This window comes from Phocoena sinus, chromosome 5 (assembly GCF_008692025.1).
Source record: "Phocoena sinus isolate mPhoSin1 chromosome 5, mPhoSin1.pri, whole genome shotgun sequence".
In the NCBI taxonomy this organism is placed as follows: domain Eukaryota; kingdom Metazoa; phylum Chordata; class Mammalia; order Artiodactyla; family Phocoenidae; genus Phocoena; species Phocoena sinus.
Genome location: NC_045767.1, coordinates 83218512 through 83290600, shown reverse-complemented (window position 1 = coordinate 83290600; position 72089 = coordinate 83218512).

Genomic DNA, 72089 nt, shown 5'->3' with positions numbered 1-72089 from the left:
AGAAGCATAAAGTTGAGAAATAGGTTTCTGTAGAGTGATGAGAGGAGAAGACATGCAGGGCAGACAATCAATAATAGCTACTTTAACATGTTTTAAAATATTCTCCTTCTTTACTCACCACTTTTAGTGATTTTTGTTTTAAATGCTTCTATAGGAAGGGAGAGTTGTGTTATATGAAGCATATCAATCCAGATATTCTGTAGTGTAAAAGGCTATTAGGTACATTTTAACAGGCCCATATATTGTTGTTGAGAATATCTGATTTCTGCTGAAAATAACTTTTGGAAAGAGTTATCCATCAGTCTCCTATTCTGTACCAGAAGAATATACGTCTTTGAAAGTAGTGTCAGAATCATAGTTTTCAATAAAAGCACAATACAAACATGTACATAACACTAAGATTAGACAATTTGCATTTTTTGCAATGACGGTGACACAGACTTTGTAGAACTATTTTCTCTTGTGTTTCAGAAAAAAACACTAACTGTCTAGACCACTTATATTACTTACTTCTCATAAGACATGGATTGTGTAAAGTAAAAATAGTCAAAATAGTATATTCTTTTTTTTTAATACTAGACATGTTCAGGGCTATTTTCATTATTTGGGAATGAATACTATCTATGAACACTGTACACATTTCAATCCAAAGTTAATTGTTAAAAGTGATGTGGAAACTACTGATATAATAATATCATAATTTAAATCAAATATATAATGTGGCATAATAGGTCATATAAAAGCAAACTTATTAACCTAATACCTTAATATTCTTTATTATAAGCCTATGAGTTAAATGAAGGTAGAAGATATTATGGATCCCATCTTGCAGGTGCCTAAACAAGCTCATATATGCCAAGCTCACGTGATACAGTAAAAAGGCGGGACTAGATTATCTTACTTTTTGTTCATGATGCTTTCCAATTAAGAAAGGATGTTTGAGGTAACTGATTTTGGTAGACCACAAAACAAAAAATTTAAAGAAACCCTAAAGTGTCATAAAGTGATATAATCAATGGTTTCAGTTTATCAAACTGAAAGAAAAACATTTCATTTTGTGAGGACTCTATTTCACTTTCAAGAAGGTAAATGTCCAAATGGTGATTAGGTTAATACTTTTTCCACTTTACATCAACACTTTTCTTGGTTATTTATCTAGCAAATATTTATTAAAGATAATTATAAAAATAAAGAAAAAGCATGGAAAAGATAGTAAAACCAAACAAAATTATTGCACCTAGACAAAAATCACCTTTTATATTTTGGTGTTTTTTTCTCCTATTATCCAAACATATATGTTATTTTGAATTTCTATTTTAACATGGCATAATAACTAAAAATGTAATTGGGGAATTCCTTTTGCTTTGGAATTGTTTATTATGTTATATCTATAAAATAGTATAAAGATATTTTACTTTATAACTTTATTTACACTTTTTATATTATAAATATTTCATGCAAAATTATTTGTATTCCTGATTACCTCCATAAAATAAATTATTAACTATGAAACTATTTTTCATATGTATGACTCATTTTTTATATTAAGACTCCAGTTTTTAGAACACTTCAGGTTCACAGCAAAATTAAAAGGAGGGAACAGTAATTTCCCATATACTCACCCACACACAGGCATTGTCCCGCATTATCAACATTCCCCACCAGAGGGGTATGTTTGTTACAATTGGTGAACCTACACTGAGATATCATCAAGGTCCATAGTTTATATTATGGTTCACTCTTTGTGTATTGTATCTTCTATGGGTTTGGACAAATATATAATAACATGTGTCCACTATTATAGTATCATACAGGATATATTCATTGCTCTAAAAATCCTCTGTACTCTGAGTATTTGTCCCTCCCCTGACTGCCAAACCCTCACAACCACTGATCTTTTTACTATCATCATAGTTTCACCTTTTCCAGAATGTCATATAGTTGGAATCATACAGTATGTGGCCTTTTCAGGTTTACTTCTTTCACTTAGTAACATGCATTTAAGGTTCCTCCATGTCTTTGCATGGTTTGATAGCTCGTTTCTTTTTACCACTGAATAATATTCCATAATTTGGATGAAGCACAGTTTATTTATCCTTTTATATACTGAAACACATCTTTGTTGCTTCCAAATTTTGGCAATTGTGAATAAAGCTGCTATAAACATCCTTGTGCAGGTTTTTGTATGGACATAAGTTTTCATCTCTTTGGGGCAAATACCAAGGAGTATGATTGCTGGATCATGTGGTAAAAGTATGTTTAGTTTTTGAGGAAACAGCCAAAGGGGCTATACCATTTTGCATTCTTATCAGCACTGAATGAGAGTTCCTGTTGCTCCATATCAAATGTTCATTTTTGTACTGGGTTTTTTATATTTTAGTTAGTGATCTGAAAAAAATATTTTTAAAACTCAGGAGGTTATATCTTTGTCTTTTATATGATTTACAAATATTTTCCAATTAACAGACTTCTTTAGTTTTTAGTTACTTTTTGCCATACAATTTTTATTTTACTCTGGTCATGTTATTATTATTTTCTCTTATAGCTTCTTGGTTAAACGTTTAATGAGAAAGGGCATTATCACTTTGATTCTATAAAATACATTTCTTTTTGACTCACTTTTAAATGTCTTTGATAAATTTTATTTCAAATAATTGGAAACTTAACCTGATACAAGATGTACAGTATAAACCCAAATTTATTTTTCATAGGTATCTACCCATTGTTTAAATAGATTTATAAATAATTCATTCTTGATGTTGCAGAAGTGCAATTCTAGAAATTTCATTCATAGGCCTTTATGTGAATAAACTGAGCAGATAGATGTATCTACTCCCAATGTAAAGGAGAAAGAGGATGGTAAGTATATATTTGTTAAACTGTTAAAGAGCAATGTGATTTTAAAAAAATTTGTAACAAATTCTTTGATGTCTTCTATTTTATTGAATTACACACTCAAAACTTTTGACAGATCTATAGCAACGTGTATGATTGCTTAAGCAATCCCCAATTCCTGTCAAATCATACCTTTTACTGTGTAAATGTATATGGTCTGTGTTAAAAAGTAAATTAAAATGAAGGAATAATTAGGGTTGATATTTGATATCTCTGTGATTTTGAATGAATATTTTCTGGAATTGTTAATCGTTCAATTTTGATGTGTATATGTGTTTGTGTGATGGGAAGGTGATGTAATTATGACAAAATAAATGAATAATTAGAATATTAGAATATGTGGATAAGTAATAATCTGTGGCATGTTAAAATAAATCTTATGTTTCAGAGGCAATTTCAGATTCCTTTCTCAGTACTTCTTGTCCAGGAAGAGCCATAGTTTGTTGAATGTGGGCATTGGGATGGCAAGGAATATTAAAGACACATCTTCAAAAATGGAGCTTGGCAAGTTTAAAATTGTGCATTCTAAAAAACATCCTATTTTTCTCTTTAGAATGTAATCTGTGATATCTATGAAATCTCACATTTTATATAAATATTCATAACCCCCCACATTTTCAAAAGGCTAGCTAATATATTCCTAGAGCTTCTGCGGAAACTATTACAACTCTCTCAGCCATTAGCAAACCTCACAATTGTTAATATTACCAGTTAACTATAAAAAAGATATGTTATTGACAAGTTTTACTCTGATCAAAATTTTGTCTACAAATACTTTTAATGAGACTCTTGTGGGAGATTCCTGCCAAATATGTTCTTAAAGTGTTTCAGAAATGAGTGGCAGGTTTACATAATAATGGTATTTTTGTGACATGATCACTTGCCAACTTAGGAATATGAAGACAGGCAGCAAGCCTTCAAACACATTACTGATTTTTCCATTAGTGTTGCATTTATGTCATCTGCCCATATATTTCTGTTCACCAAGTCCATCAGAATTAGAATGCAAATAGACACAAAAATAATGAATGTTTAAGAACATTTATGGCAAAAAGTGGGGGAGGTATCCCTGTTCTAGTGGCCAATGTATGTACATAATACTGTTTTCAGAAGGAAAGGAACTGAGATTATTTTCATCAAATGAAAAATAGGGGGAAAAAAATCACACATAAGTAAGTAACCCTGCATCTGAGAAAAAAAAAAAGATATTCTTAAGATTAATGCAATGTGAAAGATAATTATGTTTTGAAATGATATTTGTTAATTGTGATGGTTACTTTTATGTTTCAACTTTGCTAGGACACGGTACCCTGCTATTTGGTCAAATACTGGTCTGAATGTTGCTGTGAAGGTATTTTTCAGAGATGAACATTTAAATCAGTAAACTGTGAGTAAAGCAGTTTACATCCATAATGGGGGTGGACCTCATCCAATCAACTGAACGCTTTAATAAATAAAGACTGACCTCCTCCTCAGAAGAGGAAATTCTGCCAGTAGAATGCCTTTCGACTTGAGCTGAGGTATCACTCTTCTTCGCTGAGTCTCCAGACTGCCAGCTTACCCTGAGGATTTTGGATTTAACAGCCTCCACAATCCCATGAGACAATTCCTTAAATCCTCTGTCTCTCTATCTACATATACATATTTACATATTTACATATTATATGTAGAGAGAGAGAGAGATGCACACACACACACACACACCCTATTGAATCCTATTTGTTCTGTTTCACTGGAGAACCCTGATTAATAAAACCAGTATGCTAGAAAAATAATCACTTAGTATTTTTAAACATGTCAAATTATAAACTTTAAATGTGAGATAGTTCTGAAGGCACTTGGAATTTTAATGCCCAAGTGTCACAGAGTTCCAGGCTGACTGTACTGACATAATGTCATTCTTCCCTCAGCATCCAGTGTCATGGGTAAATCCTTTTGAATAGTTAATTGAAGTGAGACATATTGACTCTGGTTATAAATGGCTCTAATTTCTAAGCTGGTACTATTTTTAAATGGATAGTTGTGGGGTTATTCATTCACTCAGTAAGTGGTTCTAATGAGTAGCAAAGAAGGAAAATCTCAGTGGACAGAATTTTATATCTTATAGCTCTTGGTTTTTGGTTTACTGTATTTCTTCACTAGAATACAACTACCATATTAATGGTAAACTCATCTCTCTTATTAGAGACTGTATCCTCAGGGCCTACATCAGTTCCTGATAAACATTAAATTCTCAGTAATCTGATGTGTGTGAAATGAATAAATGAGTAAAATAATATGATAATTTTTATAAAACATCTGGCAAGATTCATATGGAAATTCCACTCTAAGCTTCTGTTAGTAAAATTTTAAACAAAAAAAAAATTGATACTGACTTAAGAACAAATATAATTTTAAAATCTATTTGAAGACAGGACTAACCAATCACAGTCTAGAAGGTAAGATATTAGAAAACATGTACCACAATTCCTTTCTAAATTTTCAGTCCAAATTATCTTTTTGTTTGACTGTTTTAACTAATCTTTGCAAATATTGTAATGTGGTACTCATTAAAATCTGGAATTATAAATGTATGTCACTTGTTCATTCTACCCAAATACAATATTAATTCTAAAACTCCTAGGACTATAAATGTCTTACCAACATAGTCCTTGTACCTAGCAGAGAGTCTGGCACATAACAGGTTTTCAATCGGTAATTTTGAATGACTGAACAAATGAAATATTTAATAAAGACTTTACATATTTGAATAGGCAGTTGTTTATCAAAATGGATAAAATGATTGTGAAATAAACATAGTATTATGTTTCATTACTATGCTATTCATTAATTTTACAACTATTTTTATACCTTAAATTTCAGGAAAAAGTAGACACTACTAAAATTTCTACTATGTATCAAACAGTATACTGTGAATCATATATATACATATGATTTAATCATTCCAATATTCCAGTTTAACAGGCATAGAAAAAAATAAATTTAAACTTCTGTGTGCATATCTACACAAGATAGCTTTGTAATGTTATGCATTTCTCTATGCAGATGAGAAGTAATATTGATTGAACCAACTTTGAACAAGAAGGATTCCATTTTAATTGTCCTGACATATTCTTACAAACCTTCAAATCAGTTTTTTAATGAACCTACCTAAAGTAAAATTATGAATAATACTGGACTAATATTCTAACAATTCCTAATAGCACATATAGTAATATGTTCGAAATTAGTCTCTTTATTTAAAAAAGAATTGAGATACATGTCAGGTGATAAGTGACACGTGATTAGGCAATTGTAAATATTTCCAAAAATGTTATATTAAAATTTTCAATACACTGTTGAACATCTCCAGTTCTCAAAAACTAATGGGTTTTCAATACTGCCTATTCAGTTTGAGATTATCTCTTAAAATACTCTTTGTTATGATAAGCTTAACACTAACTCCCTATTGATGGTTCTACTATTTCTGGTTCTGTGTGCAAAAGCCACAGAGAACAAATCTAAACCTTTGTACCCAAAACGATGTAATATAATTCAGAAAAAGTATGTTCTCCATGTTAAATGGATCATCATCAATACTTCATTTCTTATATGTTATATTTAATAATCATTCATCACTTTTTCTCTCTTGAAACAACACTGTCAATTTTCAATCCCTCTCTTGAATTCTAATATCCAAACCAAAAAAATATTTCAGATATTGTCTGGCCATCAATTTTGTCATTTACTACTTTATTTTGTGTTTTGAAAATTATTTATTGAAACAATTTTGTAACACTAGAAAAGTTCAAAATTTAATTCTGGTTTAAGAGTTAACATATTCCATATCCGAACTTTTACACTGGAATCTATGTTGTCACATCTGAGGCCACAGAATTCAAGTTAGTCATCTATCACCTTGCCAAGCTCATCTAAAGCTAGGAACATCAAAATAATGTATAGTTTAAAAATATTTATATTTATAGTCATTGCATTAATACATTATTAAGGATATCATATTATGAAATTTCAAACTTACTAATTTATTGAAATAAAATGTAGGAACACTAAAATTATTACTATAAGACTAAAAAGAAAAATGTCTCACTATTTTAATAGAAATTGAAATATATTAAAAGTAGATCTGGTTCTCAACTCATGAATAAAAACAAAAACACCAATCAATCCAAAATTTGGGTATATGGTTGCTATGTACTAAATGTTTATGGACCCCAAAATTTGTGTGTTGAAACCCTAATTTCCAATGTGATGGTATTTGAAGATGGGGTTTTGAGGAGGTAATTAGGTCTTGAAGGTAGAGCTCTAATGATGGGATTATAGAAGACACATGAGAGAGCTTCCTTCCTCCCTCTCTCTGACTCTCTTTCTCTCTCTCTCCCTCTCTCTTCCCTCTCTGTACCATGTGAGGATACAAAGGAGAGACAGCTATCTGCGAACAAGAAAGAGGGCTCTCATCAGACTGAATCTTCTGGCATCCTAATGTTGGCTTTCTCAGCCTCAAGAACTGTGAGACATAAATTTCTGTTGTTTAAGCCACCAAATCTCTCATAGCTTGTTATAGTAGCCTAAACTAAGAAAATGAACTAAAAAGTAGTAGTTGTTAAATATTATAATTCATTAATGCATTAAATATCAAAAGTAATTACAGATAGGTCACCACATTCAGTTATAAGCCTGAAAGATAAAATCAAGTAAGATGTTTACTCAAGCATAAAGTCTGTAATAAGTTACAAGTGCTTCAAGTTTGTTTGACTGATATACAGGTATTTCTGTTTTATCATTGATTTGCCTCTTCACTCCCTTGTTGTCTCTTGTGACCTGAATTGTCAACCTCACGCTCTCTAGTGAATCATTGTCAGTGGCTTAAAAATATGCAGTGGTGTCACCAATCTTAAAAAATAAACAAAAATCAAACAAAATTGCTTTGCGGCTAGCCTCTTCCAAATATTGTTACATTTTTCTGCTCTCCTTAGCAACTGATGTTATCAACTGTATTGTTTACTCCTGCAGACTGTATTTCAGCACACTTTACTTATTTTTCAAAAAATCAAATCTTCCTTTTATCCACACCAAGTTGCTCTTTGTGAGGTCACCAATAACCTGCCTGTTGTGAAGTCCAATCATCACCCCACTCCATTAGATATTTCTATCTCTGCACACAGAATTTGAATTGACCATTTCTTTTTCCTTAAAATCTGGATGATACACATCTTTGGTTTTCCTCTTATATTTGACTCCTCCTTCCCTGTCTTCTTTGCCAACTTTGTTTTCTTCACTGAATCGCTAAATAATGAAGCTCTTCAGAGCTCAATTCTAGCTTCATCTCTTCTCTCTATACTTTCTCTGCAGATAATCTCATCTATCTCTATGAATTTGAATAGCAATCTATCCACAGATTGTATTTAAATGTAGATACCTAGGGCAAATATATTTGTTGAGCTTAGTCACTTATTTAGTGGCTTACAATATACTTGTTATGAGGATAACACAGAAGTATCTCAAACTTAACATGTACTGAATTCTTGATTTTTCCCTCAAGCCTTCTTTAACCCCAATCTTCTGTATTTCAATGAATAATATCACTTTTTTGACCCAAACCAATAATCTAGGCATTGCTTTTTATTTAATAACTTGTTGACTTACATGTTTACTATTGTCTCCCTCTATTCCATCTAGACCAGAGTTTTTTATTCTTGGTACTGTGTCATTTGGGTCAGATAATTCTTCATTGATGGGGCCGTCCTATGTATTGTAGGATCATTAGCAGCATCCCAGGCCTCTACCCAGTGTATACCAGTAGTATCTTCTCTAGTTGCAATAACCAAAAATGTTTCTAGACATTAGTAAATGTCACCTGGGGTACAAAATTTCTTCTAGTTAAGAATTACTGCCTAGATGGTAAACTCTATGAAAATAGTGAGGATTTTACTTCTCCACTATGTCTCCAAACCCCAGAACAGTGACAGATATCTATCTTATAAATACATTTGTGTAATTAACTTTTTGGTTTTCTTGACACAGCATTGTTGTAACATTATGCATAGAATATAAAATGTGTTTTTGATAACCAGCAAAAAAATAAAAAATTAAAAATACATTTCAGTGCAGTACTAAGTGCTACTTTTTCAGTTTTCATGTCTATCTTTACCAGTTATTTCTGTACCATATGCTGCTGGTAGAAATCTGACTATGGAAATTTGGGGACTTTTCACTACTGGCTTTAGTATTTAATATACATAGGTTTTCTCAACATTAGAACTACTGGTGCTTACCTGAAGATTCAGCTGCAATCTGTATACAAAATATTATTTGTAACACACAATTCCAAGGCACGTTCCCTTCTGCTGCTTGGCAAAAAACCTAAATTATAATAATATTCTTATTTTCGCTATTGTTCCTGCTGACCACATTTTTAGATTGTTGAGTAGCCACACAGCCAGTCAGTGAGGGCCATATATTTCTGCAATATAACCAGATCTCAGTGTTCACTTTCAATTTTTGTCTTAACAGTATTTTTACCATTTTATTCTACTTTTAACAGTAACACCAACTATAATCATAAATTATTATATCTATTGGAATTAGAACTATGATTAAAACTTACTTATGCAATCTTCAATATAATCCTATAAAATCTTGACTATTATCCCAAATTTCAAAGTAAATAAAAAAAGAATTCATAAGATTAAGTGATAGCTAAGCTAGTTAATGATGAAGCAGCTAATAAATGATAGATCCCAGATCTATCATTTATTAGCATGGATAGATTTCATGCTTTCAATCATTTATCTCTTTACTGCTTCATATATACAGTTTGTCTTTTGTAGGCAAACTGCCTCGTGGCATCAGGGATACTATAATCAGTCAAAAATTCAAAATGGCAGACAAAAATGCCCAACAATTGGGACCTACAGAAATGACTAATGGGATACCATGGTGACAAGAGCAGATAGATGGGCAGCCAACTGGAGACTGCAATATTATGCATATTTTAAAAAGATCAAGAGATGATGAACAAAGGTAATCACATGATCATCTCAATAGATGCATAAAAAGCATTTGACAAAATTTAACATCCTATCTCAATAAAAACTCTCAACAAACTAGGAATAGAAGGAAATTATCTCTACATGTGAAAAACTTACAGCAAACATCACACTCAGTGATGAAAAACTGAAAGTTTGTTCCTCTAAGATCAAGAACAAGGCAAGGATGCCCACTCTCACCACTTATATTTGACATAGTACTGAAAGTCCTAGCTAGAGCAGGTAAGTGAAAAAAAAGTAAAAAAGCCATCCAAATAGGAAAGGAAGAAGGAAAATTATCTGTTTGCAGATGACATGATTATATACAAAGAAAACCCTAAAGACTCTGTACACCAAAACAAAACAAAACCAAATAAATTAAAAAACAACTTAAGACTAAGAAACCAATTCAATAAAGTTGCAGAATAAAAAATCAACATACAAAAATTAGATGCATTTATTTACACTAACAACAAACAATTCAAAATGGAAATTAAGAAAACAGTCCAATTTAGCATAACATCAAAAAGAATAAATACTTAGGAATAAATTTAACTAAAGAGATGAAAGACCCATACACTGAAAGTAATAAAACATGATGAAGGAAATTAAAGAGGTACAGATAAATAGAAAGATATTTCATGTTCATGGATTGGAAGAATTAGTATTGTTAATATGTCCATACTACCCAAAGCAATCTACAGATTCAACACAATCAACTATCAAAATTCCAATGACATTCTTACAGAAATAGGAAAAACAATTCTAAAATCCATATAAAACCACAGAGGACCCCCAATAGCCAAAACAACCTTGAAAAGGAAAACAAAACTGGAGAATCATACTTCCTGATTTCAAATTATATTACAAAACTACAGTAATCAATACAGTATGATACTGGCATATATACAGCTACATAGAGCAATGGAAAAGAATAAAGAACCCAGAAATAAACCCACACATATATGGTCAAACTGATCTTTGACAATGGTGCTAAGAATACACAGTGGGGAAAGGATAGTCTCTTTAACAAAGTGTTCTGGAAAAACTGGATATCCATATATAAAATAACACCATACTCAAAAATCAACTCAAAATGGATTAAAGACTAAAATACAATCTGAAACTCTAAAACTCCTAGGAAAAAAATAAGGGAAAATATTCATGACATTGGTCTTGGCAATGATTTCTTGGATATGATATCTAAAGCACAGTCAACAAAAGCAAAAATAAACAAGTGGGACCACATCAAACTAAAAATTGTCTGCACAGCAAAGGAAACAATTAAAGAGTGAAAAGGGTACCCTTGGAATGAGAGCAAATATTTGCAAACCATATGTCTGATAAGGGGTTAATATCTAAAATATAAAAGGAACTCCTATAGCTCAATAGAAAACAAAACAAACAAAAGAACCCCAAAACACAAGAAACCTGATTAAAATATGGACAAAGGACATGAATAGACATGTCCTTTTCAAAGAAGACATACAAATGGCCAACAGGTATATGAAATGATACTCAACCTCACTAATCATCAAGGAAGTACAAATCAAAACCTCAATAAGCTGTTACCTTTCATCTGTTAGGATGGCTAGTATTTAAATAAAAATCACAAAAGATAACAAGCATCGAAACATACTTGGAGAAATTGGAACACTTGTACACTCTTTTTGGGGATGTAAAATGGTGCAACCACTATGGAAAATGGTATGAAGGTTTCTCAAAAATTAAAAATACAACTATCATATGATCCAGCAAGCTTGCTTCAAAGCATTTATCTAAAATAATTGAAATTAAGATCTTGAATATTGCACTCCCATGTTCATTGCAGTATTATTTACAATAACTGAGATGTGGAAGCAAAGAAAATGTCTACTGATGAATGAATGGATGGAGAAATTTTGGTATATGCATACAATGGAATATTATTCAGCCTTAAAAAAGAGAGAAATCCTGTCATTTGCAACAACATGGATGAACCTGGAAATCATTATGCTTTGTGAAGTAAACCAATCACAGAAGAACAAATACTGTACCATTCTAGTTATATGAGGTATGAAAATAGCCAAACTCATAGAAACAGAGAATAGAATGCTGGTTGCCAGGGAATGGGGGGAGGGGGAAATGGGAAGTTGTTATGCAGCTAGTATCAGGTTTTAGTTATGTAAGATTAATAAGTTCTAGAGATCTGCTATACAACATACTGCCTATTGTTAACAGTCTGTATTGTACAACTAAAAATGTATTAGGGGCTTCCCTGGTGGCGCAGTGGTTGAGAGTCCACCTGCCGATGCAGGGGACATGGGTTCGTGCCCCGGTCCGGGAAGATCCCACATGCCGCGGAGCGGCTGGGCCCGTGAGCCATGGCCGCTAAGCATGCGCATCCGGAGCCTGTGCTCTGCAATGGGAGAGGCCACAACAGTGAGAGACCCGTGTACCACAAAAAAAAAAAAAAGAAAAATGTATTAGAAGTGTAGATCTCATGTTAAAATGTTCTTACTACAATTAAAAAGAAAGTCATAATCCTCTGCCAAATTACTAAAATTAACTCATTTTCTGATTCAGAACCCACTGACTGAAGAGATGCAATTTACAAAACTAGAACAAGAATACAAGTAGTAAGTTGCTCGGTTCTTCCAACAGAATCTATGATCCTTTTATCAGATAAGCATAGACTGGGGAAAAAATATCTCAATATTTTTAATAATTATTGGTTATAGAGATTGAGTTACCACTAATACCTGGGGTACCAGATTATCATCATAGGCTTCTTGATAAAGCAGAAGGTCTGTTAATAATAGATTACAGGCTCAGATCTCTCTCACAATGTGTACTCTGGGTCCATGGACCTACTAGTCATTACTTCCTCATTTCTCTAATATACATTGGGAGGTACATAAAACCCATTGATCAGTGAATGGAAAACTTCTAGCTTTGATAGGGCTCCAGAGAAAGAAAGAACTCTGCATGAGATATAGGCTATGTTAAAAAAAAAAATGATATTTTGGTCCATCAATTCCATGGACTAGAGTTATTTGTAGTAAGGAGAGATACTATTTAGAGCCTTTTGCAAGCCCCAATAAGAGTAGTCACAGAAAGGAATCCTGACTGTTTAGGAGGAAGTTTATGCCATTTATAGTGGAAAACTAAATACTATTTTAAAAAAAAGATGCTTGCAAGCTACTGTACCCTGTACCCTGGAAGAACCTGAGCATCTCATAAAGGATCATGTGGCAGAACCCATCTTGATTTGGGTAATGTCTGACCCAACAAATTATAAGGTCAAGCAGGTCCTGCGGCAATAAATTATAGAATGGAAGGGTCAAGCTCAATAGCAGGATGCAGCAACAAGCTCCAGAAACGGGGCTTTAGGTGCACAAATGCCCTATCACTGTCACACATAAGTTTCTCCCACATCTCAGATCCGTAATATCATGAAGCAGTCCTTTTGTGTAAGCTGAAAGAGATGAAAAATCCAGAACTTGGCTCCGAAGAATTAGCTATATATTTGAAAAAATACCAAAAAATGAACTGCTATTGCATTGCAGTCTCATCCAAGATAGCTGTGAGGCTAAAATCAAAGTACAAAGCTTTGGACTATGCACTGTCACCCATTTTCTGTGAAGAAAGAATCAAGGGCAGAGGTAAATGGCTGAGCTGGTTGGTAAAGGGCCTGGAAGGAGCAGGATTGAAAGATCAGAGGCAAAGTGATCTGGAAAAGAGATATATGGATGATGCTATGGGTGTTGGCAAAAAGTGTAAGAATCTTTATATCATAAGAGAATTTCAACCAGAATGTAGTCACTGTAGGAGAGGTACTAAATCACTTAATGGAGAAGATGTCAGCACACCTCTGTTATTAGTTACCTGAGTATCACATCAACAGAAACAGAGGTGATGGAGGACATGGAGGTTATGCATGGGCCCAGTACCATGGCTCCAAGACCGATGGAGTGCTGCTCCTGACATTTGTCTAACCTGTCAGTAAAAGGTAACAACGTTTTCCTAACTGTGGTGGTTAACTGGTTAATTTTATGTGTCAACTTGACTGGGCCCCAGGGTGCCCATGTGTTTGGTTAAGCCCAGGTATTTTGTTCTGGTTGTGTATGTGCATTTCTTTCTGGATGAGATTAACATCTGAATCAGATGGAGTAAAGCAGAGTACCCTCCTCAATGGATTGCCTTATCTAATCCATTAAAGGTCTGGATAGAACAAAAAGGCTGAGTAAGGGAAAATTTGTTCTCTCTGCCTACCTATATTTGATCCTGCTGCCTTTGGACTAGGACTTAGACTGGAACTTACACCATTGGCTCTCCTGCTTCTCAGGCTTTCACGCACAAAAAATAAATATTATTATATAGTATATCAATTATATATTTATATATTACATTTACTATATATTATATATAATAAATAAATGGAGAGCAAGAGAGAGAAAGAGAGAGAGAAAAAAAAGAGATTTATATCCTATTTGTTCTGTTTCTCTGAAGAACCCTGACTAATACACTAACAAAGAGAAGTCCAAGACCAGATGACTTCACTGATAAATTCTACCAAGGATTTATAGAACAATTAACACTAATCCTTCTTATACTCCTCTCAAAACAGGAAAATAGGGAAAATTTTCTAATTTATTCTATAAGACTCTCATTACCCTGATACCAAAGCCAGACAAAGACATCTCAAGAAAAGTAGAAAAGTAAATGATACGAGAAACACAAGTAACAAAAGAAAAAAATAGATAAATCAGACACTATCGAAATTTAAAGTCTGTGCATCAAAGCCTATTAATAAGAAAGGGAAACAACCTACAGAATAAGAAAATTATATGTAAATCATGCATCTGATAAGTATCTAGTATCTAAAATATACAAAGAACTTTTCCAATTCAATAACAAAAGACAGCTGTCCAATTAAAAAATGGGCAAATAACGTGAATAACCATTCTAAAAAGAAGATATACAAATGTCCAAGAAGCACATGAAAAAATTATCAACATCATTAATCATTAGTGAAATTCAAATTAAAACCACAATGGGATACTACTTCACATCAACTGGTATGGCTATAATTTTTTTAAAGTGGAAAAAACAAATATTGGTGAAGACGTGTAGAAATTAGAAACCTGGCACAATACTGATGGAAATGCAAAATGGTTCAGCCACTGTGTAAAACAGTTTAGCAGTTTCCTAACATTTAATCATAGAATTATGACTCAACAATTCTACTCCTAGGGTACACACCTGAAAAGTATATAACAGGTGCTTGAACAAATTCCTGTAAACAAATGTTCAGAGAAGCACTACTCACATTATGCCAAAAGGTGGAAATATCCCAAGTAGCCATCAACAGATTAATGGATATACAAACTGTTGTATGTACATACAATGGAATATTATTCAGCCATAAATGAATGAAGTAATGATGCAGGCTATCATTACTCAATGAATCAACCTCAAAAATATTAGAAGCCAGACATAAAATGTCACATATTGTATGATTCCCTGCATATGAAATATCCAGAATAAGTAAATCCACAGAAGTAGAAGCAGATTGTTAGCTGCATAGGGATAGGGGAAGGAGGAAAGGGGAATGACTGCCCAGTGGGTACAGAGGTTTATTTTGGGGGTGATGAAATGTTTGGGAACTAGATAGAGGAGGTAGTTGAACAACACTGTAAATGTATTAAACACCAATGAATCAATCACTTTAAAAAAGCTGATCGTTATGTGAATTTCACTTCAATTAAAAAAAAAAACATGAAAAAAGGAGTGAGAACACTAATTCCCTGACAGGTTTCTAAGTACTACCAGGTGGAAAAGTGGCTTATCTCAGACCCATTCCAACTTGGAAAGAGCAATATCATATTTCATCCTGAATTGTTACACAACCAGTATGGATACACATTTTGGCTATGTTTGTGCTCTCTTGGCCTCATTGCCTTAGTCAGCACTACAATCCAAGGGCTCCAAAAATATCTGATTTGCTGACATTAAGTCCAAGAATAGGGTTACATCAGAGGAAGTGAAATGGTGAAAGAATTCACTAAACAGCACACCATCCAGAGTGGATGGCTTGATAGGGGTGATAAAACAGATTTTTGAAGGTATAGATTAGGTTCCAGGTTAGAGACAACATCCTGCAAGGGCAGGACATGGGTGCTTTAGAACGCAGCATACACTTTACAACAATGATCACTACATAGTGGCCAGTAGGCAGAATATATGAACTCAGGAATTATGGTATAGGAATGAATGTCTCCACTTACCAACACGACCGTGGGGAATCTGTCCCTGCAATTTTAGGCTCTGTGGGTCTACATGTCCTAGTTCATATGTTTGGGGTACAGTAGCATTTTCAAAAAGAAACAGAGTGAGAGTTCCTCTAAATCTAAAACCATGGTCAATGTGTTTACCTCAAGCCAGTAGACCATCAAGCAAATAAAGAAGGTACCATACTAGCAGCAGTAGTTGACCCTTATCTAAGGTTTGGGGCTGTTGTTTATAATGAAGATATAGAGGAATATATTAGGCACTTGGGTGATCCTCTAGGATAACTCTTGGAACTCTAGTGTCCAGTTTTAAGTGTAAATCAACAAATACAGTAACCATGTGCCTGATAGAGGCATGGTAATAAGAAGTTTAAAGCCCTCAGAGAGGAGAATCTTGCTCAACTCACCAGGCATGCCATGTAAGCCAATGGAAATGCAAGTTGAGGCTGAAAGTTATCAAGAATGAATACTGGAGAAAGGAAATGATGAATATTAATAAAGACTTTGGAAACAACTGGAGTAGCAAGGTTTATTGCTTGGCACACTAACTCTCTTCTTTTATATTTTTCTGAAATTATGGCCGCCATAAAATTCTAAACCTGGAGAAGCTTTGCCTTGATTGTGTAATTTAGTATAAGACAGAAGAAAATCTATGTGGGGCAGGTCATGGGCTACAGTGGTATTTGTGGTGCTCCACTCAAGTCCCTTTTATCAGCTGATGCACCCATCCTCCAGCTGCTGTGAGTGTTGACTGATGACAACTCACAGCTGCTGCCTTTTCTGGAGAAAAACCGTTAGCCAAATGGATGCACCATGCTCACAAGACTATACCTGCCATACACATACTGGGCCATCTATTAGTCAATGACTGACCATCATGGGGTACATAAGACTGGTCGTCTCTCCTAAAGGTAGGCCTAACTCTTTGGTATAATGTGCACTCCAGTTTATTCTCATAGAATCTGCCTGAATGTAGTCTCTAGCTGAGGCCCCATTCTTGCTTAGTTTCTTACATTGCCCTCCTGTGTTTTCTTTACTCAACTTCTCCAGAAGGCAGTCCCCCAATACATTGTTTAAACAAGAACTCTGGTCTCAGAGTCTACATCTAGGGAAGCAGAACTAAGATGTGGTTAATCATGATATGAGTTTGGGAAGACTGAAGTCTTGCTTGCAGGATGTTACAAGCAAAATTTGTAGTTGGTTTTATTACTGTGAATAATGAGGTATATTTTGAATAATGCTTATTAATATATTGCCTCTTCCAAAGATCAATCTGTGCTATATAATCTCCTTTTATTTCCAAAGGAAAACTGTCAATGTAACAACAACAAAAAATTGACCAAGAAAAAATGGAGACTAAATAAAGGTAAATAGCTTACTATGGATGGTAATACTGCTGATTAAATACTGACAGGGATATCTTGAGATGAAATGAGTAAACAATGAAATACATTTCACTCATCATCCATGGTAGGACTCGCCAGGTATTGACAAATTTTTGTAGGCTTGAATGAAAATGAATTAGAAACATAAAAGAGAAAAAAATAATAAAATAAGATTACATGATATTTTATTTAGAGGAACAGTAAATAGAAAAATAAGTCCTTTTACATGTAGCTGTCCAGCTTTCCCAGCACCACTTATTGAAGAGACAGTCTTTTCTCCATTGTATATTCTTGCCTCCTTTGCCATAGGTTAGGTGACCATAGGTGCATGAGTTTATCTCTGGACTTTCTATAGTGTTCCATTGATCTATATTTCTGTTTTTGTGCCAGTACTCTACAGTTTTGATTACTGTAGCTTTGTAGTATAGTCTGAAGTCAGGGAGCCTGATTCCTCCAGCTCCATTTTTATTTCTCAAGATTGCTTTGGCTATCTGGGGTCTTTTGTGTTTCCATACAAATTGAAAATTTGTAAAAGAATGAAATTAGAACACCCCCTAACACCATGCACAAAAATAAACTCGAAATAGATTAAAGATCTAAATGTAAGGCCGTTAATGCTGGAGAGGGTGTGCAGAAACAATAAATGCTGGAGAGGGTGTGGAGAAAACCCTCCTACGCTGTTGGTAGGAATGTAGACTGGAATAGCCACTATGGAGAACAGTATGAAGGTTCCTCAGAAAACTAATAGAGCTACCATATGATCCAGCAATCCCACTCCTGGGCATATATCTGGAGAAAACCATAATCCAAAGAGATACATGCACCCCAATGTTCATTGCAGCACTATTTACAATAGCCAAGACATGGAAGCAACCTAAATGTCCATCAAGAGAGGAATGGATAAAGAAGATGTGGTATATTTATACAATGGAATATTAGCCATAAAAAAGAACAAAATAATGACATGTGCAGCAACATGGGTGGACCTAGAGATTGTCATACTGAGTGAATTAAGTCAGACAGAGACAGACAAATATCATATGATATTGCTTACATGTGGAATCTAAAAAAAGTGTATAAATAAACTTATCTACAAAACAGAAATAGAGTTACAGGTGTAGAAAACAAACTTATGGTTACCAGGGGGTAAGGGGGAGGGGGGAATAAATTGGAAGATTGGGATTAACATATACACACTATTATATATATATAATTGATAACTAATAAGGACCTACTGTATAGCACAAAGGAACTCTACTCAATACTCTGTAATGGCCTATATGGGAAAAAAATCTAAAAAAGAGTGGATATATGTATATGTATAACTGGTTCACTTTGCTGTACACCTGACACCAACACAACATTGTTAATCAACTATACTCCAATAAAAATTTTTTAAAAAAAAGAAAAAGAAGTCCTAATACCTAAGGTTAGAAGGCTTGAGATCCTCTAATTGAAAAATGCACATACAATATGACCCCAGTCAATTCATTTAACCTATTTTGACCAAGGTCATCATATCTATAAAATATCAAAGTGGTTTTCTTTTGTGGTATGTTGGGACCAATCCTCTGAAAATGTCATTATTTGCATGCTATTTTTAAAATTTGTTTTAAATTGTGTGATGTAAATAGAAAGCTAAGCAGATAGAATGAAACTTTTAAAGTTGGATTATTATCTATATGCACAAACAGGAATTTAAACTTTTAGCATAAAGGTAATATGGAGTAGAATATTACATTTGACACTATTTTTCTTAATTTTCACAGGAAAAAAGAATAAAGTGAATCAAAATAAATTTTACCTCTTTTTATATCCAAGACCCATAAGTAACCTTAAAATCTTAATGCATTTTTAAGATATTCTTTTCTTTTTAATGTAATGATTACTCTCAATGTATAAAATGTGACAAGCACAGTCATAACGATCAGAAGACACAATAAGCAATTTCAATTTGGGAAACAAGTTTAGTTATTGCAGTCACTCTCCACTTGTCACAGGTGGCAATACTTTACCAGAAAGATATTAGTATACTGCCCTCGTATAATTTATACTAATGAAAATTCAAAGAAGCCAGATAATATGAATGGATTTTCTACACAAAGAAAGAAAACAAGCTTGTAAAAATTGTAAAGAAGAAAAGAGTCATGACTTTTAGCTTTTATGATAATTATTTTACTGAGTTTTTAAAATGTCTGTGCCTAAAGTTCAGACAAGTACTTTGTAATTTTAAATGGAATTGGCTCTTAAGAATAAGATCTGCCATTTAGGTGTAAAACAATAATATTGGGATATCAGAGTAAGTAATTATCTCTTCAAAAGCTGTAGAAATGCCTTCCAGTTATTCTGTCAGCCTGTGGTAACAATATAAGGCCACCAGGAAGAAGTATGAATCTTAAATCCTGACCTTCTATTGTTTAGGAGATACTTCTGCCAAGGTATATCTTTGTAGATTTTTTTTTAACCAATAAATTGAACATAACATTTTTTCTAAGATCTGTGTAGATGAAATTTCATCACCCGTCCTTTCTTTTATCTTTCAAAACAGCATCCCCTTGCAACAGTAAGAACAGAATCACCCAAGCTGCTTAGGAAAAGGGTCCCTGATACCCCTATTTTGAGGGCGAAAAGATATCTGGAGTCAAGGTAATAGAGAAGATCAGTGGAAATAAGTTATATCTATAAGTTATCCTGGAGATGTATTTGCTATCACCAATAAAAATTGAACACCCTCACTCTTACATGAATTGGGAAATAATTATGTCTAGAATTCTAATATTCTAAAGAAGTAGTGATGGTGGAGACTCAGGTTACACAATAAAAATCTAAATGTATTTCAAGATGCCACATTCTGTATATGAGATCTGATGTTCTCTGGAGGCCCCCTTTCAGATAGAATTTGAAGTCTTTTCACACATGTATAATACATACAGCTCTTGTTTTAGTTGGTAAGTTGTAAAGTCAAAACCTTCATCCCACCACTACGTGGTTTGGTCTTCTCTTTCAACTCCAATGAATATGTTTCCTCATTGGCAAATTGAAATTAATTAATACTGTCTTATTTACTTTCTAGTGGGTTTGTATGGGATAACATATTATTGTAAAATTATTCATGTAATATAAAATGTGAAATGTACAAATGTTTGGTGAACATTATAATGCTGTGTAAACTATTAGAATATCTTGTACCTTGAACCAGTTTATCCCCATGGCATTATAATGTTAGCATCATTCTGTTCCTTGCAGTTTTCATTCAACAGTTTATCTTGGAATTCTTTTTCTGCCAGTCCACAAAGTTTCTATTATTTTTAACTGTTGAAGAATATGGTGAAAATATACTGTATTTAGATAACTCTCTACCTGATTGTTACAAAAAATGCTGAAGTAAGCATCTCATTACTAAGTGAAGGTTAATGATCAGTTTTGAATTTAATAGATCGTCTAAATTACCAGATAATGTGGTCATACCAATTTAGAGAACCTCTAATAGCATATGAATATCTATTTTACACACTTTTGCCAAAAATTGAGACGATAGAAATTTCAACTTTTTAATAATCTCATGTGTGAAAATGGTCCTATTTTAAAATATTTGATCTATAAAGTACCTGCAGAAAATTGCACAAACTCTAAGAATTCAATGAATTATTACAAAGTAGACAAACCCAGATTAGGAAATAAAATATTGCCAGCAACTAAGTGGGTCCCCAAGAAGTGGTACCATCCAAATATCACCCTCTTCTCATGTCTCAAATTAAATTCTATCCTGATATCTTACACCACATTTTAGTCTGAACTGTTTACAATTTTATTTAAATTGAGTGGAGAATATTTATTCTTTGGTTACAGGCTTCTTTTTTTCCACAGTATGCTTGTGAGATTTATTAATATTTCTGCAATATCATGGAATTGTTCATTGTAATTGCTGTATAATATTTTGTTATATGACTGTACTACTATTTATGTATTTTACGCCTGAAATACATTTGCATTCATAGAAATGCAATTGATTTTTGTATATTGATCTTGTAAACAGCAAGTTTGAATAAATCATCTAGTAATTTTAAATATTTAACTGTAGGTTATTTTGTATCATGGCATCAAATTAACTTGGCAACTTCCTTGAAAATCAGTTGAACATCTAAGTGTGAGTCTATTCTGTACTCTGTTTTGTTTGATTAATCCATACGTCTATCATTACACCAGTACTATATTACCTTGATTATTCTAACTTTATATCAAATCTTGTAATCATGTGGTATCCATCCATATATCATGTCCTTCTGCCTTAAGATCATTTGGGCTACCCTGTGTCCTTTGCCTTTCCAAGCAATATTTGAATTAAGGCTGTCAATTTCTTTAGAAAGTCTGATAGAATTTTTTAAAAACAACTTTATATGAGTTGTCTAGGAATTTCATAGGATTTGTATTGAATCTCTAGATCAATTTGGAGGGACTTGCCTTCTACAAAATATTGTCTCTCCTAATCCATGAGGATAATGCTGTCTATTTAATTAAATATTTTAAATTTCCATTTGCAATATTTTATAGTTATTCAACTAATATATAATTTCATTGTATTTATTTCCTAATATATACAGAGAATGGCAATTTGTATCTAAAAAGTATATATATGATACACATATTTTTCAAAGAATAATTAAAGAAAATTTAGATGTTCATGTATCAGGCTTTAAAGAAATTTCCAATGCATTCCATAATGTAGAAGTCATTCAGGCCATGGCCTAATTAAGGAAGAACAGTTCATGTTATGTGAGGAAAGGGATTTTTCATCAAAGAGCTGTAACAGCCTCTAGCATGCACCAGCTGGAATTAGCAGAACATACATGGGACTAAATTTTGAAATGGATAGAAAAGGTGGGGTGTCAGAGTATAACACTGTATATAATAGTTTACTTGTCTAAGAGGCAGAAATCAGGATCTAATAACTCGCAGAAATCAGGATTTAATAACCTGGTAAGGTCATGTTGTATCAATCTTAATTTGCTACTGGAATAGTTCTTTGGAGCTTGGAAGAAAAATGGAGATTCTGGAACTTCCTTGGAAGAGGAAGAGAAAGGGTTTTTAAAAGCCCAGGGAGTTGGACTTCAACCTGTAAAGCCAAAAAATCTACCAAACGACTATGTGTCCAGGGACAGCAGAGATGACCCTCTTTATCACTGTAGTGATAAGGAATGGACTAATGAGAGGATCAACAGCATTACTGAAAACCTTGGTGGTAACTGTCCTTTCTAAGCCAGTATTGATTGTAGAGGTTGCTGCTATGAACTTGACTCCCAAGTAGAATAAATGAAACAACAGAGTGGAAATTTTGGCAGTCCTTTAACTCAAGCAGGGCAGATTCTAAGGCAAAGCAGATAAACTTGGCCCCTAGACCATGGGGTCATGATTCGGGTGGGTAAGTTGCCAGTGTAATCTCCCATGAGTCCAAAGTTTTCTAAACTTCACAGAAATGTTTCTGAAGAAGGATTTCTGGATACAGGTATGTGACTGTAATTTTCTAAAAGTATAGCCCAAACAGTCCCCACTGCCAGTACAGCAGTCGAGCTGTTTTGTTGTTTCTCCCTTTCCTAATGAAGAATATAATATGATTTCTGCTATTCTGCAACCATTGCCCATGAAAAACCACATATGAAAAATAGGAGCTCTGCTTATAATGTTTCCCATACATTCTAATCACTTGTGAGCTAATTTACATTGTAGAAATACCTATTGTATTAGAAAAGACTGGGAAAAATAGAGATGATATATATGTGCATATATAATACAAAATAACTTAAAATATATATATAATAGGATAGAATACAACTATTTATGCACAAATATGTAAGGGTCCCTGCAAGGAACACATACCACAACAAAACTGGATAATTGAAGATAACATAATAAAAAGACTTCTTTAATGTGTAAGAAGATTTAGAGAAAAATGGGGGGGGCAGTAAGATAGTTACTAAGAGCTCTTACCAACAGAACCTTTAAAAAAGCAATATAGTGAAGACAGCAACCTGATGGAAATTGTAGAGATTTTCACAGAGGAAGTGAGACAGCCCTGTCCACCTGCCAGGGAAGAGGTAGTGAAATATAACTCTCCTCACTCTTCCCACCTTCTGATCATCAGCCAGTAGCAGGCTAATGACTGACTGATGTGATCCACCTGCATCATCCTCACAGGTTAGAGAGCAAAATGGTGAGAGAGGGTGTCATGCGTGTGTGTGTGTGTGTCTGTGTGTGTCTTATGAAGCTCTTTATGATACATATCAAAACGGTAATAGTGATTACAATTAAATCTGAGAAAAAAGGCCTACTTATAAAAGAAAACTTTCAAATGTTACCCTCCATATTCTCTATGGCATTTTATACTTTAAGTTTTATAACAGGGCTTCCCTGGTGGCGCAGTGGTTGAGAGTCCGCCTGCTGATGCAGGGGACACGGGTTCGTGCCCCGGTCCGGGAAGATCCCACATGCCGCGGAGCAGCTGGGCCCGTGAGCCGTGGCTGCTGGGCCTGCGCGTCTGGAGCCTGTGCTCCGCAACGGGAGAGGCCACAACAGTGAGAGGCCCACGTACCGCAAAAAAAAAAAAAAAAAAAAAATTTATAACAGAAATTAAATTTGTACAATCTTTTAATATAAATAGCCTTTTAAAAAACAATCCTGCATAGTGCTACTGAATTGTTTTATACACTACTGTCCTGTTTCCCAGTGTTGACGGTTAGAGAGTTAACTCATAAAATTAAAAGCAAGCCTTCCTTATTCTAAAGCCTTCAGTAAAAAAGCCTTTAAATAGGATAGAGAAAAGTTTTTTATATATTATCTAAACTGTGATATCTAACACTGTAACATTTTTTTAAAAGAGGAATTTACTACCTTTGTATGGTTTTAAAACTGTTTGCTTGAGTGAAAAGGAAATCTATAATTTTACTGTTTATATTTTTAGGAGGATATGCACATTGAGGAAACTCAGTAGAAATGGAAGCTATAAAAATCTGTCTTACATCAAAGAATTACATTACTGACACCTGCTAAAGCCTGACTTTCCCAGCTCTTTGAAGCAATTATTGTTCTAAGCACGTTATTTCCAGTAGTGACAACAAAGGAAAAAAAATGCATCTTTTTTATAGAATCTTAGTGCTTCATTACTTCTCCTAAAGCAAAAACAGTAATACTACTTCACTATTATTCCTGCAAACTTCCTTTTTATCACAGTGTAAGTCCATTTGTTCCAAAGATGTTTACTGAGCAACACAAAGAGACTTTTTTCCCATCACATTATCAAAATCATGCCAACTTTTAAACTACTTTATTTAAGGCTACTGCAGAAGACAGGTGTTTATAACCAGAAGAATGATAATTGTGTTTGTATATAGCTTATTCAACCTAATTCACAAGAGGAAAAAAGTCACTTCTATGAACACAAATTTTTATGGAACTATGTTATTTAATGTACATCAGTGATTCACAGCTTTATAAAACTCAAAATGGTAATAGTGACTATGCTATTGCTATTACTTGTGCAGTACTCCCAAGCTACACACTAGCACCTGGGTAGAAAATTAACAAATACAGGCCTAATGAGTCATATACAACTTGCATGTAGTTAACATGTAGTAAATATACATTGAGATCATAATACCTATCAATCTACAACCACATTTTTCAATAAAAATATAATGGACAATTTACTATGTTAAAAAAATTTCAGACTAGAACAAAAGTAAAATATAATTTCTAGTTCAATATATTGGTTTGGTGAATTTTAAAATATTCATAAAATCTATTATAGAAGAAAGTTTTCAGAAAGAAATACTTTGATTCATTTTCAGTGAGTATATTAATAGTAAAATATGTTATTTTATTATATTTTAAATTTGATTTGAATACTTGAAAAAATATCAAATAATAATGAAAGCAAAAATGTTATATCTAAATATGATAGGATGTAATGGGACTATTTTCAGTTCTATTATGCATGGTATTGAATATCGAATATATGAGTGTGTTTATATATATACATGTGCACACGTGCATACACACATATTGTTTATCGGAGATGTTACCAGATGTTATACTAACGCCTTTTATCAGAAATGCATTGTGTATTTAGCAAATAGCTTTAGCATTTATGAAGCTATTTTTCCTCATTATGACATTAAAACTGTAAATTATGATTTATATACCTAAATAACTTGTACTAATTTTTATAATTTGCTTACTAACACTAAAATATGATCAATGATATTGACAGAGGCATTCATAAATTGCATGATTCTCACTTGGAAGTGGTTGAGGACAATGTGTGGAATTAGAAGATCATCCAGGGTAGATTTCTTACTAATACCACAGAATATGTTCGAGATTTTGTGAGTTCCAGACAAAGAGAGGGATTATCAGGGCCTAGGTATAAGAAAATTAAACTTTTAGAAAAATGCTACATTTGAAGAAAAGTTTTTTTAAAAAACCTGAAACTAAATACATAGCTTTGATAACGTCAAGGTAAGAATGTTCTGGTCCTCATTCATCTTTCTCTTTGTGACATAAAAAGAAAGTTCATCTGCTGAAAATAAGAGGAGAGTAATGCAGATTTTGCAGGATTTACATATTTGCCAGCCTACATGATCCTACAGCTAAGCTTTAGGCATATGTTGGTAGATGGCCCATTGGCAAAACAACAGCACAATCAGGCAAATAAATTGAGCATATTGATAAGAGAGCAATTACAGTCATGGAACATGGAGTCTAGACTGGGTACTGTCAGTAGGAAAAGAGGTCACAACTAGGGAGAAATTATCAGGAGATTTAATAACATGAGGTTTTAAAAAGTAGGTGAATCTTAGTAATGTGAAAAAAACTAAAAATAGAGAATAGAATGACTGAATTAATTGTTTCTGGGTGGAAAAGACTCAAATGAAAACAAGATCCATGCTATTGCTAAGGGAATGGGGGAGGGGTAAAATTGAAATGGATATAAATTTATTTTAAAAGGAGGCCAGGTAACGAACATAGCTGAATATTGAATTTATCCACATTCATAGAACCACTTAGGATGATGGACAGACTTGGGTAGAGAGGAAAGTTACAGTTTAAGTAGCAAGATATTCAAATAATGTAGTAGATAACAGTAAAATAAAGGAGGAAATGTTATATATGAACTGCCTAAGACATGAATCTTGTTTGTTTTTTGTTTCACTTAAGGTAGAAGAATAATGATTGGGCTTAGAAGAAACCTAGATTCCAGAAGAGCGGAGGAAATGAAAGCAAAAATCAGGAAGAAATTGAGATTTTTTTAAAGTTGATATTAATAATAATGAAAAAGGGACTCCAGATGGCACAGTGAAAAGTTTTGTAAAGGGAATTAATGTGGGATTGAGTTAGAGAATAGCAAATCCAGAGTAACATGAGTAACATGTGAATGAGGGTAACAGAGGAAAGAAGAAGATAGGGTGAGAACTTGGGCAGTTAATCACACAATAGTTAACGGGAATGTGAGGTCTGATGAATTCAGCTGGCTCTAAAATAATTAGGTACGACAGTCTTCAAGTAAATAGTATATGGGGAAAGGATCAAACAAGCAAGTTTCCAAGTGAGAGTTTTGAAATGCACAAATATTTTGGTTTAAATATTACTTTATTACTCTAATTTCCAGCATTGAATGCAATGTTGCATTCAGCTCAATATTCAGATAAACAAGTTTTTCCTTTCTTTTTTTCTGGTATCCAAATTTGTCTCCTTTCCATACGTCACTACAGATTCTGAAGTTACAAGTGACTAATGTTTCATATTGCTTTTTTTCCCTCCCAGGTATACATCTTCTCTTAGAAGGCTTGGAGTTTTGTTGTATGTGATTACTTCCTTTCTCTTTCCATATTTTAACTGTGTTAGGTCATTTTCTAAATCCAAATATATGGGACGCTCAACTTATATTTAATTTGAGTGATTGAACAAAACATTTAAGAAAACTATATCCTTGCAAAATGTCACCACATCCAGATATTGACATAACTCACTGAAATGCAAAAAGTGCTAAATAATTATGTCCTTGATTGAAACTAAGAATTGTATGACTGCCATTTCATTTCGCAGAATCTTCAACTGGTGAGCTACTCAGCATTTTCTAGTAAAAACCAACCAACCATGCAAGACATCTAGAAATTAAAGACATTTTTTCTTTAAGCAGAATATAATGGGTTTAGCAACTCAGTGCTCCATTAAACAGATCATTCTTCCATGTACTAATATCGAAAACTATATAAATTCTTATAAAAGGCAGAGATCTAAATATGCCATTTCTTTCCATTATAGTCATTTTTTTGGCCATTAATAGCTATTTATTCAACTGCCAGCCTGATGATCTTCTCTAAAGAAAATTTAGATTGCCCTTGATTTCTAAATCTCATGGGCATACATGATTAGACGGTATTGCAAAATTTTGAAAATAAAAAAGTGTTTATAAACAGAAACAATTTATAACCTAAATCCAAGAAAGATCCTAAATTATACTTTGGTATAATTTCATAGCATTTATTCTGTTAGCATACATCAATAATAATAATTCTATTTCATAATAGTATACTTCCCCTCTGTAGTAGTCCATTATTTGGATATTCAGAAATACATATAATACTTCTGTTACAGGAATTATGAGTGTATGAATACTTTTAATATTGTGAAAAAGATTGTTATAAATATTTTATTCCCATTAAAACACAATGCTGGCTATTAAAGCAAAATGTGAATAAGGGTTTCAAAGTCAAACAATTCTATAAGGCCTATTATACAAACACAGCTACCCAGTGCCCCATTTTTCTCCTCTTTGTCCCATACTGAAGAATCATCCATTTCCAAATCTGTTAGCTGTGTCTCTGCATTTTCTTCTGGTTTTAAATAGAAGTTTAAACAGTGTAATGATACTGTTCTCTTTTGATCTTTCATTTGAAGAAATTATCTAAATATTTCTCCTATCATTCAAAGAATAGCTGTTGTAATCAACAATTCCCAAATCTCAAGAGCTTAAAGAAAGAAATATATGTATATATATATTTTTTTTTTCAGTGCATTGTGCTAAGCAGAATTTTACAAAAATGATTCTTGGAATTTACTGTTGGTTAACTGGATAAGGAGCCAATTTGGACTTGGGCCCCTATTCTCCTTGTGGCAGGGACTGCACTCAAATTCAACTTCTCACTCTTCAACCCTTGCTAACTTTCTTTGTTAGAAGAGGCTGCAACATCTGCAAGCCTCCAAGTCTCCCCAAAACTAAGCAGTTGGATAACCCTAGTGAACTCCCATTAACAGCGGGTACCTTAACCCAGACAGCTTAGATTCATCTGCTCTGTTTGTACTGCAACTGACCCCTTTGTTCCTCTGCTTTCCCCTTAAGAAAGGAAAGCAAGTTGGAGGAGTTTGGAAACAGGCAAAGATACTTCACTCGACAAAAATGCTAGAGTTGCTGAAAAACTCCATTTCCAAGAAATCTCTTAGGCTACAGTACACCTCTATATAAAATCATAAGTGTTAGGGCACTCACATGCCTTTTCTTATTGAATCTTGCCTGATAAATCCCTACCATGACTAAAAAAATCAATTTTTTAACTGACAGCATCCAAAATCTTACTATATATTACCTGTGGATGATAAATAATCATACTCATGCCTAGGGCAATTTATAGTTGCACCTAGTTGAATAGGTCTCCTGGCTGTTTCTCTACACATGATCTTAAGCAAAAGCTCAGAAGCTGAATTGTCTACAAGGCTGGTTAATGAAGGAAGAAGGGAGAGAGAGTACTAAAGCATGGGGTGTTTTTAGGAGCAGGAGTGCAAAATGTACCTCACTTGCTGCCATGTTTCAATAGACAGAAATAGTCAAATGACCCCCCCACCTATAAAAAGACTACAAATTGATGCTTAGCTGTTTGCCAGAAAGAGTATGTGCTTAATGAAGATCTAACCAGCCTCTGCCATATTCCATATGGAAGATAAGGGCTGAAAACTTTTATCAGTTTTCCCAGATACGCACACAGATGTCCGTCACCCACAGGTCCCAATATTAAAATAATGCTAGTGATCACATCATAGTTGTAAAAAATATTTACAAGTAGAATGAGTAGAGGACTGTATCACTTTCCTAGGGCTGCCAAAACAAATTACCATGAACTTTGTGGCTTAAAACAACAGAAATGTATTCTCTCACAGCTCAGAAAGCCAGAAATCTGAATTCAAGGAGTCAGCACTGTTGATTCCTCCTGAAGGCTCTAAGGCAGACCCATCTCATGCCTCTATCCTAACTTTAAGTAATTGGTTGCAATCTTTGGCATTTCTTGGCTTGTAGATGCATTTCTCTATTTTCCATCTTCATCTTCACATAGCCTTCTTCTCTGTGTCTCTCTATGCATCATTTTCTGTCTCTTATAAGGACACTTTCATTGAAATTAGGGTCCATCCTAATACAATAAGACCTCATCTTAATCCTTAATTACATCTGCAAAGACCCTACTTCTAATAAGTTCACATCCTGAGGTTGTACATCGACATTTATTTTAGAGGACACTATTCAACCCACTACAAGAGTGTTACTAAATTAATTTTATAATTTTCACCTTTCTGAAGTTAATATTGCTTTATATTTTTGTCTTTAGTTTTCTGTATACACATTAATAATTTAGTGCCAGACTTTCCTACATTTTCTAAAACACTTCTCAATCTGCTAAAACACACAATGCAAATTTTGTTTCATTTTTTTATTTTTAGGAGTCATCCCTTTTGGAGCTTCAGGACTCCTAATCCAATCTGGAATGTGTACTACTTTAGTCATGTTGCACTGCTGCATTTCTAGAAGTCTTTTCAATATAATCAAGTGAATTCAATTTGTGTTGCACGTCTTCTTTTGATCTACTCCCACTACCTCCTATACTATTATTTTATAAAAATGAGTGTGGGAGCAAGTATTTTAAAAATTTGCATAAATTTGAGCTATTTTACCTTCACACTTGAGATTTAGCTTAATAGGAATCATTTTAATTTAGATTTTTTAAAGTTTTGATATTAATATACTAACTCTACTAGTTAATATACTAATTACTTATATAGGTTAAATTCCCACTTATGGAATTACTTGGCAAAATCTCATTAGCAATCTTGATACCTTATTGCCACAACACTTTTCCTAAATTAGTGTAACAATTTGTGCTCCAAAGCTGGGAACATGAATTTTAATATATGAGGAGTATAGGTGTTTTAATGATCATCATCCATATCTTCTGAAAATCCAAGAGCAACTAATACGTTCATAGAGCAATTATCACGTTTCAATAAAGGCAAGAAATGACAGGAAAAGAAGACAAGTGATATGTTGCTTTTAGTACATATTTTGAATATATGTGTAAGTGTGTGTGTAATCTTTTTGAATCATTCATTTCAAGTATTTTTAGACAAAAATGAATTAATGAAGCTGAAATCTTTGAAATCATCCTTGAATCCCATTTTCTTTCATATTTTATATCCAATCCATCAGAAAATTCTGTTATGCCTATCTTCAAATTATGTCCTAAATCTGTTACAGGAATACATTGTTTCATTGGGCTTCACTCTATTGAGATTCACAGATACTGGGTTTTTTACAATTATGTTTCTGGCAACCTCATATCCAGCTGCCAGAACCATTTTTCCAACAGCCTTTGCTCACTTCATGCATCTATGTCACATTTTCGTAATTCTCAAAATATATCAAACCCTCCACCAGCAAAAAGATTACATCTTGCTGAAGGCTCAGAGGATGGTTAGCATTTTTTAGCAATAAGATATTTTTAAATTAAGGTTTGTAGTTTTTTAGGCATAATGCTACTGCACACTTAATAAACTACAGCATAAACAAAATTTTAACATGCACTGGGAAGCCAAAAATTTCACTGCATCACTTTATGGTGATATTTGCTTTATTCTGCAGTGGTCTGGAACTGAATCCACAATATCTCCAAAGGTATGCCTGTACTTTCTCAGCACTGCCGCCACCCTCACTGTCATCTCTCACATTGACTCTTGCAGTTGTTACCTTTCTTCAACAGTTATCATTCAAAGCATGTTATAAAAAGAGAATGCAGGAAAAACCTCTTAAATTTAAAACTGATTTATGTGTAACTCTTCCATCTTAACACTCTTAGTGAATGTTTTAAGCCCATATAGTGCTATAAAATATATATTACTGATTATTATTAAAACAAAGTTTAATAGAAAGCCTTAAAACCTACATCAGCCTTGAGGTTGTCAATGTTAATTAAACTTGACTTAAGGCTGAAAAATACTGTTATGAAGGTAAAGCTTTACTTTTTTTTTAACATCTTTATTGGAATATAATTGCTTTACATTTTTGTGTTAGCTTCTGCTGTATAACAAAGATAATGAGCCATATGTATACATATATCGCCATATCCCCTCCCTCTTGCATCTTCCTCCCATCCTCCCTATCCCACCTCTCTAGATGGTCACAAAGCACCGAGATCTCCCTGTGCTATGTGGCTGCTTCCCACTAGTTATCTATTTTGCATTTGGTAGTGTATATATGTCAGTGCCACGCTCTCACTTCTTCCCTGCTTACCCTTCCCCCTCCCTGTGTCCTCAAGTCCATTCTCTACGTCTGAGTCTTTATTCCTGTCCTGCCCCTAGGTTCTTCAGAACTATTTTTTTTTTTTAAGATTCCATATATATGTGTTAGCATACAGTATTTGTTTTTCTCTTTCTGACATCACTCTGAATGACAGACTCTAGGTCCATCCACCTCACTACAAATAACACAATTTCGTTTCGTTTTATGGCTGAGTAATATTCCATTGTATATATGTGCCACATCTTCTTTATCTATTCATCTGTTGATGGACACTTAGGGTGCTTCCATGTCCTGGCTATTGTAAATAGAGCTGAAATGAACATTGTGGTACATGACTCTTTTTGAATTACAGTTTTCTTAGGGAATATGCCCAGTAGTGGGATTGCTGGGTCATATGGTAGTTCTATTGTTAGTTTTTTAAGGAAACTCCATAATGTTCTCCATAGTGGCTGAATCAATCTACATTCGTACCAACAGTGCAAGAGGGTTCCCTCTCTGACTGAAGATGGCCATTCTGACTGGTGAGAGATGATACCTCATTGTAGTTTCGATATACATTTCTCCATTGATTAGTGGTGTTGAGCATCCTTTCATGTGTTTGTTGGCAATCTGTATATCCTCTTTGGAGAAATGTCTATGTAGGTCTTCTGACCCATTTTAGATTGGGTTGTTTGCTTTTTCAATATGGAGCTGCATGAGCTGCTTATATATTTTGGAGATTAATGCTTTGTCACTTGCTTCCTTTGCAAATATTTTCTCCCATTCTGAGGGTTTTTTGGTCTTGTTTATGGTTTCCTTTGCTGCACAAAAGCTTTTAAGTTTCATGAGGTCCCATTTGTTTATTTTTGTTTTTCTTTCTATTACTCTAGGAGGTAGGTCAAAAAAGATCTTTCTGTGACTTATGACATAGTGTTCTGCCTATGTTTTCCTCTGAGAGTTTTATAGTGTCTGGCCTTACATTAGGTCTTTAATCTATTTTGAGTATTTTTTTTTTTTTTTTTTTTGTGGTACATGGGCCTCACACTGTTGTGGCCTCTCCTATTGCAGAGCACAGGCTCTGGACACGCAGGCTCAGCGGCCATGGCTCACGGGCCTAGCCGCTCCACGGCACATGGGATCTTCCCGGACCTTGGCACGAACCCATGTCCCCTGCATTGGCAGGCGGACTCTCAACCACTGCGCCACCAGGGAAGCCCTTGAGTTTATTTTTTGTGTATGGTATTAGGGACTGTTCTCATTTCATTCTTTTACATGTAGTTGTCCACTTTTCCAGGAACCATTTTTTGAAGAGGCTGTCTTTTCTCCATTGTATATTCTTGCCTCCTTTAACAAAAATAAGGTGACCATATGTATGTGGGTTTATTCTGGGCTTTCTGTCCTGTTCCATTGATCTATATTTGTTTTTGTGCCAGTACCATACTCTCTTTTTTTTTTTTTTTTTTTTGGGTACGCGGGCCTCTCACTGTTGTGGTCTCTCCCATTGCGGAGCACAGGCTCCGGAAGCGCAGGCTCAGCGGCCATGGCTCACGGGCCCAGCCGCTCCGCGGCATGTGGAATCTTCCCAGGCCGGGGCACGAACCCGCGTCCCCTGCATCGGCAGGCGGACTCTCAACCACTGCGCCACCAGGGAAGCCCCATACTCTCTTGATGACTGTAGCTTTGTAGTATACTCTGGAGCCAGGGAGCTTGATTCCTCCAGCTCCGTTTTTCTTTCTCAAGATTGCTTTGGCTATTCAGGGTCTTTTTTGTTTACACATAAATTGTGAAATTTTTGTTCTAGTTCTGTGAAAAATGCCATTGGTAGCTAGATAGGGATTGCACTGAATCTGTAGATTGCTTTGAGGAGTATAATAATTTTCACAATGTTGATTCTTCCAACCCAAGAACATGGTACATCTCTCCATCTCTTTGTATCATCGTTAATTTCTTTCATCAGTGTATTATCATTGTCTGTATACAGGTCTTTTGTATCCTTAGGAAGGTTTATTCCTAGGTATTTTATTCTTTTTGTTGCAATGGTTAATGGGAGTATTTCCTTAATTTCTCTTCCAGATTTTTCATCATTAATGTATAGGTATACAAGAGATTTCTGTGCATTAATTTTGTATCCTGCTACTTTACCAAATTCAATGATTAGCTCTAGTAGTTTTCTAGTAGCATCTTTAGGATTCTCTCTGTATAGTATCATGTCATCTGCAAACAGTTTTACTTTTTCTTTTCCAATTTGGATTCCTTTTATATCTTTTTCTACTCTGATTGCTGAGGCTAAAACTCCTAAAACTATGTTGAATAATGGCAGTGAGTGTGGGCAACCTTGTCTTGTTTCTGATCTTAGAGGAAATGGTTTCAGTTTTTCACCATTAAGAACGAGGTTGGCTGTGGGTTTGTCATATATGGTCTTTATTATGTTGAGGTAGGTGCCCTCTATGCCCACTTTCTGGAGAGTTTTTACCATAAATAGGTGTTGAATTTGTCAAAAGCTTTTCCTGCATCTATTGAGATTACCATATGGTTTTTCTCCTTCAATTTTTTAATATGGTGTATCACATTGATTGATTTGTGTATACTGAAGAATCCTTGCATGCCTGGGATAAACCCCACTTGATCATGGTGTATGATCCTTTTAATGTGCTGTTGGATTTTGTTTGCTAGTATTTTGTTAAGGATTTTTGCATATATGTTCATCAGTGATATTGGTCTGTAGTTTTATTTTTTTGTGACATCGCTGTCAGCTTTTGGTGTCAGGGTGATGGTGGCCTCATAGAATGAGTTTGGGAGTGTTCCTCCCTCTGCTATTTTTTGGAAGAGTTTGAGAAGGATACGTGTTAGTTCTTCGCTTAATGTTTGATAATATTCGCTTGTGAATCCATCTGGTCCTGGGCTTTTGTTTGTTGGAAGATTTTTAATCACAGTTTCAGCTTCAGTGCTTGTGATTGGTCTGCTTATATTTTCTATTTCTTCCTGGTTCAGTCTTGGAAGTTTCTACTTTTCTTCCAGGTTGCCCATTTTATTGGCTTATAGTTGCTTGTAGTTATCTCTCATGATCTTTGTACTTCTGCAGTGTCAGTTGTTTCTTCTCCTTTTTCATTTCCAATTCTATTGATTTGAGTCTTCCCCCTTTTTTCTTGAGGAGCCTGGCTAATGGTTTATCAATTTTGTTTATCTTCTCAAAGAACCAGCTTTTAACTATATTGATCTATGTATCATTTCCTACATTTCTTTTTCATTTATTTCACATCTGATCTTTATGAATTCTTTCCTTCTGCTAACTTTGGGTTTTTATGTTCGTTTTTCTCTAATTGCTTTAAATGTAAGGTTACGTTGTTTATTTGAGATGTTTCTTATTTCTTGATGTAGGATGGTATTGCTATAAACTTCCCACTGAGAATTGCTTTTACTGCATCCCATAGGTTTGGGGTTGTAGGGTTTTCATTGTCATTTATTTCTAGGTATTTTTTGATTTCTTATTTGATTTCTTCAGTGATCTCTTGATTATTTAGTAGTGTAATGTTTAGCCCCCCTGTGTTTGTATTTGTCAGCTTCTTTGGTCCTGTAATTGATATTTAGTCTCATAGCATTGTTGCTGGAAAAGATACTTGATATGATTTCTATTTTCTTAAATATAGTGAGGCTTGATTTGTGATCCAATATATGATCTATCCTGGATAATGTTCCATGAGCACTTGAGAAAAATGTGTATTCTGTTGTTTTTGGATGGAGTGTCCTATAGATATCAATTAAGTCCATCTTGTTTAATATGTCATTTAAAGCTTGTGTTTCCTTATTTATTTTCATTTTGGATGATCTGTCCACTGGTGAAAGTGGGTGTTAAATCCCCTGCTATTATTGTGTTACTGTTGATTTCCCCTTTTATGACTGTTAGCATTTGCCTTATGTACTGAGGTGCTCCTATATTGGGTCCATAAATATTTACAATTGTTATGTTTTCCTCTGAGATTGATCCTTAGTTATGTAGTGTCCTCCTTTGTCTCTTCTAATAGCCTTTATTTTAAAACCTATTTTGTCTGATATTAGTATTGCTACTCCAGCTTTCTTTTGAGTTCCATTTGCATGGAATATCTTTTTCTATCCACTCACTTTCAGTCTGTATGTGTCCCTAGGTCTGAAGTGGGTCTCTTGTAGACAGCATATATACGGGTCTTGTTTTTGTACCCATTCAGCCAGTCTGTCTTTTGGTTGGAGAATTTAATCCATTTACATGTAAGGTAACTACTGATATGTATGTTGCTATTACCATTTTCTTAATTGTTTTGGATTTGTTATTGTAGGTCTTTTCCTTCTCTTGTCTTTCCTGCCTAGAGAAGTTCCTTTAGCATTTGTTGTAAAGCTGGTTTGGTGGTGTTGAATACTCTAAGCTTTTGCTTGTTTGTAAAGTTTTTAATTTCTGTATTGAATCTGAATGATATCCTTGCTGGGTAGAGTAATCTTGGTTGTAGGTTTTTCCCTTTCATCACTTTAAATATGTCCTTCCACTCCCTTCTGGCTTATAGAGTTTCTGCTGAAAGATCAGCTGTTGACCTTACGGGGATTCCCTTTTATGCTATTTGTTGCTTTTCCCTTGTGGCTTTTAGTATTTTTGTATTTAATTGTTGATAGTTTGTTTAATATGTGTCTTGGCATGTTTCTCCTTGGATTTATTCTGTATGGGACTCTCTGCACTTCCTAGATTTGACTATTACCTTTCCCGTATTAGGGAACTTTTCAACTATAATCTCTTCAAATATTTTCTCAGACACTTTTTCCCTCCCTCTTCTGGGACCTATGTAATTCAGATGTTGGTGCATTTACTGTTGTCCCAAAGGTCTCTGAGACTGTCCTCAATTCTTTTCATTCTTTTCTCTTTATTCTGCTCTGTGGTAGTTATTTCGACTATTTTATCTCCCAGGTCACTTATCCGTTCTTCTGCCTCAGTTATTCTGTTGTTGATCCCTTCTAGAATATTTTTAATTTCATTTACTGTGTTGCTCATCACTGTTTGTTTGCTCTTTAGTTCTAGGTTTTTCTTAAACGTTTCTTGTATTTTCTCCATCCTACTTCCAAGATTTTGGATCATCTTTACTATCATTACTCTGAATTCTTTTTCAGGTAGACTATTTCCTCTTCATTTGTTTGGTCTGGTGGGTTTTTACCTTGCTCCTTCCTCTGCTGTGTATTTCTCTGTCTTCTCCTTTTGCTTAACTTACTGTGTTTGGGGTCTCCTTTTCACAGGCTGCAGGTTCGTGTTTCCTTGTTTTTGGTGTCTGCCCCAGTGGGTAAGGTTGTTTCAGTGGGTTCTTTAGGCTTCCTGGTGGAGGGGACTGGTGGCTGTGTTCTGGTGGATGAGGCTGAATCTTGTTTTTCTGGTGGGTAAGACCGCGTCTGGTGGTATGTTTTGGGGTGCCTGTGAACTTATGATTTTAGGCAGCCTCTCTGCTAATGGGTGGGGTTGTGTTTCTGTCTTGCCATTTCTTTGGCATGGGGTGTCCAGCACCCCATGCTGGAGCTTGCTGGTTGTTGAGTGGAGCTGGGTCTTAGCCTTGAAATGGAGATCTCTGGGAGAGCTCTCGCTGATTGATATTATGTGGGGCTGGGAGGTCTCTGGTGGTCCCACGTCCTGAACTCGGCTCTCCCACATCAGAGGTGCCGGACTGACACCCGCCCTGAGCACCCAGACCCTATCAGCCACACGGCTCAGAAGAAAAGGGAGGGAAAAAAAAACTAAAGAAAGAGAAAATAAATAAAATAAAATAAAGCTATTAAACTAAAAAATTAAAAATATATATTATAATAAAATAAAAAATAATTTTTACAAAAAGAAGAGAGAAACCTTACCAATAAACAAATCCACCAGTGATAACAAGGTCTAAAATCTAAATTAAAATAAACATATAAATCAGAAACTAGTCAGTCGCATATAGCAAACCCCAAGTCTACAGTTGCTCCCAAAGTCCATCACCTCAATTTTGGGAACATCTGTTGTCTATTCAGGTATTTTTCACATGCAGGGTTTATCAAGTTGATTGTGGGGCTTTAATCTGCTGTTCCTGAGCCTGCAAGGAGAAATTTCCCTTTCTCTTCTTTGTTTGCACAGCTCCTGGGGATCAGCTTTGGTTTTGGTCCTGCCTCTGCATGTAGGTCGCCCTCAGGTGTCTGTTCCTCACCCAAACAGGAGGGGGTTAAAGCAGCAGCTGATTAGGGCTCTTTTGCTTACTCACGCTAGCAGGGAGGGAGGTGTACAGTAGTCATGACTGGAATGCGGGGTGAGCCTGTGCTGACAGAGGCCAGCATGATGTTGCAACAGACTGAGGTGTGCTGTATGTTCTCCTGTGGAAGTTGTCCCTGGAAATCAGGACCGTGGCAGTGGCGTGCTGCACAGGCTCCCAGTGGTGTGGATAGTGACCTGTGCTTGCACACAGGATTCTTGGTGGTGGCAGCAGCAGCCTTAGCATTTCATGCCCGTCTCTGGGGTCCAAGCTGATAGCTGTGGTTCGTGCCTGTCTCTGGAGCTCATTTAGGTGATGCTCTGCCTTCTGTGGGTACACTGAGAAGAAATGCCCTCTCCTTGCACACCCTGAAACAAAGGTCTCTTGCCTCTCTGGCAGGTCCAGACTTTTTCCCAGACTCCATCCCGGCTAGCTGTGGCACACTAGGCCCCTTCAGTCTGTCTTCACATGGCCAATCCTGGTCCTCTCCCTGGGATCTGACCTCCAAAGCCCGAGCCTCAGCTCCCAGCCCCTACCCACCCTGGCGGGTGAGCAGACAAGCCTCTCAGGCTGGTGACTGCTGGTCGCCACTGATCCTCTGTGTGGGAATCTCTCTGCTTTTCCCTGTGCACCCCTGTTGCTGCAACTCTCCTTTGTGGCTCTGAAGCTTTGCCCCCACCCACCCCCCATCTCTGCCAGTGAAGGGGCTTCCTAGTGTGTGGAAACTTTTCTTCCTTTACAGCTCCCTCCCAGAGGTATGGGTCCCATCCCTATTGTTTTGTCTCTCTTTTTTTCCTTTGTCTTTTTTTTTTTTTTTTTTTTTAAATTTATTTAGTTATTTTTGGCTGTGTTGGGTCTTCATTTCTGTGCGAGGGCTTTCTCTAGTTGTGGCAAGCGGGGGCCAGTCTTCATCGCGATGCGCGGGCCTCTGACTGTCGCGGCCTCTCTTGTTGAGGAGCACAGGCTCCAGACACGCAGGCTCAGTAGTTGTGGCTCACGGGCTTAGTTGCTCCGTGGCATGTGGGATCTTCCCAGACCAGGGCTCGAACCCATGTCCCCAGCATTAGCAGGCAGATTCTCAACCACTGCGCCACCAGGGAAGCCCCTCCTTTGTCTTTTACCCTACCCAAGTATGTGGAGATTTTCTTGCCTTTTGGGATGTCTGAGGTCTTCTGCCACTGTTCAGTAGGTGTTCTATATGAGTTGTTCCACATGTAGATGTATTTTTGATGGATTTATGGGGAGAAAGGTGATCTCCACTACTTATTCCTCTGCCATCTTGTAGGTCCTTCCACAATTGTCCTTTGATGCTGCACTTACTGTTTGCATACAGCAGGTACCCTCGGGGTTCACCTTGTGTTCGGTATTTTGCCTGAATAGCTGAGGTGGTAGAATAACATTCAACTTTTCTCTCCTCTGTTAAGCTGTATATCCACTTTAAACTCTGTGATTGTCATTCATCAACGGACCAATTGATCTGGAGCACTGCAGGGTTCAGTGCTGAGCTGAGAAAGCATTATTTACATACAAAGGACCACTTTTCTAAGAAGTACTGAAGGGAAAGAAAAGGCATACTCCAAACCAAAAAGAAACAGGGTTGTAGAGTAAACCATCTAATGAAAATACTTCTTTATTATGATAACAGTCCCTGTTTTCACTCAAAATAATATCTCTTTAAAAGTCAAGACCTTAAATTTATTTATTCAGTGCTTCCTATAGACATTGTTCCATATGCTATATATTTTTGGGTTACATTGGAGGACTTAAAAATTCTAATAGTAGTTTCTATATATTTCTGGTACCTTAATATTAATTATCTAAATATCTCCAGACAAAATTGATACAAATTGACTTTATATTATTGATATAAAGAATTAGATAAATTTTGTTAATATAAAAATAGGGTGCTTTTCCTACTTACATATATTGCTATACCATAGTATTCAAAAAATTGGGGAAAAATATTTAGATCACATGGTGATTTCAATTTATTCATTTCAAATGTAGCAGATACTGTTAGAGCAGGCAGATAGCTAGATGTGAGCAGAGAAAGGGGGCATGGGCCAGGTGGCAGGAAAACATACGTCTGTGGTGACAGGGGTCCTAGAATCAAAGAAAGGTGGGAAAATGTGGGAATCTCTGGCATCTCAATGTAATCTTTTACTCATTATGCCTTAATTACAATATAATTAGCCTTGCAAATAAAAAGTACCCATCATGTACCAGTGCCAGGACACTTCCAATCAAGACCAAATAAGGACAAAGTTCCCCCTCTCCTCGGGAAGGTGGAACTGTGACAAAACCCAGAGAATATGAGCCCAATCTCCTGCCTCCTCAATGAATATTCTGCCCAATCATTTTCACATCTGATATAACCAGCTTGCCAAAGGAACTCAGTTCAGCTGCTCACCTGAGCCTGCCCACCCTCCCTCCTGAGAGTGTACTATTGCTTAATAATTCCTTGTTTTGTTTTCTAGGCCTCCATGTCTCATCTCTGAATTCTTCCAGTGATAAGAACCTACTCTGATAACAATACTATAATAGTTATGAGAGAAAATGACAACCAAAGGGACAACTAAATTTCTCTTCATGAAGTTTGCAATAATCAAAACAAAAAAATATAAGTAAAAATTGTAAATGCTGTAAGGAAGCTTGCAAGTTACTACAAATGCATTAATAGGAAACCTGATTTAACTTGCAGCATAATGGGAAGCTTTCCTAAGAACAGAAATGTTGCTTTTAAATATGAAGGCTAAGTAGAAGTTAATTAGGTCAAGATGGATCTGGAAATGATGGACACAATGGGCTTGACACAATGGGCTAACAACACTTAGAAAGCTCAAGATTCTGGAATAAGCACTGGAAGCAGCATAGGAAGATCCTGAATTCACTTCTTCCCACAGACACACCAAATATATAGCTATATATGGATCATTTTTCTCTACAAAAGATCTCAAAATTAGATGAGCTGTTCTCCACAACAAAAGGATGACATCAAGATGGGTAGGACAGGCAGATACTGTCTCACAAAAATATCCATCCCCAGTGTGGCAACACACAAAAGGAGGGATCTCACCAGAAAGGCACTTCTGGAGGAGCAAAGAATTGGTGCCCCACATCAGGCATCCCAACCCCTGAGATCTTCACCAGAGAGAACAGCCCCCAAAACATCTGGCTTAAAAAAACAATGGGGCTGAAGCCCAAGGGACCCAAAGTGCCACAGGAAACAGATTCCCCTCTTAAAAGCTTGTGTGCAGACTCACTCACCCTGACACCCAGCAAAAAAGCAGCAGCTTGAAAAGCACCTTGTCTATAAGTGGAGATCCATTTGCTAACCTAAAAGTGTCCTCTGGAGGAGCAGGGAGTCCCTGGTTGCAGCATTTTACTGCTCTATAGCTAAAGTCTATGAGTATGGGTGGTTATGACACTGTCCCACTCCCTGGCTGAGGCTGGCAAGCATTAGCAGTTGCAACATTTAGCCACTCCCAGCCTAAAGCTGGTAGGCAAGCATATATAAGGTATTCCCCTGCTTCATTACTGAAGCCCACTTCCCACACCTTCCAGCTGCCTTGCTAAAACCAGTAGGTACATGCAATCCACAGAGAGAACACCCCTTGATGGCCTGGCTCTAGTAGCCAAGGAAGTTGGCATTCCTGAGCTCCACACAATTATAAGAATTGGAAAGACAGTTCTTGCCGGGCCACCCCATGGCATTTCACAGATACCAGAGTGAAATAAAACCTAGACTTCCTGTGAAAAAGGACTATTTATTCAGTCTGGAACTTCAGCCTGAGAAACAGGCTTCAGGTTTCGCACACATCTAGTGGCTAAGGAGGTGATCCCAGTGAAACTAAGCAGGGAGACACAATCCTTGTGCACCCCCTTGGCCTTGCTACAGCTCAACAAGGCTTCCCAGAAAGGAGCTAATACATTCTCTGGAGCCCTGATCTTCTCAACTGTCACCCAGGGGACACCTCCAGATTTCCTGATGTTGAGGCCAGCAGGAATTATAATTGCAGCCCCCCAGGACAGTATATATTTACATACTTAAAAAGCTGCTGCCTGAGGGTCTGGCATCCAATCAGTCTGAAACTAGGTACTAAATGAAATACCTCCCTTTGGAGCACTGTTAGATCTTGGCACACCATCAACAAAGAAAGCATATCAAGAATAAAACTAGTGGTTTAGACAATCACAAAGGTTTGAGAGACAACTAAGAGTTAGGGCAAGTTTGAATGAGAGGAATCATCACCTACATAAGGCCACTCCTTCAGGATTAAGAGAGGTAGCTGTTTCATCTAATAGAGAGAAACACAGAAAGTCAAGCAAAATGAGGAAACAAATAAATAGGTTTCAAATGAAAAAATCAGACACAACCTCAGGAAAGGAACTTATGATAATAGATATAAGTAATCTACCTAATAAAGAAGTCAATGTAATGGTCATAAAGATGCTCATTGAACTCAGGAGAAGAATAAAGAGATAGAAAACATAAAGTGTCAAACAGAATTCACAGAGTTGAAAAATACAATAACTGAACTGAAAAATACACTAGAGTGGTTCAACATCAGGCTGAATAAAGTAGAACAGATCAGTGAGCTGGAAGATAAAGCAATGGAATTCACCCAGAGTAGCATAAAGAAAGAATTTTAAAAAATAAAGATAATTTAAGGGACCTCTAGGATAACAGCACATAGAATAATATTCACATTATAGGGTTCAGAGGAGAGGAGACAGAGAAAGGGGCAGAAATCTTATTTGAAGAAACAATAGCTGAAAAGTTTCCCAACCTATGGAAGGAAACTGACATCCAGGTCCAGGAAACCCAGAGAGTTCCAAACAAGCTGAACTCAAAGAGATCCACCCCAAGACACATTATAATAAAAATATCAAAAATTAAAGATAAAGATAGAATATTAAAAGCAACAACAGAAAAACGAATTTTTACATACAAAGGAAAACGCATAAGGCTATTGTCAGATTTCTCAGCAAAAACTTTGCAGGCCGGAAGGGAGTGGCATGATATATTCAAAGTGCTAAAAGGAAAAAAAACCTTCCAATCAAGAATACTCTAGCTGGCAAGGTTATTCAAATTTGAAGGAGAGAGAGAGTTTTCCAGACAATAAAAAGCTAAAGAAGTTCATCAGTACTAAAGAGCCTTACAAGAAATATTAACTTATTTAACCTGAAAAAATATAATTAATAATAAGAAATTAATAAGAAAACATGAAGGTAAAAATTTCACTGGAAAAAAATATATAGTAAAGATGGGGAGATTAATTACTTATAAATTTACTAAGGTTAAAAGATGAAAGTAGTAAAATTAAAACTATAATAATAGTTAAGATAAATATGAAATAAAAAGATGTAAAAAGTGGCATGAAAAACATAAAACATGGGACAGGAGGTAAAAATGTAGAGTTTTGGAATGTGTTCAAATTTAAATTGCTCTCAACTTAAAAGAGACTGTTACATACATAGGATCATATGTGTGAACCACATGGTAACCATAAAGCAAAAATTTATAGTAAATACACAAAAGAAAATGAGAAAGGAATCTAAACATAACAATGGAGAAAGTCATCAAACCACAATGAGAGAGAAAGAGAAGAAGAAATGAACAGAGAGAAACTATAAACACAGCCAGAAAACAATTAATAAAAGGGCAGTAAATACACACCTATCAATAATTACTTTAAATGTAAATGGCTTAAATTCTCCAGTCAAAAGACACAGAGTGGCTGAATGGATAGAAAAATAAGACACATCAATATACTGTCTACAAAAGACTCACTTCAGAAGTAAAGACACATAGAGACTGAAAGTGGAGAGATGCAAAAATATTCCATGCAAATAGAAACAAAAAGAAAGGTGGTATAACTATATTCATATCAGAAAAAGTAGACTGAAAAAAGACTAATACAAGACAAAAGGGGGCATATGTAATGATAAAGGGATAAATATATCAAGAAGATGAAACATTTGTAAAAATATGCACCCAACAAGGGAGCACCAAAATGTTTAAAGCAAATAATCACTGATCTAAAGGGAGAAACTGACAGCAATACAATAATAGTAGGGGACTTTAACACCCCACTTACATCAATAAATAGATCATGCAGACAGAAAATCAATGAAGAAACAATGGCCTTAAATGACACATTAGAAAGATAGACTTAATTGATATATATAAAACATTCAATTCAAAAGTAGCAGAATACCCATTCTTCTCAAGTGCACATGGAACATTCTCAAGGATAGATCACATGTTAGGTCACAAAACGAGTCTCAATAACTTCAAGAAGATTCAAATTATATCCAGCATATTTTCTGATCATAGTGGTATGAAACTAGAATTCAATTGCCAGAAGAAAACTAGAAAAAATACAAATATGCAGAGATTAAACAACATGTTACTGAACAATTACTAGGTCATAGAGAAAATCAAAGGAAAAATAATACACAATACCTAGAGACAAATGAAAACAGAAATATGACATGCCAAAATCTATGGGATTCAGCAAAAATGGTTCTAAGAGGGAAGTTCATAAGAATACAGGCCTGCCTACCTCAAGAAAGAAGAGAAATCCCAAATAAAAACTATACACTTAAAGTAACTAGAAAAGAAGAGCAATGAAGCCTAAAGTTAGTAGAAGGATGGAAATCACAAAGATCAGAACAGAAATAAATGAAATAAGAGATTAAAAAGACAATAAAAAAGATCAATAAAACCAAGAGCTGTTCTTTTAGAAGATAAACAAAACTAACAAACCTTTATCTAGAGTCACCCAGAAAATAAGAGATATTTCAAATAAATAAAATCTGAAAAAAAAGAGGAGAAATTACAACTGATATGACAAAAATACAAAAGCTCATAAGAGATTACTCTGAACAATTACATGCCAAAAAACTGGACAACCTAGAAGAAATGGATAACTTTCTAGAAATTTACAATCTTTAAAGACTGAATCATAAAGAAATAGAAAATCTGAATAGAACAATTACTAGTAAGGAGACTGAGTCAGTAATCAAAAGCCTCACAACAAATCAAAATCCAGGACCAGATGGCTTTACTAGTTAAATCTACCAAGTATTCAACGAATGTTTAATACCTATCATTCTCAAGCTCTTCCAAATATTTGAAGAAGAAGAAAAGCTTTGGAGCTCATTTTATGAGGCCAGCATTACCCCAATACTGAAAACAGACAAAGACATCAAACAACAACAACAACAACAAAACAAAACAAAAAACAGGCCACTATCTCTGATGAACATAGATATAAAAATCCTCAAAAATATTAACAAATGGAATTTAACATGCATTAAAAGGATCGTACATCACGATTCACTTGGAATTATCCAGAAATACAAAGATAGTTCAATATCTTCAAATCAATCAACATGCTACACCACATTAACAAAAGATAAAAATAATATGATCATTTCAACAGATGCAGAAAAAGCATTTGTCACAATTTAACATCCATTTATGATAAAAACTCTCAACAAAGTTCTTATAGAGGGAATGTACCTCAACATAAGAAAGGCCATATATAACAAATCCACAGGTAATATCATACTCCATGCTGAAAATATGAAAGCTTTTCTTCTAAGATCAAGAACAAGACAATGATGCCCTCTCCTCACTTTTATTCAATAAAGTATTGGAATTTTAGCCAGAGCAATTAGAAAGAAAAATAAATTAAAGGCATATAAATTGGAAAGAAGTAAAACAGTCACCATTTGCAGATGACATGACACTATATATAGAACCCTAAAGAGCTCACCAAAATCTATTAAAACTAATAAATAAAGTTTCAGGATACAAAATTAAATGTAAGACCTAAATCATAAAACTCTTAGAAGAAAACATAGACAGTAAGCTTTTTGACATCAGTCTTAGTGTTATTTTTTGGAACTAATTCCAAAGACAAGGGAACAAAAGCTTAAATAAACAAATGGGACTACATCAAACTAAAAGCTTCTGTGCAGCAAAGGAAACCATCAACAAAATGAAAATGCAACCCACTGAATGGAAGAATATATCTGCAAATCATATATTAGATATGGGGTTAATATCCAAAATATAAAGTGAACACATACAACTCAATAACATGAACAAAAAAGTCCAATTAAAAAATGGGCAGAAGCCCTGAATAGACATTTTTCTGAGAAAGACAGATGGCCAGTAGGCACAGGAAAAGATGTTCAATGACACTAATCATCAGGGTAGTTGCAAATCAAAACTACAGTGAGATACCACCTCAAACCTGTTACAATGACTAAAAGACAACAAAAAAACAAGTGTTGGTGAGAACATGGAAAAAAGGGAACCCTTGTACATTGCTGGTGAGAATATAAATTGGTGCAGCCACCATGAAGGACAGTGTGGAGGGTCCACCAAAAATTTAAAATAGCACTATTATATGACCCAACAATTTCACTACTGAGTATCTATCTGAAGAAAATGGAAACACTAATTCAAAAAGATATATGCACCCCTATGTTCACTGCAGGATTATTTTTAATACCAAGATGTGGAAACAACCTAAATGCCCATCAATAGATGAATGAATAAAAATATATGTATTTTTATACACACACAGTGAAATATTACTCAGCCATGAAAAGGATGAAGTTTTGTCATTTGTGACAACATAGATTGACCTTGAGCATATTAAGCTAAGTGAAATAAGTCAGACAGAGAAAGACATATACCACATCATTTCACTTATCTGTGGAACCTAGAAAACAAAAAACAAAACAAAATAAAATCCAGACCCATAGGCACAAAGAACAGACTGTATCTGATGCCAAAGGGAAGGGGGGTTGGGGGGGTGAAATGGGTGAAGGGGATTACAAAGTACAATCTTCCAGGTTTAAAATAAATAAGTTATGGGGATGTAATGTTCATCATGGAAAATATACTCACTAATACTCTATAAACTTTGTAAGGTGACAGTTGGTAACTAGACTTATAGTGAGTGGTGTCTATTTCACAATGTACTGTTGGATCACTATGTTGCATATCTGAAACTAATATAATATTGTAGGTCAATTATTACTCTATAATAACATAAAAAGCAAAAAAAAAAAAGGACAGAAAATGAAAAGAAAAAGAATCTCAAACATTATTATTAGAACATTGAGAGAGGCAGAGTGAACTGAGATTGGCTGGAGAGATAGACACAGGCCAGGATGTACAACAGCTTGCCACTTGGGATGATTACATTGAGAGAACTTGTCAAATATTTTATTTTTTCTTAAAGCAGTGGAAAGACATTAAAGGTTTTTAGCAGAAGAATGACATGATCAAATCTGAAATTTTAAAAAGATCTCTCCAGTTTTTAGGAGAAAAAATTGTTCTGAGGAGAAATTGTTAGTGCAACGAGGATATTTTATTTAGCAGACAATTGCAGTAGTGTAGATAATGATAACTTCATTCACTCTTATGTAATACAGTTGTAAAAACCAGAAGTAAAAAGAGCATGTGGATTCATATACATGCAGTCCTATTTTTGACTAATGCTAAACATAGGAAGTAAAATATTGCAAGACTAAGCAAAAAAGCAAAAACTATGAACAAACCTTCAGACTTTAAAATCATTTAGTGCGGATAAAAGACTTGAGATCTGTTTTAAGTGTCAAAATTATGAATACAGTTCCATAAAGCTCTTCTATTTGTCATTAATAATATGTAGACACTAAGTTCTAATAACTTAATATGGAAATTAGATTTATAAATCAACTTTATATTACTAAATTATGACTGCACATGCAGCCATAAGATAATAAATGCTTTGCAATCTGAGTAAGGAGCAGATTGGAAAATTGATTGATTTTTTAATATAAAAACATCTCAGTCATCTTTAAGGAAACATTTTTGTCGAATGACACCTATAATGAAAATCTAACCAAATACTAAAATAATTTAAAATGTTTTCAACTAAGCCCGTGTGCCACTACTACTGAGCCTGCGCTCTAGAGCCCACGAGCCACAACCACTGAGCTCACGTGCCACAGCTATTGAAGCCTGCATGCCTAGAGCCCTTGCTCCGCAACGAGAGGCCACCACAATGAGAAGCCCGCACACCACAATGAAGAGTAACCCCACACTCGCCACAACTAGAGAAAGCCCACAGGTAGCAACGAAGATCAAAAAAAACAGCAAAAATATAATTAATTAATTAATTTAAAAAAATGCTTAAAAAAAGAAAACAATGTTTTCAATCAGAAAAGTAACTGATTTGCTGTGTTTTAATAGAGGGCTACATTCATATTACAATAAATAGAGTGGCTAACTATACTTTGGAATGATTAAAAAAATATTTTTACTTATATGACAACATTCTGCTGATAAAGGTGTATATCTAAATTTACCTTTACTTATCAGAAGAAAAACTAATTAGAAAACCTCAAAAGTTCATAATACTGTCATTCTAAAGCAATAGTTTATAATATATTCATTCTAAAAGTAATTCTAAAAAAAGAGATGAAAAATATAGAAAATGAGAAAAAAAGAAACCTACGTTTTTTGAAGTGCATCAGAGCTTATCAACATTATGAAAAAAACAAGAACTTTTGGAAAATATTCTACCGAGTACTTATTCTGAGCAAAAAAGACATCTTTTAATCATAAAATATTTAAATAGCTAGGCAAAAAATCATCTTTCTCCACAACTCACTCCTAAAATATATCTATCACACAGCAAGATCAATGAGGCAGGCTGTCTGCATCTAACACATAACTGCATGAATTCAGATTTTGCACCACATGTTCAGAGAATTTAAAGATAAGTTGGTGATTTCTAATGAGGCATTTTTGTAAAAAATTTTTTTTGCCAGCTGTGCCGTGTGTTTGATAATTTATCACAAAAGATATAAACATACTAAGCACATAACTAGGCAAACAGAAATTTTAATTACATTGTGAATACAAGTTAAGTACCAGAATATATTAGAATCCATATGTTATCAAAGTTGGAATTAGGAGTTGTTTTACCACTTTCCTCCTTTTTTTCTATTTTATGTAAGTGCTCACTCTGGGAAATAACTACTTAAAGATAATTTAAGGACTTGCTACCTACTGTTTTCTGTTCTAAAAATATGTCCATTGTTTCTAGCCCTATCTTAACCTTCCCATATTAACCTGCCTATCCTATGCCATTGCAAAGCAAGCGTCCTGACAGTTCCGTCCCAAAAGTACTTTCTAAATTTTCCTACTTTGCTCCATTTCTATTGATTCTTTGGTACAAGCCACCATCAACTATCACCTGGATTGCTACTAGAATTTCTCAATTTGTTTCTCTGTAATCTATTCTCCATATGACGTCCAGAATGGATTTTTGTATAAAGCTGTATTAAGATATAATACGCTATGGAACACAAATGTGAGGGTAAAATTGCCATTTTGGTCAATATGTAGAATGCACGTAGCACTTCAAAGGGCTTTTCTGTACCGTATTCTCATCAAACATCCCCAGAAGTAACCACTATTCTGATTCCAATCACCATAGAAAAATTTTGCCTACTCTTGAAATCTATATAAGTAGAATTGTGTTGCACTTACCTTTTTGAATCTTGCTTCCTTTGCTCAACATTAGGTGCATGAAGTCTGATAATGTGTGTAGCACTGCTTTGTTTTATTGCTGTGTAGTATTCCAATGAATATACAATTAATTTATCTATTCCATTATAAATGTTCATTTTGGTAGTTTTCCAGTTTTGAGCTATTTTGAATAAAGGTGCTATGATCATTCTTTTACAAATCTGTAGTGGATATTGTCACTCATTTTTTTTTTTTTTTTTTTTGTGGTACATGGGCCTCTCACCGCTGTGGCCTCTCCAGTTGCAGAGCACAGGCTCCGGAAGCACAGGCTCAGCGGCCATGGCTCATGGGCCCAGCCGCTCCACGGCATGTGGGATCTTTCCAGACCGGGGCACGAACCCATGTCCCCTGCATCAGCAGGCGGACTCTCAACCACTGCGCCACCAGGGAAGCCACTCTAATAACTCTTGATGTTAAACATAATTGCACATGCTTATTGTCTATTTGTAAGTATGTTTTTCTGAAGTTCCTAAGATTTTTGCCCATTTTTGTTGGGTTTTCTGTCATCCTGTTGATCAATAGATATTCTTTAAATATTCTGAATAGAACTCAGTTGTTGGTTTTAGACAGATTAATACTATATCCACATTAATATGTATACATACATATGAATGTAGAAATGTGTACATATGCATATATTGTGTCAAATATATATTATCAGTCTGAAGCTGATTTATCATTCTTATAAGTATCCTTTTATGAACAAAAATTCTTATTTTTTATTAATCAAAATTTTCAATTTTTTATGGATAATTTAAAAGAAATATTTATATACTCTATTTTATCTTTCACATATAGGGCTAGAAAGCTTCTTGATTAAATTTGAGACTTAGAGGGATGTAGAGGTCATGGTTCATTCTTTTTCTATGTGTATTATTTGAACCAGGTCCATCAGTTGAAAAGATTATCCTTTCCCACTGAAATATAATAGCATACTCACATGAATCACGTGTTCCATAAAAATGTGAGTCTGTTTCTGGACAATGTATTCTGCTCCATTGGTCTACTTGTTTATCCTTGTGTACATTTTACATGTCTAGGACATCAAGTAAAATGTTGAAAAAGTGGTGATGTTACAAACCCTTGTCTACTTCCTCATCTAGTTGCAAATACATTAAATATGATTTTAAGTAAAAGATTATTTTAAGACACATTTTACTAGTTTACTGAGCCTCCCTTTTCCTAATTTGCTGACAGTTCTGTATTTTTATGAGAAAGAGGTGTTGGATATTGTCCAATGCTTTCTTTTTTGCATCTATTGAGATGATCATATAGTTTACCTTCTCTAAATGTTAATAAACTGAATTTTCAAATTCAGTGATTTTCAAATATTAATCCAACATTGCATTTCTGAAATAATACCCAGTAGTTTATTCATTTGCATCTCTGGGTTTACTTTGTAAAGTGTTTTGTTTTTTTTTTTTTAATTTTTGCATCTGTTCTGGTAACAGAGATATATAATATTCCAGTTTTATTATGACTTTGTCAGGTTTTGATATTAGGCTTATACTGACTTCATAAAATGAGTCAGAAAATGTTCTCTTTCAATTTTCTGAAAAACTTTCTTAGATTCCTCATTTACTCTTTGAGAGAATATATTGTCATCAGGATAAAGACATTTCTTAGTGGAAAGAAATTTAGAGATTCTATTTCTTTAATTGATATAGGGCTTCTCAGATTTTCTTTTTTTTCAACTTGTTTGTTTCAATTTAAATAAGTCGTGCTTCTCAAGTGATTACTCATTTAATCATATTGTCAAATTTTGGCATTAGGCTACATATTATACTATTTTATTTTCTTTTTAATATTTTCAGGACTTGATATCCTCCTCTTTATACCTCACTCTGGTAATTTTTTTGCCTTAATTTCCAGTTGAGAAACCACTTTTGAGGTTTATTAATTTTATTCATATTTTGTAAAAACTAAAATTTTACTTAACATATATTTGTATTCTATTTCATTGATTTTGCTTTTCATTTTTATTATTTCCTTCCTTCTACTTTCTGTGGGTTTCATTTGATATTTTTTAATAGACTTTTTAAAAAACGTAGATAATAGAATTTGGTATTTTTAACATGTAGTTTCCCTAACATATTCATTAAAATCATACATTTTCCATAAGCAATACTTTAATTCCATTCCATGAGATTTTTCGGTCACATTTTTATTTTTATTCATTTCAATTTTTTTCTAATTTTCTTTTACTTCCTGGATTATTTACAAGACTACTGTTTAATTTTCAAACACGTGTGTATTTTTAATTATAGCATTTCTACCTAGTTTATTTCCATCATGATTTGAGAAGTTTGAAGTTTGCTGAAACTTCTTTTATGGCCAGACAGCATATGATTTATTGTAACATATCCATGTGCTCTTGAGGAGAATTATTCTGTATTCTTAAGGTACAGGATAAAGGACATGCTGAGAAGTTTTTTTTTAATTGGTACGAATCAATTAGGACATTTTTCTTTGACTATTGGCATTTTATTAAACTCTATCCAAAGGGTTTTAAATTTATAGGTAACTATATTCAGTTTAATTAAGAGAAAACTCTTTGTACCGTGAAATTCTGCAGGAATAGGAGATAAGAGAATTGTTCTTAGGATTATATCTATAGTTACTATAAGGCATTTAAAAAAAAAACTTTCCCTCTTTTTGTTTTTTCCTTCTTTTCGATTTTTCTCCCTTCCCCTTTTTTCTTTTTCCAAAAATATAAATTAATTTAATATGAAGAAATCTATTTCAGATACTTTTACAGTTGTCAAGAACCTAGAGATAAGGAAGCACAAGACAACAGACAGTTCTCCAAGAAAGAAAACAAAGTATATTCTATATTTGTGCTTTTATGCTTTAAATTTATTTGCTTACTGACCATTATTCCATAATATAGATAAAACCCCACGAATTATGTACTAATTTCATAATTATGAAAATTTTAACTTTAAAAATATAAAATACTTTTTCAAAATTCTGTGACTATGTGTTAAAGACTAAGATGTGTTTTTCTATGCTATTTTACTTCAATAGTTGAAGAAACATGCATTTGTAGGTAATTAATTACCATCTCAAGAAAATGACAGATCAGGAAACTTGCATAAGCCTCCTAGATAGACTCATCCACCACAGGGCAGACAGCGGAAGCAACAAGAATTACAATCCTGCAGTCTGTGGAACAAAAACCATATTCACAGAAAGATAGACAAGATGGAAAGACAGAGGGCTATGTACCAGATGAAGGAACAAGATAAAACCCCAGAAAAACAACTAAGTGAAATGGATATAGGCAACCTTCCAGAAAAATAATTCAGAATAATGAAAATGAAGATGATCCAGGACCTCGGGAAAAAAATGGAGGTAAAGATGGAGAAGATGCAAAAAAATGTTTAACAAAGACCTAGAAGAATTAAAGAACAAACAAACAGAGATGAACAATAAAGTAACTGAAATGAAAACTACACTAGAAGGGATTAATAGCAGAATAATTGAGGCAGAAAAATGGATAAGGGACCAGGACGACAGAATGGTGAAATTCACAGCTGTGGAACAGAATAAAGAAAAAAGAATGAAAACAAATGAAGACAGCCTAAGAGACCTCTGGGACAACATTAAATGCAACAGCATTCACATTATAGAAGTCGCAGAAGGAGAAAAGAGAGAGAAAGGACCAGAGGAAATATGTGAAGAGATTACAGTCAAAAACTTCCCTAACGTAGGTAAAGGAAATAGCCAACCAAGTCCAGGAAGCACAGAGAGTCCCATAAAGGATAAACCCAAGGAGAAACATGCTGAGACACATAGTAATCAAATTGGCAAAAATTAAAGACAAAAATTATTAAAGGCAGCAAGGGAAAAAAGACAAATAACATACAAGGGAACTCCCATAAGGTTAAAAGCTGATTTCCCAGCAGAAACTCTAAAAGCCAGAAGGGAGTGGCGTGATATACTTAAAGTGATGAAAGGGAAGAACCTACAACCAAGATTACTCTACCCGGCAAGGATCTCATTCCGATTCAATGGAGAAATCAAAAGCTTACAGACAAGAAAAAGGTAAGAGAATTCAGCAGCACCAAACCAGCTCTACAACAAATGCTAAAGGAACATCTCTAAGTGGGAAACACAAGAGAAGAAAAGGACCTACAAAAACAAACCCAAACCAATTAAGAAAATGATAATAGGAACAGGCATATCAATAATTACCTTAAACGTGAATGGATTAAATGCCCCAACCAAAAGACACGGGCTTGCTGAATGGATACAAAAACAAAACCCATATATATACTGTCTACAAGAGACCCACTTCAGACCTAGGGACATACAGATTGAAAGTGAGGGGATGGAAAAAGATATTCCAAGCAAATGGAAATCAAAAGAAAGCTGGAGTAGCCATACTCATATCAGATAAAATAGGCTTTAAAATAAAGAATGTTACAAGAGACAAGGAAGGACACTACATAATGATCAAGGGATCAATCCAAGAAGAAGATATAGCAATTTAAATATATATGCACCCAAGACAGGAGCACCTCAATACATAAGGCAACTGCTAACAGCTATAAAAGAGGAAATCGACAGTACACAATAATAGTGAGGGACTTTAACACCTCACTTACACCAATGGACAGATCATACAAAATAAAAATAAATAAGGAAACAGAAGCTTTAAATGACACAATAGACCAGACACATTTAATTGATATGTACAGGACATTCCATCCAAAAACAGTAGATTACACTTTCTTCTCAAGTGTACATGGAACACTCTCCAGGACAGATCACATCGTGGGTCACAAATCAAGCCTCACTAACATTAAGAAAACTGAAATCATATCAAGCATCTTTTCTGACCACAACACTATGAGATTAGAAATGAATTACAGGGAAAAAACCATAAAAAACACAAACAAATGGAGGCTAAACAACACGTTACTAAATAACCAAGAGATCACTGAAGAAATCAAAGAGGAAATCCAAAAATACCTAGAGACAAATGACAATGAAAACACAATGATCCAAAACCTATGGGATGCAGCCAAATGCAGTTCCAAGAGGGAAGCTTATAGCTTTACAAGCCTACCTCAAGAAACAAGAAAAACCTCAAATAAACAATCTAACTTTACACCTAAAGGAACTAGAGAAAGAAGAACAAATGAAACCCAAAGTTAGCAGAAGGAAAGAAATTAGAAAGATCAGAGCATAAATAAATGAAATAGAAACAAAGAAAACAATAGCAAAGATCAATAAAACTAAAAGCTTGTTCTTGGAGGAGATAAACAAAATTGATAAACCATCAGCCAAACTCATCAAGAAAAAGAGGAAGAGGACTCAAATCAATAAAATTAGAAATGAAAAAGGAGAAGTTACAACAGACACCACAGAAATACAAAGCATCCTAAGAGACTACTACAAGCAACTCTGCCAATAAAATGGACAACCTGGAAGAAATGGACAAATTCTTAGAAAGGTATAACCTTCCAAGACTGAACCAGGAAGAAACAGAAAATACGAACAGACACATCACAAGTAATGAAATTGAAACTGTGATTAAAAATCTTCCAACAAACAAAACTACAGGACCAGATGTCTTAACAGGTGAATTCTCTCAAACATTTAAGTAAAAGCTAACACCCATCCCTCTCAAACTCTTCCAAAAAATTGCAGAGGAAGGAACACTCCCAAACTCATTCTATGAGGCAACCATCACCCTGATACCAAAACCAGACAAAGATACTACAAAAAAATAAAATTACACACCAATATCACTGATGAATATAGATGCAAAAATCCTCAACAAAATACTAGCAAGCAGAATCCAACAACACATTAAAATGATCATATACCATGATCAAGTGGGATTTATCCCAGGGATGTGAGGATTCTTCAATATACACAAATCAATCAATGTGATGTACCATATTAACAAATTGAATAAAAACCATATGATCATCTCAATAGATGCAGAAAAAACTTCTGACAAAATTCAAAACCCATTTTTAATAAAAACTCTCCAGAAAGTGGGCATAGAGGGAACCTACATCAACATAATAAAGGCAATATATGACAAACCTGCAGCGGACACCATTCTCAATGGTGAAAAACTGAAAGCATTTCCACTAAGATCAGGAACAAGACAAGGATGTCCACTCTCACCACTATTATTCAACATAGTTATGGAAGTCCTAGCCAGGGCAATCAGAGAAGAAAAAGAAATAAAAGGAATACAAATTGGAAAAGAGGAAGCAAAACTGTCACTGTTTGCAGATGACATGATACTATACATAGAAAATCCTAAAGATGCCACCAGAAAACTACTAGAGCTAATCAATGAATTTGGTAGAGTTGCAGGATACAAAATAAATGCACAAAATAAATGCACAGAAATCTCTTGCATTCCTATACACTAAAGATGAAAAATCTGAAAGAGAAATTAAGGAAACACTCCCATTTACCATTGCAAGAAAAAGAATAAAATACCTAGGAATAAACCACCTAAGGAGACAAAAGACCTGTATGCAGAAAACTATAAGACACTGATGAAATAAATTAAAAATGATAACAACAGATGGGGAGATATACCATGTTCTTGGATTAGAAGAATCAATATTGTGAAAATGACTATACTACCAAAAGTAATCTACAGATTCAATGCAATACCTATCAAATTACCAATGGCATTTTTTATGGAACTAGAACAAAAAAAATCTTAAAATTTGTATGGAGACACAAAAGTAAAAGCAGTCTTGCGGGAAAAAAACGGAGCTGGAGGAATCAGACTCCCTGACGTCAGACTTTACTATAAAGCTACAGTAATCAAGACAATGTGGTATTGGCACAAAAAACAGAAACATAATTCAATGGAACAAGATAAAAAACCCAGAGAAAAACCCACGCTCCTATGGTCAACTAATCTATGACAAAGGAGGCAAGGATATACAATGGAGAAAATAGAGTCTCTTCAATAATTGGTGATGAGAAAACTGGACAGCTACATGTAAAAGAATGCAATTAGAACACTCCCTAACACCATACACAAAAATAAACTCAAAATGGATTAGAGACCTAAATGTAAGCCAGAACACTATAAAACTTAGAGGAAAACATAGGAAGAACACTCTTTGACATAAATCACAGCAAGATCTTTTTTGATCCACCTCCTGAAGTAATAGAAATAAAAACAAAAATAAACAGTTGGGACCTAATGAAATTTCAAAGCTTTTGCCCAGCAAAGGAAACCGTAAACAAGACAAAAAGACAACCCTCAGAATGGGAGAAAGTATTTGCAAATGAATCAATGGACAAAGGATTAATCTCCCAAATATATAAACTGCTCATGCAGCACAATATTAAAAAAACAAACAACTTAATCCAGAAATGGGCTGAAGACCTAAATAGACGTTTCTCCAAAGAAGACATACAGATGGCGAAGAAGCACATGAAAAGCTGCTCAACATCACTAATTATTAGAGAAATGCAAATCAAAACTACAATGAGGTATCACCTCACACCAGTGATGGGCATCATCAGAAAATCTACAAACAACAAATGCTGGAGAGGGTGTGGATAAAAGGGAACCCTCTTGCACTGTTGGTGGGAATGTAAATTGATACAGCCACTATGGGGAACAGTATGGAGGTTCCTTAGAAAACTAAAAACATAATTACCATATGATCCAGCAATCTCACTACTGGGCATATACCCTGAGAAAACCATAATTCAAAAGAGTCATGTACCACAATGTTCATTGCACCTCTATCTACAATAGCCAGGACATGGAAGCAACCTAAATGTCCATTGACGGATGAATGGATAAAGAAGATGTGGCACATATATACAATGGAATAATACTCAGCCATAAAAAGAAACGAAAGTGAGTTATTTGTAGTGAGGTGGGTGGACCTAGACTCTGTCATACAGAGTGAAGTAAGTCAGAAAGAGAAAAACAAATATCGTATATTAACGCATATATATGGAAGCTAGAAAAATGGTACAGATGACTCAGTTTGCAGGGCAGCAATTGAGACACAGAGGTAGAGAACAAACGTATAGATTCCAAGCAGGGAAAGCGGTGGGGTGGTGGTGGGGGTGGGGGGATGAATTGGGCGATTGGGTTTTACATGTATCCACTGATGTGTATAAAATTGATGACTGGAGACTTCTCTGGTGGCGCAGTGGTTGAGAGTCCACCTGCCGATGCAGGGGACACAGGTTTGTGCCCCGGTTCAGGAGGATCCCACATGCCACGGAGCGGCTGGGCCCGTGAGCCACGGCCACTGAGCCTGCGCGTCCGGAGCCTGTGCTCCGCAATGGGAGAGGCCACAGCAGTGAGAGGCCGCGTACCGCAAAAAAAAAAAATGGTAACTGATAAGAACCTGCTGTATAAAAAAAAAATTAAAAAGAAAATGATGATATAATTAAGGTCCTTTTTTAGACACACATAAGTATCAAAATCAAGGCGCTGTTTAACATATAGAAATCGGTTGCATTTCTCTACAATAACAATTAGATACCAGAAAGGGAATATAAAAAAAATACCTTTTAAAATCACATAAAAGAAATACTTAGGAATAAACCTGACCAAGGAAGTTAAGGACTTATATGCTGAGAACTATAAAACACTGATAAAGGAAACTGAAGCTGATTTAAAGAAATGAAAAAATATCCCATGCTCTTGGATTGTTAAAATGGCCATACTATCCAAAGCAATCTACAGATTTAATGAGATCCCTATCAGATTACCCATGACATTGTTCACAGAACTATAACAAATAATTCTAAAATTTAGATGGAATCATAAAAAAAAACAAACAGAATTGACAAAGCAATCCTGCGGAAAAAGAACAAAACAGGATGCATAACCTTCCCAGACTTCAGACAATACTACAAAGCTACAGTACTCAAAACTGTGGTATTGGTACCAAAACAGACATATGGATCAATGGAACAGAGTAGAGAACACAGAAGTAAACCCACACACCTACGCTCAATTAATATTTGACAAAGGAAGCAAGAATATATAATGGAGAAAAGACAATCTCTTCAGCAAGTGGTGTTTGCAAAAATTGGACAGCCGCAGTCACATGTAAATCAATGATGTTAGAGCACACCCTCACACCATACACAAAAGTAAACACAAACTGGCTTAAAGACTTAAATATTATTTAAGACATGACACCATAAAACTCCTGGAAGATAAGATAGGCAAAACACTCTCTGACATAAATCATAGCAATGTTTTCTTAGGTCAGTCTCTCAAGGCAATAGAAATAAAGGTAAAAGTAAACAAATGGGACCTAGTCAAGCTTACAAGATTTTGCACAGTGAAGGAAACCATAAACAGAATGAAAAGACAACCTATGGTCTTGGAAAAAATATTTGCAAATAATGTGACCCACAGGGCTTTATTTCTGAAATATACATAGTTCACAAAATTCAGTAACAAACAACCAACCCACTCAAAATTGGACAGAAGACCTAAACAGACATTTTTCCAAATAAGATATAAAGAAGGCCAAAAAGTATATGAAAAAGATGCTCAACATCCCTATTAGAGAAATGCAAATCGAAACTACAGTGAGGTACCACCTCACACCAGTCAGAATAGCCATCATCAAAAATTCTACAAATAGCAAATGCTGGAGAGGGTGTGGAGAAAAGGGAACTTTCCTACACTGTTGGTGGAAAAGTAAATTTTTGCAGACACTATGGAGAATAGTATGGACATTCCTCAAAAAACTAAAAGTAGAGTTGCCATATGATCTAGCAATCCCACTCCTGGGCATATATCTGGACAAAACTATAGTTTGAAAAGATACATGCACCCCAATGTTCACAGCAGCACTATTTACAGTAGCCAAGACATGGAAGCCGCCTAAATGTCCACCGACAGATGAATGGATAAAGATGTGGTGTGTGTATATATATATATATATATATATATATATATATATACACACATACACATACATACAATGGAATACTAATCAGCCATGAAAAGGAATGAAATGCCATTAGCAGCAACATGGATGAACCTAGAGATCATCACATTAAGGGAAGTAAGTCAGAGACAGAAAGGCAAATATTATATGATATCACTTATATGTGGAATATGAAAAATGGTACAAATCACCCTATTTACAAAACCAAAACAGACTCACAGACATAAAAAACAAACTTATGGTTACCAAAGGGGAAAGGGAGTGGAGGGATAAATTAGGAGTTTGGGGTTAGCACATAAAACTATTATATATAACCCAGGTAAACAACAAGGCCCTACTGTATAGCACAGGTAACTATATTCAGTATCTTATAATAATCTATAATGGAAAAGAATCTGAAAAAGTATATATATATATATCTGAATCACTTTGTCGTACACTAGAAAATAACATAAAATTTTAAATCTACTATACTTCAATTTAAAAAGTTTTCCAAAGCTATTTAGGTCAGCTCCTTTTCTTCCTCTTCAGTATAAATATTTTATTTAAATATTTATTTAAAACATAGTTAGATTCACTTGTAATTGTTTTTATTCTCTCTCTCCTCCCACATACTTGTTGATATTTTTTAAAAAGTTACATAGAACAAAATCCACTTTTTGTGATGCACTTTTCTTTGGGTTATAACCAATGCTTAGATGTGTGGCTACCAACACAGTTTTATGCACTCCCATCACCCCAAATCCTCTTATGCTAGTCCTTTATAGATAACCTCTCCCAACATGCCTCAATTTATTTTTTTCACTGATGAAACTTTATCTAGGATATTTCCTATTTTCTCAATTGTGAATAAAGTTGCTATAAATATTTATCTACAGTTTTTTTGTTTACATATAATTTTCAATAATGAGTGTGGGATTAAATAGGTGTAATTATCTAATTACATAGGTGTAGGACTAACACGTCATATAGTAGATGCATGTTTATATTTATGACAAAGTACAAAATTATTTTCCAAAATGGCTGTACCATATTATGAGTATTCCCATTGCTCTTCAGCCTTCCTAGCACTGGATGTTGACAAATATTTTAGACATTGCAACATATGAAAGTGATACCTTTTGTGGTTTTAATTTTCATTTCCCTAATGACTAAATTATGTTCAACATATGTGCATTTGCTTATTTGCCATTTCTTTATCTTTGGTGAAATGTCTTCTCAGATCTTTTGTTCACTTTCAATTAGTTATCAATGAACTTAGTTTACTTCCTCTGTAGGTTAGTTGAAACTAAAACCACTGTATGGGTGGTAAACTCAAACACTATTACTAGAAGTGTTGTATAGTGTAGTCTATAAAGTGGGATTCGGAATATGTAACAAAACTACATGTGAATTTACCCTTTCAAACAATATCTTTTCTTGAACATTTAACTCTAGAGATGTGCTCTGCCGAACACACACACATACAAACACACACACACACACAATTAGAGCAGTTATCAATAAAAGTATTATATGTAAAAATAGAATACTGGTTGCAATCTTAATACTCATCCATAGAAACCTTGTTAATTAAGCTATGGAACATCTATATAATGGAGAAATAGCAGGTACAAAAAGAATGATAAATATCACATATCTGGTGTAATATTAAGACTATATTGGTAAAAAAAGCAAGGTGGTTAAGTATAAAAATGTATAAATAGTAGGCAGTGCAAAACCTCTTGCTTAGGGAAACAAAAATATATTTTCTTATTTAGAAGAATAAACAGGAAAGATAAATCAGAGCCAAGTGTAAATACTTAGCCATATAGGGTGACTGGGAATAGGATAAGCATGATAGCGATATCTATAATTTTTAATGTTGTTCTTGTTATATGTTATTTTGTCTTTCAGCCATGATAACAGTTTACATATATTAAACTAAAATAAATAAAAATCAAGATGAAAATAAATTAATAAAATTAAATAAAAATCAGGATAGGGCTTCCCTGGTGGCGCAGTGATTGAGAGTCCGCCTGCCGATGCAGGGGACGCGGGTTTGTGCCCCAGTCTGGGAGGATCCCACATGCCACGGAGTGGCTGGGCCCATGAGCCACGGCTGCTGGGCCTGTGCGTCTGGAGCCTGTGCTCAGCAACGGGAGAGGCCACAACAGTGAGAGGCCCATGTACCGCAAAAAAAAAAAAAAAAAATCAGGATAAACTCTAAAATTGAGGGAAAAAATCTTATATTTGTATCAAATTGATATTGTAACTGCAGAGAAAAAAATTAAAATTCAGTTAAAATTTGAACCTAGTGGTCTGCCAGGATACCCTGAGTGTGAATCTATCCTAAGGAAAAATGAAATGCAAAATATCTTGCATGTTTCTTTTTGGGCATGGTATTACTAGTACTTTTGCAATTATTTTTTGTGTATTGTAGGACAGAACATATGAGTAGATATATTGATGTTTTAGGAAACCAAGTTTCTCACTCTGGGAAAAGGAAGTCAGAGCAATGGAAGTGGGGAAGACAAGGAAGAATACTGTGATTTTTACATTTGATTTGGAAATACTGGTATTAATTCTTCATATTTTAAAAAAGATATTTCTTAGGTTGTCCTCTGAAAGGACTTGAAACTATGATACTTCAGTACGATGTATCACCTCTATAATGTTTGTTATCTATAACTCTTGATTAAAAGAAACTAGGACGCTTTAAATAAGCTGCAAATTCCATCTAAGAGGCCGGGAAAATATAAGATGAACCTGCAATACTTTGTTCTGTCAGAAAGCAAGGTAGTGTTAGAAGACTACGGAGAACATGTAAATAACAAAGGGAAATGTTTGAACTGGCTCTCAATTTTGAGACTATTTGAGCATCAAAAAGAGTGGCATGTGGATTATAATGTATTGAATAAAGAAAGCCATGAATTCATATTGAAGATTGGGAAAAGGGAGGTCTCCTTATAGAAGAACAATAGCTATTAAATGTAGAAAGAAATGGGCAGAAGGCCTAAATAGACATATATCCAAAGAAGATATACAGATTGCCAACAAACACATGAAAGAATGTTCAACATCATTAATCATTAGAGAAATGCAAATCAAAACTACAATGAGATATCATCTCACACCAGTCAGAAAAAATCTACAAACAATAAATGCTGGAGAGGGTGTGGAGAAAAGGGAACTCTCTTGCACTGTTGGTGGGAATGTAAATTGATACAGCTACTATGGAGAACAGTATGGAGGTTCCTTAAAAAACTAAAAATAGAATTACCATATGATCCAGCAATGCTACTACTGGGCATATACCCTGAGAAAACCATAATTCAAAAGAGTCATGTACCACAATGTTCATTGCAGCTCTACTTACAATAGCCAGGACATGGAAGCAACATAAGTGTCCATCATCAGATGACTGGATAAAGAAGATGTGGCACATATATACAATGGAATAATACTCAACCATAAAAAGAAACAAAATTGAGTTATTTGTAGTGAGGTGGATGGACCTAGAGTCTGTCATACAGAGCGAAGTAAGTCAGAAAGAGAAAAACTAATACTGTATGCTAACACATATATAAGGAATCTTAAAAAAAAAAAAAGGTCATAAAGAACCTAGTGGCAAGACCGGAATAAAGACGCAGACCTACTAGAGAATAGACTTGAAGACATGGAGAAGGGGAAGGGTGAGCTGGGACAAAGTGAGAGAGTGGCATGGACATATATATACTACCAAATGTAAAATAGATAGTGGGAAGCAGCTGCATAGCAGAGTGAGGTCATCTCGGTGTTTTTTGTTTTTTCTTTCTCATCTGCAAAGTGGGTATGGTACTTTTGTTTGTTTGTTTTACATCTTTATTGGAGTATAATTGCTTTACAATGGTGTGCTAGTTTCTGCTCCATAACAAGGTGAATCAGTCACACACACATATATGTTACCATATCCCTTCCCCCTCGCATCTCCCTCCCTATCCAACCCCTCTAGGTGGTCACGAAGCACCTAGCTGATCTCCTCGTGCTATGCGGCTGCTTGTGATCACTGAGACGGGTGGGATAGGGAGAGTGGGAGGGAGGGAGATGCAAGAGGGAAGAGATATGGGGATATATGTATATGTATAGCTGATTAACTTTGTTATAAAGCAGAAACTAATACACCACTGTAAAGCAATTATACTCCAATAAAGATGTTTAAAAAATAAATGTAGAAAGAACAATATAATTAGAAAATCATCATTGTAAATTTTCAAAATTATTACCCCTTCAATTGCTTATATATAACAAATGGAATAAAAAAGATACCTATATAATAGAGAGCTCTGAAACATACCACTTTCATCAAATAATCAAATCTAGCATCACCAGTAATAAGATGACATAGCGTGCCTCCTGATGTGATGCAGTGGAAAGAAAATGATATCACTTTAGTAGTATTGTTAGAAAAGAATATTTAACCTGAATCTAATCATGAGCAAAGACTCACTAAGATTCAGATTGTGACATTCTGCAAAACAGCTGTTCTTTTAATACTGATGTCATTAAAGACACACACAGCGAGGCACTTCAAGCATTTCTATATTAAAGGATATGAAAGAGATAACAAGTGAATACAATAACTTCATAGGTAGATCCTGGATGTGAAGAATAAAAACAAATCATACTGATGTTTTTATAGGACCATTAAAGATAAATGAATAATGATTTTAGAATAATTAAAAGACAATTGAATAAAGATTTGTGATAGGTCAAAGACTATGACATATAAAAGTAATATAAATTAGGACAAATTATATAACTTAATCCCCTCTTAATGAAGTAGGTTCAGTAGATAGAACAGTTGGTTTCTATTTCCCTCTTGTTATCATACATCTGTTTGTTGGAAATGAAATAAAATCATCCATATTAAGTTTTCATATTGAAGTTTTCATAACATCCATATTTGTTTCTAAACTGCATTTGGGGACTACTGAAATTTAATAACATCAGAGCTAGATTTACCTGTATTTTCATTAACTAGTCAAGATATGGGAATTTCTAAACTCAATCCATTGTAGTGAAAATATAAATAAAAATAAGTGCTCCAAAGGGAAGGAAATAAATAAATGCAAATCAGAGAAGACAACTGCAATTTACTTTTATTATATTGGAAAGTGAGAATAGTGTATACAGAAAAAGACCTTTTTTTTCCCTTTAAATAAACATACTTTAATATGGAAAACAAACTGTTTCATCTTGACTAATATTATAGTCTATAACTTATAGAGAAAATGAAGCAAATGTGATGTGCCAGGTATTGGCAACACAATTAAAGCATTTATTAGTGTTATTTTAAATTAATAAAATTAAATGATATTTCTCAGAATTATTATTTATTGCTCTCAATTCCAAGATGTATGTTGGAAATGAAAGGCAAAACTCAGGACCATAAATAGAAAGAGAAAGCTAAAATGGGATCTTGGATATGTTGAAATACATACAAATAAGATGGAGGGTAAAGGTCTTATTTTCAAATTTGCCATATTTTGTTTCTCAAAACTTCTATTTAATGTGAAATCATGCCAAGAGCAATGTAAATAAAAACAGAATTTAGTATTGAAAATGCCAATTTTGATGCAACATAGTATACCATTTGTGTGTAAAGATTTTAAATTAGATTAAGCTTGAAATAAGTGTAATTCTCACTTGGAATATTGGAAAGATTTTAAAGTTATACATTATTAAATAAAAATGTATGAAAGTATTTGCCTGTATATCCATATGATTTTGGAATACCTCATTGTTAAGTGGCCTAAGCTATGCCAAGCTCTAGGAATACCTCTTAAAATGTTTGTCCCTCCTCTATCTGGAAAATTGCACTCATAAGGCTACAATATCAGCTTCTCTGTAAGGTCTTCTGTGATTCATTCTGAAAAAAATGATTATTCTTATTACTAAAGTCTCATAATATTTGAACATATTTTTATTGTATCATTTAATATTATCTCGGGTTGTTCATTTCAGCTAGGTATCTAGAAAAGAAATATGTGGACTGACCATTAACAAGGACAGCTTATTAAAAATATACACAATTATGATAAGGTAACATTTGTAAGTCATCATAGGGCAAGAACTCTTACATCTGGGCATATCATTAATATGGCTCCTCCATCCAATAAATCAGCCACACATTTTATGTGTCTCAGTCAACTAGTTTCCTGGAGATACAGATACCTCTGATTAGCCAGGTCAAGGTCAGTAGCCCCTAGCTGCGATACTTTTCTGGGTGAAACAAATTATTTATAACATCCCATAAAGGCATTATAATTTAGAGTTTTTCTTTCACTTCCGTTTTGCTTTCTATACTTTCAACTTACTAAGAATTACTAAATTTCTCAAATATCCACAAAAGCTCTTTTTGGACCTTAGTTAATCAGCAAGGACAGCATATAGATGAAGAGTTCTGTTGTCCAAACTTAACCTTAGAGAATATTATAGGAGTGAAGTATGTTTGTATGTGTGTGGCTTACATGTATGCACAAATGTATGCTTGTAGAAACATATGTTAAGCACTAAGCATATCTTTGACAAAAATTTTGACATTATTTTATACTTTTCTTACCCATTATACTATGAAAGTTTAAGAAAATAGAAACCATATATTTTCATTTTATATCCATTGCACCTAACAGTGACAGGTGTAAACATTAGGTGAATAAATAATGTTTTTTCAGCATCATCAACCACTCTAGTTAGAATATAAAAAATAAGTGATATGATTCTAGAGATAGATAACTAATATTGTGATATATTTCATTAAAGAGAGTCACAATCTAAATATGTTAACTATTTCTTCTAAACTCTCTAAGAAATTTGGCAATCTCATGAATAAATTATTGCTAACAAGATGCTGGAGATCATCTTCTTTAAAAACAAATTTTTTTTTAAATGAAGATGCTAAGACTCAGAATATTTAGGAAAGTACTTAAAGATACAGGGATAAAAAAACTGCCAAATCAGAATAGTCACACAGGTCTTTTATCTCTGCAAATTTAAACTTCAAGACAGAACATATGGAAGCCATAGCTGGTTAAAATTAATGCATTAGAAAACAGCTGTTAAAAGTAGATACACTGTGATAGGAATAAAGCTTAATCACTAAGAATAAAATGTTAGCAATATCAACCATCAAAGAATTAAAAATCAAGTTTATACAATAGGGACAAAGGCATAATACAATAGTATCCAAGGACTACATTAAAATAAAACATAACTAATTTATTTTCTGGGTACTCTTTAAGAAGAAAGGAATTTATTCAGTGTTGGTTTTTTCCCCAGTAATATTTCAACTAAATATATTTAAAGCAAATAATGACCTGAACACTGAAATGAAGATTCAGCTAACTGAAAAAATACACTTAATTTGAGAATCTGAATATTTCATTTTAGGTTGAAAGCAGACAAAATGACCAGTTAATTTACTTCAAAAATGGCACTTTTAAGATGGTGAAAAGGGGACTTTATTAATAATTATGCAGGTACAGCAGGAACAAACCAAGCCTATCCCAGGCCAAATGAGATATATGTTCCCTAAAATATATAAATAATTTCTATATATTTTAGTAATGTATAATTTTTACACATATATAAATTTTAGATTAATCAGAGACAGGCAGATTTTTTTCTTAGTTGGAAATCTGCTTTTAAGTTAAATAATTTTATTTTTGTTGAGACGGAGATAAGCATCATCCTTGGTAGAAATCAGTTCTTTTGTTTGGGAAAGTATATTTCACAAAACATTTGTTTATACAAAATAGAAAGTCAAAATTCAATGTGAAACCTGAAATACTGAGAAATTTATTTTATAATATTATACAAGATTTTTTATATTAGAAATTTGTAAACAATACATTTTTGCAGATTATCAGGTTGATTTATTGCTGGTTTACCAATCCTAAAGCTTTTTGAGTAGGAATAGTTACTGATAAATTTTAGGTATCATTCAGTACTTCCAAGAGATATATGTTGAGAATTTAATAAAGATGATGTATATGTATGCATATAATCTCTATGCTATGCTCTCTCACTGTCTTCACCAAATTCTTCCTTTATAAAATAAAGGGTCCTATCTTCCCCAACCTGCACACATGCACACATAGGCATAAGTAGGCCCTCTTTACAAATAGCAAAAAAACTGAAACTGCTCTGTTTGACTTTGAGAAAGAAACTTTGTGCCTGTCACTGAAGTATCCTGTGAGAACTACCCACTGACTGTCTTTTGGGACTGTCTCTGTGTATGAATCAAGATATTACACAGCTCCCCATCAGACTCAGCCTGTGGGAACAAACCCTGTCCAAAGAAATGGAAAACTCAGAACTCCTGGACACTAGAAAAAATAGTGAAATATTGGTCATTTTCATTTATCTTGTTAAGGAACACTTGAACAACTTATAGGGAGATTCTGTGTAGGGAAATTTTGGCTCTTTAACCAAGATTCAACTACAAGGAATCTGATAGACATTGCAAACTCACTAAGCCTACGGAGTGCCAGAGTGCTTCACAAAAGGGCAGAGGAGCAGGTTTATGTTTGTGTTAGTATTTTTACTTCATAAACATGTATAAGTACACAGAAATGCACATACTATTTCAAGGTAAAAGAAAAGAGGTATGGAAGAAATTACTATAAGACTTCAGGATATAGAGAGATGATTCTAGATTTTAGGATTTGGATAGGATTCACTTTAAAGATTGAATTTAATTTGAACTTAAATGATGAATTAGAATTGAAAATATAGTTTTGGAGTGGAGAGCAGGTATATTGAAGACAACATTGTCATATACACGCTCTCCTCCTTTCTTAAGAGAAACCATTTCTTCCCCCTTGGAGTGAAAAACAACAATGGACAACATTAAACATACTTAGCTCCCCAGATGTTCTTACAACAAAGGTTGTATATAGGAACTAGTTTTGAATGGACCATTCGTCTATTTCCCTTTCTTCCTAGCTAGAGTTCGCTAAGATTCATGAAGGCACCATCTTCCAAACTTAAGGGTAATGATTATCAGTTAAGATTGAGAAGGATATGGTGGGTTTGGGAAGAATATAAAAGCTGGATCTTTGTTAACTTTCTCAAGCAGTAGCACAAACCTTGTATTTTGTTAGGTGAATAAAATAAAATTTATGTTTTGTTAATAAGACTGTAGACATAGAGGGGGTAGGGATAAATTAGGAACTTGGGATTAAGAGATACACACTACATTATATAAAATAGATAAACAAAAAGGTCCTACTGTATAGCACAGGGAACTATATTCAATATCTTATAATAACCAATAACGGAAAAGTACCTAAAAAGAATATATATGTGTGTGTGTGTATATATATATATATGCATATATACATATATAACTCAATCACTTTGCTGTACACCAAAAACTAACACATTGTAAATTAACTATACTTCAATTAAAAAAAAGAGTATTATTAAACTCTCACAAATAGTAAGTTGATTTTATAGACAGTAATATATGTAGAACTTAAGAAACATAGTTTTGAGTGTAATAATATTAAATAGAATTATATCTATTGAATAATAATATTTTTGTAAATTAAAAATTCATCTGCATAAAACATTTTATAATTTGAAATATAACATGTCGAATGACATACTTAATATATATAGCTCTTAAAATAACATATAAAGAACTGCACTTTTAGTTATAGACATTAATTTTTGTAGAAGTAAATTGTACTTTCTGAAAAATGTCAGGTGCCAAAGGGAAACATCATACCTTTTAGTTATAAACCCTTGTTTTTTGGTGCATTTAATATTTATATACATCTTCTTATACTATCTACATGTGTAACTTTATAGTTCTTTGAACATTTCATTTATACTTTAACATTCTGAGTTGGATTTGTGTTGCCCTATTCTTGGTAACACACATTTAAATCAGTTTGTAAATGTTGGGATTCTTGCCAATGTGGAGAACAATTAGGTTACTTAAACTAAGTGGTAATTTTCTAATTAATTCAATTAAATACTATTTAAGTGTATTTGTCTTGGGAGAGGATAATGTTAAAAACTATAGCTGGACTTGTAATCTGGCTGTGTGCCTAGAAACAGTGAACTGTGATATTAAGCAGTGACATAAGTAACTGGGAGCAAATGGTAAGAAAAATTAAGCCATTGTGTCTAAGAGCAAAAAGCTACACATGGAGTGGGAGATTTATAAATTTGTCTTTAACTCACAGTCGTTTAAAAGTGTAACTGATCTGTGAATACTAAGACACAGGAATTGAGATTTGAAGTTTTTCTTACAGGATAGAATTTGTTGCATATCAGGTTCAGTTGAAATTGCATATAGAGGGCTTACTGGGGCAAGTCATTGGGGTTGATACCAAGAGGGAGTGAAGGCAGCCCAAGGAGCTCTGGAGCTGGCAGGACACTACAGAGTTGCCCTGCACTGTGGTGAGGCTAGACGTTTATATCCCCACACCAGTCAATGATTGGTACAGATTATCTAGCCCAGGGCATTTCTCGGTGAGGGACTCATTTGGGTGCTGGCAGCAGCCAACATTTCCAGCAGCTGTGGGAATGAATATAAGTTTTTAAAAGCCCTATATAGGAGTATTTTTAAAACAAGTTTTAAAAGTCTATTTGAACATAGTGATAACTATTAACAATTACTTGTGTTTTCAATCAAAAACTGCTTTTTAAAATTTTTAAATTTAAAACCTAGTTTATCTCAAGCCAAAAATTTTAACTTTTTTTGACTTTTTATAACCCTAGTAAAATAAAAATAATCATATTCAAATTTTTATTCATTAAGCATTATACTTTGACACCTTTGTTGAAAATAAATTGACCATCTAAGAGTAAGTCTATTTCTGAATTCTCTAATCTGTTCATTTGATCTGTAAATCTATCCTCTCACCAATACTATAGTGACTTGATTAATGTAGTCTCGCTCTGAGTGTCAAAAATAGGTGTATAATCCCTTCAAATGTCTTATTTTTTTCATATTGTTTTGGCTATTCTAGATACTTTGTATTTACATACACATTTAAAAATCAGCTTCTCATCTTTAAAAAAGCCTACTAGCATTTTGACTGGGATTACCTTTAACAACTTGATCAATTTTGGGAGAAATGCCATCTTAACAGTATTGAGTCTTTCAATAATGAACATCTTTTATCTCCCCATTTAATGTGGTATTCTGTAATTTACCTTGATGATATTTTGTAGCTTTTAGTTTGTAAGAGCAATACTTAAAAATATATACAACTTTACATATGTAAGTAGTCAAATCTATCAATATAGAGTATTGGCCCAAAAAGTAGATAAATTCATTGATTTTAATATGTGCTTCTATCTTGGGCTCTAAAGCTCAGTTATTTTTTTCATTCCCTATTGCATTAAAATTACATGATGTAAATGGCCTCATTCACATGTCTAGTTTCTCAGCTCAGATATCTAGAACGGATGAAGTAGCTGATTTCTCCCCCCAGGTGGTCTCTTTCCACATGGGACCACATCCTTATGGAAGATAGACCAGGTTTGTTAAAAAGATGGCAGGGTTCCAAGAGTTAAAGCCTTATCAATTCTCATACTTGTTGATTTCCCATTGGTCAAAGTAGGTCACATAGCCATGCCCTGAGTAATCTGGAAGGGAACTACACGAGGGCATAAACACCAGAAGGCATGATTCATTGACAGCCATTGATCTAACAAACTTATACAAAAAATAACAGATGATGCCTAAATCTCAGCAACTTAGAACTTTCACATTACATTTCTATTATGGTATGGCTGTGGCTGTACTCCACGATAACATCACTCTGGAAATCTAGTGCACAGAGTATCCCCAATCTCAAATTACACTCATATTTCATAGGCCAAAACAAGTTGTTTCACCATACCTATTTTAACAGGAAAGAGATGCTTTATTCTACCTTGCAGAGGGATACTTCACACCAAATATGTGTGTATGTACAGTTGAACACTGTATAACATAGTTCAATTCTCACTAACATTTGATAAGGTCCAATTTATTAATGTTTAGCTATCTAGATGCAATAAAATGGTTTCACATTATGGTAATACTTTGCATTTACCTGGTAACTGACAAGTATATTAGCTCTTAGATACTATGTTACAACTATTAGTCGTTCTAATAGATTGATTTGCCC